Genomic DNA, 72,089 nt, shown 5'->3' with positions numbered 1-72,089 from the left:
TGTGAAAATTATAAATTGGATCGGGTCGAGTAATAAAAATCAGTCGGGTTGAAAGTCCAAAACACTTCAAGCCCATTATGATTTGTGTCCAAGAAGATATTAAGCCCAAGAGTAACTAGGTCCAAGCCCATGTAAGACCCATGAAAACTCATTCATGTTTGGGCTGACAAGAAATAACAAAATTTAAAATTTCATTTGGAAAAATGACAAAAAAATTTCAAAATTATAAAAGTAGCAAAACAGATTTATGTAGTAGAAAATACTCATTAGTAAATGACAAAGCTATCTTAAAACAATAAAATTAAGTATAAATGAGAATGCAAAGATACACTACTTCAAAAACAACCCGAATATCACAAATCCACCCTACCTAAATATAGAACCACAAATACACAGTATCTGAACATTCCAAAAGCAAAAATTAAAAATCACCCAATATGATCCTTAATGTTTCCAACTGCCTATAGAACGCGTGTATGTGAGGAAAAATGACAACTAGGTGGTGAGGATCATTATAAACTTATGGATGTCTACAATGATGGACTTCCTCTAAGGTGAGAAAGAGTAAAGTTGATTGTACTAGTGAAGTTGTTGATGACAAGTGAGTATTTGAAGGAATTGGAACTTCATGACGATGTGACTATTGGAAATATGATTGCATTTGACATCAAACCAATTGTTAGGAGTTTTATCGTCTTCATTCCATGTGACCATTTTGCTCATAGGATCTTTAAAGCAACTTTAAAAACTATCAATCATAGAATGTTATTGTTGAAAACGATATTCAAAGTAGAAACAAAAGCAAGAAACATGTGTGTGAGTGGTTGACGACTGGTGAGGTTGGTCGTCAAAAGCTAGCCTAGACGATGGAATTCAAAAAAGGGTTGTTGAACCAACGACATCTATACCCAAATGATGAGATTCCACACTATCGAAAAGGTGAAAAAGAGATTTTAGGGGTGAATAAGTGAGGAAGATGAAGAAGATAAGATTTAGGATTTTTTGTTATCTTATTTTTAATAATAATAATAATAATAATAATAATTAAAAAAAATGAACAAATATATATATAGATGATGGTATGTTCCAACAACTGGTATCAGAGCATCACATAAGCATTCAATTTAGTTTAATTTTGGTTTGGTGGGTGTTTTATATGAGTTATATGAAACTGCTGTACTGATATAGTTCTTTGAGTTTTGGCGTTTAATTTCTCTTTGATTTCTCAATTAAATTTGTAATTGGCTCTTGCTTGATGAGCTTATATGTGTTCCCAAGAGTCTATAATTTATTTGGAGTCATTAGAATTGAATTAAGCTGTAAATCGAAGAAATAAGCGAAGAGGTCGAGTTGCAGATTCTAGAAAATCAACCTCTATTCATGTTGTCGTTGAGCTTCAGTAGCTAGACGATCGTTTAACTTCATGCGTTAAACGATGTGAAGAAAACCTAAACGATTGTATAGCTTTGGGCGTTGATCATTGAGGTGTTGTGCGCTAGACGATCGTGTACCTGTGGGAGCTAAACGATGCGTTGTATTATTATACGATGGCACTACACGATCGTGTAGCTTCGGGTGAAAAGCTATATGATAGCGCTGCACGATTGCTTACCATGATTGTTTACCTCTATATGGCAACTAAGCGATGTGTAAAGATGCTCAGCGATAGCACTACGCGATCATTTACCTATGTGCAACAGCTGGGTGATGCATTGAGAGCTATGCGATAGCCCTAAGCGATCTCTTACCTTGTGCGCGCGTTAAACGACCAACTTCAGGCGTTAGACGATGGCGCTAATTGATCGTGTAGTAAATTGTCTGCGCTAAACGATGGAGCTACACGATAGTGTTGGACACTAAGTGATCGTGTAGCATTCTTCGGCATTAGACGATGACACTATGCGATAGTACGAAGACACTACACGATCGTGTAGTTTGATCAGGAGCTATGCGATAGTTATTGAATGATCACGCAAACACTAAACGATCAGGAAAAACGCATGACGATGGTCGTCATTGTTAAACGATGAGACTTAGCGAGATGTTGAGCGAGAGCGAGAGTAGCCGGTTTAATCGGTTCTCTTATGGTCCAGTTTAGACTTGGCTGGTCCGGTTTAGACGGTTCAGAAGCTGTTCAGAAGCTATTTTTTAATAATTAGGTTTTTGTTTGCTTGTTTGTGCCAAAACTAAAGCCATATCAGTTTGTGTTTAATTATTTATACATGTGATGTATGTTATAATTAAATAAATCTTGTATATGCATACAGTATGCCATGTAGATTTAAAATCCCACCATAGGCAGCATGTTACATGCATTGAAAGTATATTATAAAATGTTATAATATTTAGTATGCATGTTAGGTTTTTTTTTTATTTAATATAATAGTTATATTAGATATTGAATGCTTTTGTTGTATGTTGCAGATGTTTAGCATGTCTAAAATTTTGTAAGTTATTATAAAATTGGGTTAGACGTTTAAAATCCATAACAAAGAACAACTGCATGCTCACTTAGGTAAACCACTTGTTTTAATAGTTAAAATAGGTCGTTAAACTTGTAAAACTAGGGTTACAAACTCAACCAGTATATAATCCCATCGAAGGTTGGGGGTACTTAAGTAGACGGTCTACGAAACACCTCCTACTTGGGGATTATGGCCGAATAATTGAGTGTGGGTAACCAGTTTTATGAGTATTCGTGAGCGGTGTAGGGTAATAAAAATGGTTTATCACCTAGACATCATAGGTTTAAATCCATTTATAAAAGTTGTACTTGGATAAACCATCTAGACTTAGGATTGTTTTTATTAGCTGAAAAGAACCTAAGTATAAAATTTACCCAAACATTTAGAATAGTTCAGTGGGAGAATAAAAGTTATTAGCTCTCACGTCCTCCAGAGTTCACACCGTGAGATCCATGCTCGGCTTCGTGTCGATTTTACCTCGACTGCTCCATTCAAAAAGTGTTTTCATGGGTCAATAACAAGGTGAATGAGGGAAGTCGTTCATAGTAAGTGGGTGAAGGAAATATTTTAGCATTGCCCTACGGTCTCCTCCATTAGTTTGAACCGTAAGATTCCTATGTTGCACCTGCTATTGTTTTTAGGCAGCACTAGCTAGTCGTTAACTGCGGCGATCCCCTCAGAGGGTTGTAACATAGGATTCGGAACAACCCAGGCTTCAGTAAAATGAATAGGGTCTTATAGTTCTGTCTTGGGTATTGTCTTCTATTTCGGAGGCATACTCATACCGTTCTATAAGATCTAAAAATGGCGGGTCTACACTTACAAGACCTACTAAGTGTTAGTAATGAGCTTGACCGAAAACAATAACTAAATGACTATCGAAATATGAGTTATTCTGGAGATAGTATTTGGTCAAGAATTGTCTTGCTTTTGTGAAGGAATTCTTGACTGCCCCTCGGTAGCATTTGTTCTAAATTACTTAAGTATCATTGCAAAAATAATGATTATGGGTATATTATCACTTTGCTAAAACTTGATTGGATTTAAAAACAATTCATTTATAGAATTTGTTTATAATTTTCGAATGACGAGTTCAATTATACAATTGTTGGCATCAAACAAACTGATTGAGGATAACTATGTGACATGAAAATCAAATTTGAACACGATACTCATGATAGATGATTTGTGATTTGTCTTAACAGAGGAATGTCCATCCATTCCTAGCTCTAATTCCAACCGAACTGTTCGGGAAGCGTTTGATAGATGGATCAGGGTGAATGATAAAGCCCATGCTTATATTCTCGCCAGCTTGTCTGATGTTTTGGCGAAGAAACACGAGGATATGAGTACTGCCAAAGAGATTATGGAATCTCTGAGGAGGATGTTTAGACAACCGTCATTCACCCTGAGGCATGATGCTATCAAATACATTTACAATAGTCGCATGAAAGAAGGGACCTCAATTCATGAACATGTCCTGGACATGATGGTTCACTTTAATATGGCAGAAGTAAACGGCGTTATGATGGATGAGAGAAGCCAAGTTGGTTTTATTCTAGAATCTCTTCCAAAGAGTTTTCTGCAATTCTGTATGAATGCATTGATGAATAAAATTTAATAGAACTTGACTACTCTGCTAAATAAGCTGCAGGCTTTTCAGACTATGTTAAGAACTAAGGGTGTCTGGAATCGGAAGTAAATGTTGCTTCTGGTGAGAAGAGAGGAACGTCCTCCAAGCCTGATGTTGCCTCCTCTTCGCAGAGTAAGAGTATTCCAGCGAAGAAAGACAAAGGGAAAGGGAAAAAGAAGCCTGCTGGCAAGAAAAGCAAGAAAACCGCTGCGGAGAAAGGGAAATGTTTCCACTGCAATGAAGAAGGGCACGGGAAGAGAAATTTCCCTAAATATCTTACAAAGAAGAAAGCAGAGAAAGCTAAATACGCAACTTAGTACCTGAAGACCGCTTACTCAGCTTGACCAGTGGGAGAAGTTGCCGCTGATGATGATATTACTTGCTTTTGTAAATCTTGTAATGAATATATTGTACATATTTTTGTTTTGAATGAAAAGTTCATTTTTAGAAAATATGTTTGTTCTATCTCAAAGAAACTTCTGTTAAGAATCAAATGATTAAAAGCTATTTGCAAATATTCAGATATTTAAACGATTAAGATCGAAGTATAATAAGTTTAAAAATTTCTAGATCTGACTGTTAACAAGAGTTGTTAAGACAGGTCAGATGCATCTTACTTAAAGAGTTGAGAGCACCTCAATGTAGTGGGAGGAAAGTGTGCTTCTTGATCATTATTGAGAATTAGATGCATTCCCCATATATTTTAATAAGAAACCTATTGTACAGTAATATGTTTACAATGATTCTCTCGGCTAAAGTGTTTGAGAATCACCTAGTAAGACTAGAAATACCAGGTTAATAACCTAGGGCGAGTGGGAGAAATATTGGGTATGGGATACCGAATGGTAAACCATGAGTATGGGATGCCCTAGTTTATTGTATTTCTTTATAGAACTTAGAAACTCAATCTTATATATCGGGTATATAAGTTACCACTAGAGTTTTAGTCTAAGTGGGAGCTTGTTGGGTTTTATGTCCTAAAACTCATGGTTTGTAAACAATAGAACTTATTCTGAATATTCAATAAGTTGTTATTGAATATATTGTTTTTTCGAAATCCAATAAACCTAAGTTCCTTGATTATTATATGAGTATTTGAACTTTATGTGGAGACATACAAGTGGACCAAGTTCGAGTAGATTGTCAAAATGATCTATAGTATACGAATAAGGTTGGGTGCCTTATTCTTGTAACAGTATTGGATGCGGTTTACTCTGTAGTTGTTACAAAGAGTTGTAAAGTGTTACAAATGAAGTGATCCTAATTTGTTCATGTTGGGATATGAGGAGTGGGAGCGTCCTGTGCAAATGAGTTTTGTGAAAGACGGACCACGAAACCAGTCACTCTTACTTTATAACGCTGTTTACTATTTAAGACTGACTATTTCAAAGCGATGACCTAGGTAACTTGACCTTAATCCTGAGCTAACTATGAACTCCTATTTGTTTGGGATTATCCTTTGATTTGCAAATGGTGAGAGTAGACCAAATGTCTCTGCTCAATAAGCCTCCCGTTTTGGGGATAAGACCGGATGAATAGCTACAGACATAGGGTGCAAAACGAAATTCACTCCTACCCAATTAGGGTTAGTAGAGAGGTTGTTCCTTTTAAGTGTTGATTCTGGGTCTTGAACAAGATGCCTCACCCTCTCATTGGCCTGAGAGGGATTCGATTTATTGATTGGATCACAAATAAATTGTTTATTAGGGGATCAGTGGAACTTAAGGAACAAGAGGTAATTTCGGGGGTAAAACAGAGATTCGACCAGCCGTTATTATGAATAACCTATGAAGAGTTAACTTACTAATCATGGTTATATTGAGTGGACATAATATATCTACAGTGAGGGGAGTTCAGCTATGGGCTTTAGTGGAATCACCCATTAGTTAATGAATGGGGGTTAGTTCGGTCTAATGAGTTTAGCTGATTAATCTCGGATCGTTGGAGCCCATGATCTGTAGGTCCGCGAGATCCCCCTACTAGTTCGTAAATGGATTAGCTCTAGAGTAGCGTGATAAGTTAATTTGAAACGTTTAAATTAGAATTAAATGATATTGGAGAAATAATATTTAAATATGATTTAAATATTTGAAGATGGATTTGTGTAAAAATTAATTTAATATTTGATATTAAATTAATTAGAATTATTTAAATTTTTTTAAATAATTAGTTATTTATTAATTTTATTAAGATAATTAATTTATGAAATTAATTTTGTAAAATTAATAATATTTTCAATTTTATAAAAGAAATTGATTTATGAAATCAATTTATCAAAATTGAAAAAGAAAGGAAAAACACAAAATGGAAAATAGGTATTTTCCATTGTCTTCATCAAGTAGCTCACTAACAACCCACTTCTCAAGCTTCATTAACTTTAAGCATGAGCTGCATCTCATGCAGCTAATCTCTTTGCATGATAGTTTGCAATATATTGAAGGCTTTGGAGTGTTTTTGAAGTAAGGCAACCGAACAAATTTTTCTGAAAAATTCTAGAGAAGAAACCGTTCTTCCGTTGGGTTGTTTCCGTGAGTTAGTCTTCATATTCCTTTAATTCAGGCTTATTTTGAGTCACACAACTCAATCTAGAGCACCAAGAGGATAGTAGGGAAGATCTTGGGGTGGTCTATAACAAGATTCAAAGGAGATTTGCAGCTGGATTCAAGCTTAGAGGAAGTTTTACAAAGGTATGTCATGAAACCCATTTATTCTGCTGAAGCATGCTTTCATTTCTGCCAAAATTAATGAATTAGAGTGCTTATGGATCCTGGTCACTTCTGTTGCACGATGGTATGTTCCAACAGGATATCTATTCTCTGAAGCTCTTGAAGTTAGAAGCTCCAAACGCTGATTCAAGTTGATCAACAAGTTAGAGGCTGATCCAAATCGGCCAATAAGCCATAGGTCGGTCCAAATTGACCAATAAGAAAAACATCTCCAAAGGTCGATTCTCTAAGAAGATCATCAAACCCAAAGGTTGATCCTCCAAGAAGATCATTAAGCCTAAAGCCAATCCTTTAGGAAGATCACCAAGTCCAAATGCCAATCATCCAAGAAGATCGTTAAGCACAAAGATCAATCATCCAAGAGGATTAATCAACCTAAAGATTAAAATTAAGAGGATCAATCAACCTAAGGATTACAGTTTACTTTTTGAGAGAAAGTATCAAAGGATCATATATTAGAGATTGTATTTATTATACTGAAATTAATACAATATAAAATTGAAATTCAACAAATTAAATTTCTTAAAAAATCTCGTCGAACAACGACTTTATTATCGTATTTCAATTTTTTAATTTATATATCAATCTATCTTTTAGAATGGTATAAATTTTATAGGAGGGTATTGGCATTGTAGTTTACTAGTTCAAGTTTATAACAACTTAATTTTTAAATTCTTTTTTAAGGTAAATTGCAACCAAAGTTCTTCTCAAGAGAAGGAAATTAAAGAAAAAACAATGTAATGCAAACTAAATCTATTTATTTATAGTTAAAATATAATTTTGATTCTTATAATTTGAAGTTTATTCAATTTTAATCATTGTAAATATCAAAATTTAGTCTACAATTTTAATAAATCTTAAATTTAGTCTTTAGTACTAGTTTATTGTTTTGTTATTAATAGCTTTTTCACTATAAATTTGAAAATATATTCACATATGATATTTACCTATGAAAATTATTTTTATTTTTTTTTTCACAATTAAATATAAGGGAGGATTGAAACATAATTGACCTCTAACTTTTGTGAAAAAATATCAATCCATGAGGCCATTCACCTTAAAAGAAAAAAAAAGAACAAGTAAAAGGTCTTGAGACTCTAACGTTTGTGAGAAAAACGAATCCATGAGGCCATTCATCCAAAAACAGTCCCTTGAAACATATATGTGAAATGTAAACCCATTGTTAGTCATTTAGGGGTGTTTGACCTCGCAAGTGGGATTGAGTTGGGTGGGTAAAAAAATCTCACCCACCATTTAGTTCACCAATAATTGAAAAGATTTATTATCTCATTATTCGCATTAACTTACATTTTTCATCTCGTTATTCATGTCAATTCTCCCAATTACTCCCATCCTATAATAATTGCCAACTCAACTCAACTCAACTCAAGTTTGTACACCAAACGCCTCTTATGACTTTAACCTTATATATTTTCTCATGATTTCCTTGAGGCTTAATAAAATGATACTTATTAATTATAAAAAAAAGTTTGGATAGATATTTTAAGGATTTTGTTATAGAGAAAAATCCTATCTAAACAGTTTTTAGAACCATCAACCTTTTCTAATTATCAAAATATGATTTGATAGTTGAAAATATTAATGTATTTCACTTAGATGTATTTTATAGAGAAGTAGAGGGTATATATACTTTATACGAGAACTAAAAATAGACCCTAAAAGGGCTCAACCACAACCTAAAGAATCTCTAATGACATAGACTAAGTATACATTAATACCCTTCCTCAAACTCAAGATGGTAAAGTAGGAATCAAATTGAGTTTGTTAAGCAGCAGGGGGAAATGCCTGGGGGACAGAGCTTTGGTGAAAATATCGGTAGGTTGCTCAGTAGTAGAAATAGCTCGCAAAAGAAAAGTTTTACTCTGAAGACGATGTCAAATAAAATGACAGTCATTCTCGATATGCTTGGTGTGCTCATGAAAAACATCATATGAGCAATTTGGATGGCACTACGATTGTCACAATTAAGGATGGTGGCAGGCGACTGAGGAACTCCCGTACCAGCAAGAAGGCAACAGAGCCACAATGACTTGGACATAGTATCAGCCAGGGCGTGATATTCAGACTCCATACTAGAACGAGAGACAACACTCTGTTTCTTACTACGCCAAAAAATAAGAAAGTTATTAAGATAGAAACAGTAACCTGAGGTAGAATGCCAGTCAGTAGGATCACTAGTCCAATGAAAAATAGAGTAGCCAGATAAGACCAAGGATGACTGGGATGAGAATTGAAGGCCAATCCCAAAGTCCTTGATATAGAGAAGAAAATGAAAAATAACAGTAAAATGAATGGTATGAGGGACAACCATGAATTGGCTTACAATGTGAATAACATATGCAATGTCGAGACAAGTTACATGTGAAGGCCATCAAACGGAGTCATGCAAACATTATGGTCGAGTGGTGTTGGGGTTGTAGCAGAGTCCGTGATCCCAGAGCGCACCAATAAGTCTGAAGCATATTTCGCTTGAGACAAGGAGTAACCAACAGAGCTCATTGATACTTCAAGACCAAGAAAGTAACTAAGGTATCCAAACTCTTTCATCTCAAAGTGCTTGTCAAGATAGTGTTGCAAATCAGAAATAGCCTGAAGATCATCTCCAGTAATGATCATATCATCAACATACAGGAGAAGAAGAACAGTACATGTTGGGTTTTATACCCTCAAACTCATAGATAGTAAATGTTATTAATTGACCATCATCAATAAAGAGTTATAGATGTTAATTCAATAAATGTTATTATTTTTGTTGTCTGTCTATTTTGTCTTAATAACCCTAAATCTAATAAGCTAACATCCAAGGCTGTCTTATGAGTCTTGAACTATATGTGGACACATACGGGGATCATATATTCAAGATACAGCCTGAAGGGTCTATAGTATAGAGATAAGGTTGGGTACCTTATCCTAGTAACACTATGGATATGACCCACTTTGTATTTGATATAAACGCAATAATCCAACGCGTTCATGTAGTTGACATGCGAGTGGAGGTATCCTATACAATGAGTTTACATAAGACTGTGTTGGGATTGGTGTCCTAAATCTCTTTGTAATCTCGTAGTTTGTAAATTTTGTATAAACATATTGGTGTTAATAAAATAAGTGTTATTTGATCAGCATATACTCAATCCAATAAACTAAGATCCGATGTTATTTCATATAATTTAAACAAGTATATAGAGACATACAAGTGGATATTGTTTAAATAATAACCTAAATGGTTTGTAGTAGATGGATAAAGCTGGGTACCTGATGCGTTATTTTATGCGGTGAATTAATGAAAGGAATTGCGGTGATGGAAAATGCGTTGTGCAACAAGTTTTCTCAGCATGACCCAAGTATAAATCCTACTGAGTTTCCTGGTAATCTCAGGGTCGAACTCAGGGACTAAGAAAAACAATATGCAACAATAATTTTTAGATTACTTTGCGGTAACAAATAAATCAAAGAGTTGTTAGGTTGTTGTTTACAGTATAAAATGTATGTGACGGAGTTAAGAAAAGAGTTAATATTACGAAAGATGCGATGAATATGCGGGGAAACGGGTTGAGAAGGGGTTCAGCTAACACTTTCTAGGATTGCGTTCATGTTATACGATCATGCTACACACATACAATAGAAAATCATTTCTTAATGCAAATGCTATGACTTCTAGTTCTAGAACGCATGCGATATATGCGATGATGTCTATAGGACCTACACATAAGCCTCTATTCTTGTCTATGCAATGACGGTTGACACACACACATACAAGGCGACCGCATAATACCAAAACCTATCTCTAAGGTGCATGCGATGCATGTTGACAAACAAAGCTTATCTCTAAGTCTCTATCTCTTACTTATGCAGATCTAATCTTGCTCTCCCGAGTCTAGATTTTAACATAGCTCTCTCAAGTCTTAGGTTCTTTCTTTAGACTCTCTCTTGAGTAGCTCTAAAGGGGTGATGGGCACAACATATGACAAGATGATCGTATGCAATGAAAATCCTAGGTCATGTTAGCTAAGTTCTTCTCAATCCATTCGATAGGTTTAGCTACTCATGCGTATTTTAAAGAGAGTGAACAGATGTAGATAAGCAAGTTCCATTTTATAGATATATAATTGAAATATAGAATGACAATGCAGAATAAGAATAAAGAGCCTCGTAGCAATCTCTTGCTTCCCAAAGCTTTTACATTGTTCTTCTCTACTTTGCTCAAAAGATAATCTTGCTCTCGCAAGAGTCGACCCTCTCTCTGTTTTTCCACACCTCTTAGGTTCTCTCTCGAGCTGACTAGGGCGATCTTCCGGCATCTCTTCTTTTCTCTCACCCTGCCTTCTAAGTATAAGAAAACTATGAACGAGGCTACTTCTATCTAAAGGGAAAATTATCTAACTGAACGAACTCCTTCACTGAAGGTGGCTTCTAGTATTTATAGAGCTTCGGGGTGAAAGGCTTCTTCTCTCTTATGATTGTACTGATGGGATGGCATTAATTCTCTGTTTGATGCGTCGAATATTTGTCACCAAAAAGTTGAGTGTACTTGCTACAGTAGTTCGTTAACGGCTTGTTAACTTAATTCAAAATCGACCGTCATCAGTTTTCTGTCCCATCGTGATTTATTACGGTTTTCACCCAGATGCGCCGGTTCTATGCAGCAACCTTCTTGAGCAGATAATCGTGAGCGCAAATGATCGCATAGCCTTACATTAACGCAATCTCTTAATGCGCTCGACCATTGATTTCTTTGGATCGCATTTTCTGTCTTGCGTCAACGCATATTCTGCACAAAAATACATAAGTTAACTGTTTTAATGCGATGGACGCATGCGATCGCCATATTGTGAACTTAATTCTTTTGGACGTAATATTGTATATTTTTATCATCACAACTCTGCATCGTTTTATAACTTTGCACTGTAATAACGTGCATTTCTACTCGTTATACACCCCCAAATTTAAACAATGCTCATCCTCAAGCATAAGCAAATATTTCCTTTAGAAAGTCGACCGCCTTCTCTTTCCTAGATTTCTCAAGGATGCCTTATTCAAATCCTATACACCAAAATCGCCTTAATTCTCATCCAGGTCTTTTCTTAAAATATTTCTGAAATTTAGGGACCGCAAGTTTAATCTTCAAAAAGACTTTACTAGATTCTAGGACATCGCATGATTTATTTCAGAAAAAACTTTTTCGTTGGGGTGTTTCCAAATGATTTTTATCCTTGCGTATTTTAGACATATAATAATATATATTTTTTCTATGACCTTGTGTTGATCGAAGTGCCTAGCCTTCGTTTTGGCTTGCCCCCACGTGTGTCATGCGGTTATCTAACTACGAGCAAGGCGCTTTTTCTCAGTCTAAACTCATGCCTATTTGGCAGCGGAGTTGCGATCATTTTATTTATACGTTGATCACGATTCCTACCTTTGTTTTGGCTTGCCCTCACATGTGTCATGCTGACATCCAACTACGAGTAGGATCTGATCACAACGTTATGGTTGTTTTTTTTTAGCAAGGTCGAAAAATGAATACCGCACCCCCAAATTAAAATGCGACAATGTCCTCATCGCTAAAAGATTGAAAGAAGTCATGCGATGCTCTTAAGAAGTTTCGTAAAGGGCCAGTTTGAAAGAAAACTAGTAGACCACTAACTTTAAGAAATATTTCATGAGGTGATTGTGCTAAAATTAAGTTGACTCTAGTATATACGAAAAAAATAGAAGCATGCGTTTCATCATTGAAATCATAATTGGCAAAGAGAAATCATGCGGTACTTACTAAATTAATCAATGTTAAATGATTGCACCAACCAAAGAGGATACGGTGATAAAATTTTCAAAATGAAAATGCGATGCGATAGTGCAAAATTTGGAATAAAGTCAAAGAAAGATACAACCTCCAAATTTATGCTGTCGCCCGCATTATTTGTTGACGCATCCTGCTTTGCAGCGTTCTACTTTCTTTGGATTGCGGTGACGAAATAAAGTAGTTGCGTCTTTGTGTAGCGCCTCCGCAATCGTTCACCTCGATCGTTGTAAAATAACATTGAGAGGGTCAAATAATAATAAAACAAAATTAACAAAATCGTTTACTACGATTATTCAACACGATCGCATTCTTTTCCTTTATATATATATATATATATATATATATATGATATAAAGACAAATATATGGTAATAGTTAAAAGAAAGGTAATGAAAGTTCATGAAACATTGATATAAAAAGGATATTCCAAAAGGATTGCGTTCTTGATGAGTTTGAGTCGCATAGTAATGCAGGGACTGGTTATTCCAGGCTAGACTCTTTATGTCCACGGCGGCTTTTTCTTCTTTTCTCGGTCCTCTAGGATCTTGATTGCCTTAATCCGAAGCTTTTCCTTGTTGACGCTCATTACTATTTCCCTCTTGCACACATCAATTTGAGCGCGACCAGTTGAGAGGAATGATCGTCCCAATATGATGGGCGCATCTTTGTCCGCTTTATAGTCCAAAATGATGAAGTCTATCGGAAAGATGAATTTGTCAATTGAGATTGCGACATCTTTCAACTCTCCCTCGGGATGTATTTGGGATCTGTCTGCAAGTAGAAGAGTCTCCGTTGTGGGCGTGAGTTTGCTCATATTCAATCGTTTGAAGATTGATAGCGGCATTACATTTATACTTGCCCCAAGATCACATAGTGCTTGACCACTGTAGACCCCTCCAATTGAGCATGGTATCGTGAAGATTCCTGGGTCGCACATTTTTGGTGGGATCATAGCATTTTGCGTTACTGCTACTGTCGCACACTTTTATTGTTAGGTTTCTATTTCAATAGGATGACTTAGGCAACTTAGTCTTACTCTTGAGTATATTATAAACTTCTGTTCACGAGTGATTGTCCTTTGATTTGTATGGGTGAGAGTGGCTAGTTCGCCGACTCAATATGCCTACCATTTTGGAGATAAGACCGAGTGGATAGCTGGGAACATAATCATAGAAGATGGATCTCACTCCTTCCCGACTTCAGGACAAGTAGATGAGTGTTCCCTTAAGTGGTCGAAACTTGAACAAAGGGTTCTACCCTTTCATTGGCCCGAGAGGGGTTTTTATTTAATGGTTGGACCATAAACAAGTTGTTCATTAGAGGAGCACTGGTACTTAAGGATGTAGAGGTAACCCAGAGTAAAATGGTTGACCTAGCTGGGGTTATGAACACTCGTGAAGGACTAACTTGCTGTTAATTGATCTATATCTCTGAACATAGAAACATATATGTAGTGAGAATAGTGTAGTTGTGGGTCTTAATGGAGTGTACCCACAGTTAACGAATATTGATTAATTTGATTAATGTGGTTAGCCAATTAATCTCACATTGTTGGAACTTTTGATCTGCAGGTCCATTAGGTCTCTTTCCTAGTTTGTAAAGGGTATTGAGGTAATTTTTCATTAAATTGAATTTGAAATGTTCAAATTCAGAATTGGGAACTTTTTAATGTATGTTGATACATTTTAATATAAAGTTTAATTTTAGACTTTATTATTAATTTAGATAAGACTCAAAGTTAATAAATGAGAGAACAGAATATTTAAAAAGAGTTCAAATATTAATTTAATATGAATAAGATTCATATTGAAAATTATAAGTTAAAAATAGTGTACATTGGATGCGCATTAAAACTATAGGTTAAATGGGAGAAATGTTTTTGAATATTATCCAAATAGAAAATTAAATTAAATATTTTATTTAATTGGATGATTAATTAATTATTTGATTTAATTAAATGGATTAAATCAAAACTATAAGTTAAAATTAATGTACATTAAAACTATAGGTTATGTGAGAGGAAATCATTTAAATATGGTTTAAATGATCATTTAATTAAATATGATTAAATTTAAATTACCATCTCTCTTTCTAACAAAAGGGTTTTGATTTTGCAGAGGGAGGGGAAATGACTCTCAAGGTAGCATTTTTTTCCCGTGTAATTAGTCTTTTTGGGAATTGCATGCTTAATCGATATTACTTTTTATTCCAATGCAAAAATTGTTTTGTTTTTAAATTCCAATTAAAAAAAAAAAAAGAAATGGTTCTGTGTTTTGTCTTCTGCTATGCTTAGGATTTTCATCCCTTCAATTGGTATAGAGTCAAATCGTATTTTCAATTTGGCCATTAATTTTTTTTCATTGGTTGTAGGATTTATTGCATTATGAATGTTATGGTTTGCAATTGAATATTTTATGTAATATTTGGACTTAAATTTAAAATTTCGATATGATCAATGTAAAGACCCTGTGTTTTTTGGCATTATTATTGTACATAGTTCCTTTGTAATTCTTGGTCTAGAATTAGGGTTCATGTCAATAGAAAGCCAGACTAATTTGGCCAAAAAATCACAATTTTACCGACATTCTGCATCTTTACACAATTATGCAGAGAATTAGGGTTAGCAAAGTGGGTCTGGTTCAACTGTGATTCAGTTAGTGGTCCGATTCTGTTGGGTTGGCTTGGTTCACAGGTTGGTGATCTGATTCAGGTCGGTTCAGGTTGGTCTGGTACGATTCTAGAGCGACAGAAGATTTTTTAGGATAAAATTAGCTAAATTAGCATAATTTACTACTTTTTTTTATCCTAGGGGCCAAAATTGTAGGTTCATTTGCTATTTAAATGCTTTGTGGATGTCATCTAAATAAATCTCACTTTAAGTTGAGCATTTTCATGCATGTTTGTATATTATAAGTGTTATAATGTATGGTATGAAATGTATGATCTATAATTTCAAGATTTATTTAATGTATGTGATATAATAAATATATGAAATTGAAGAAGCATATTGCATGACATTAATTAGAAAATATAATTAGTTATATTTATTAATGTATATGAATATGCTTGGTTGATTTTCATAATATTATATAAATATTATATTTAATTGAAAATCAATATGCATTGAGCATGACACATCTATAACTTAATATAATGGTTATATTAAAGTCATGAAATGCTGGTAATATAATTTAATTTTTTTAATTAGAATATGATTGTTAATTAATTAAAATCATAGTGAGCATGTTATAGGACTAATAATTAAAATTTGAAATAGTTATAAAAATTAATGATTAGTAACCATTAACCTATAACAAAGAGTTGGATGCAAACATAGGATCTTAGGAAAAATATATTAATTTTAAATTGTTTAAAATTAATTAGACCTAAGACCACATTTCTAATTATATTAGAATAATTACTTAGTTTCTTTTAAAGTAGTTTTAAAATTGACTAACTTGGACAAATAGGATCAAGGTTATAAGGGAACTCAACTGATACAGTTCTGTTTAGACTGGAGGTATTTAAGTTGACGGTTCATGTAACACCTCCTAATTGTGAACTGGATCGGAACTTGAGTTGAATTAACCTAAGCCCTATTAGCAATGTCATTAAGTAAATTAAATGGTTTAATACACCTAAAACTTTAGTATAAAGATCTTATTGTAAGAACTATAATAGACATATACTTAGATAGATTCATTAGCCGAAATTTAGCTAGGTATAATGGTATATAAGATATATCATTTTTACGCTCTCACGTCCCTAAGAGTTCACACTGTAAGATCCATGCTCGACTTTGTCTTGTGTGTGGCCTCCCTTCGAAAAATGTTTGCATGAGTCAATATCAAAGTGAATAGGGGAATTGTTTAGAATAAGTGGGAAAAGGTCACGTGTCACGTATCCTACGGTCTCCTTCATTAGGTTACACTGTGAGATTCTTATGATCCGCTTGCATGTCATCCTAAAGCGACAATCCCTTTGGAGGGCCTAATCATAGGTTTTAGAACAACGCAAACTCCAGAAATCAATAGGATTTCTTAGGTTAATTTTCAATATTTGTCTTTCCTAATGGAAGCCTATTGAAGCGTACCTCTGAAATTCAAAAATGAAAGGGTCACACTTATAGGATGAATTAAACGAGTTAATGAATCCTTGATCAAATTAACGATAGCTAAGATCTATAGGAATAAGAGTTATTCTGGAATTAGTAATTAGCTGAGATAGTCTCAATTTAGGGGAGGGATAGCTGACCGCCCTTCGGTGGCTGTTCTCCTAAACCTCTGAAGTATCGTTGCAAAATCAAATCAATAGTTTATTTAGGGTTCTATGATTGCCTGATTTTTCTAAATTGATTGGATGTTTTTTGTGATGGGTTAAGGCAAAGATAACTAAAATGGTCATTTGTTTGTTTGTTTTTCAACATGTCTTCCTTAATTATCGCTTTACTTAAAAATGAGAAATTAACCGGCGAAAATTATGCGACGTCAAAATTTAACTTGAATATGATTCTTGTTATCAATGATCTGCGGTTTGTCTTAACTGAGGAGTGTCCTTAGGTCCCCGCTCAAAATGCGCCCCTAAAGGAGAGATGCATATGACCGTTAGACAATAGAGACGGGCACAGATTGCTTAAGTTAAGCATCACGAGAAGAAGCAACATAGGAAGGGAAAAGATCAACGGAACCATCAAGAAGAAAAGGATAAGGACTGAAAAGGGAAGTATGAAAGGTGAGAGACTAGAGAACATTGTATACTCCCAGAAAGTGACATGGTGAGAGATGCGCAATCTATTAGAAAGAGGATCCCAACAATGGAAACCTTTGTGCTCGGTTCCGTAGCCAAGGAAACAACGGAGACGCACACATGATTCTAATTTTGTATGTTCATGTGGATGGAGAAGGACAAAACATGCACAACCAAAGATCTTAAGATTAGAGTAATAAGGAGAAGTACCATATAATCGTTCAAACGGAGAAACATTGTAAAGACAGACGAAGGGAGACAATTGATTGTGTAGACAGAAGTAAGAGCGGCCTAACCCCAAAATTTTGCAGGACGGGAAGCAGATAGAAGATGAGCCCAAACAAAATCTAGAATTTGGCGATGTTTGCTTTCCACTCGCCCATTCTATTGAGAGGTACGGGGATAAGACTGCTAAACAAGAGTACCTTGCTGGGTGAGAAAAGAAAGAAGAATGGAGTCCTTATACTCCAATGCGTTATCTGTACGAAGAGTTTTGATTGTATGAGAGAATTGAGTGTAAACCATATTAGTAAGGTCAATATATATTTGAGACAAGGCAAAACGTCGCTTAAGAAAATATATCCAGGTAAATCAATAGTAATCATCAATAAACAGAACAAAATAGCGATATCCAGTGATAGTAGAAGTAGGAACAAGACTCTGGATATCAAAGTGAATTAAATCAAAAGGTTGATCACATATAGAACTGGACTAGGAAAAGGATAATGTAGGATGTTTAGCAAGTTTGCAATTCACACAATCAAAAGGAATGAACTTAGAAACATCACTCAAATTTTTAATAGAAATCAAATGACGGAGTTTGTTAAAAGAAGCATGACCAAGACGAAGATGTCACTAATATATAGTAGAGTCAGTGACAGGAGCAGAAAGAGAATAAACAAGCAGCTGAAGTGATGTAAGCTCAAACAATCTTCCCACTTTACGACCTGAACCAACCGTTTATCCCATTTATGGATCCTGAACTTGACACTTAGTAGAAGAAAAAAAAAAAAACAGTTAGGTCAAGATCACATAATTGTTCGACTGAGACAAACTAAAGGTCAAGTTGGGAACACCATACGTATTAGAAAGGTGTAGTGATGGAGTGGCAATGGGGTTAACACGGGATATGGTAATGCAATTATCGTCAGCAATATAAAGAGGAGGAAGAGATTTGGCAGAAGTGGGTGTAGTCAAGAGAGAAAAATCAGAAGTCATATGGTTACTATAGGGATGAAATCCCTAAGGCACAATTGAAGCCATAACATACAGAACCCAAAACGTATTTCAAAATGCCATTTAAAATCAAAACAATTATTTTTGAATAAAAACTAACATCAAAATAGATTAAGTATGAAATTCTAGAAACAAAACCTACAAAGAGAAGAAACCCTACCTTGCAAACCTTTTGGGAATTATGTGGAATTCTTCTGTACGAAATGGGAATGGACACAACCACTTGGAGTCCTCCCTATTTTTGGAGTGAAATTGATGATTTGAGAATTGTGGGGTTCTCTTTAGACATTGAGAGGATTTTGGGGAAAACACAAAGAATTTTTACTTCAACAAAAAAAAAAAAAAAAAAAAAAAACAAGAGTGATAAAAAAAACTCTTTTTTTTAATACACAAAGAATGAAAGAAAGAATGAGAGAGAGAAGTGAGGCTCCAGTAACTCCCCTATGTGGGGATTTACATTTTTATTTAATTAAAATTAAATAAAACAATTTATTCAGTTTAACTAAATAAATAAAAATTATTAACCATTTAAATCATATTTAAATGGTTTTCTCTCACATAACCTATAGTTTTAATGCACATCTAATGTGTATTAATTTTAATCTATAGTTTAGATTTAATCCATTTAATTAAATTCAAAATTTAATTAAACTAAATTAAATCAAATAATTAATTAATTCTCTCATTTAATTAAAATTAAATTCAATTAATTAATCATCAAATTAAAATTACATATTTAATTTAATTTTCCGTTTGAATCATATTAAAAAACACTTCTCTCATTTAACTTATGGTTTTAATCGCATCCAATGCACATTACTTTTAAGTTTTTAATATGAATCGTATTCATATTAAATTAATATTTGAATTCCTTTAAAATATTTCCTTCTCTCATTTATTAATTTTGAATCATATCCAAAATTAATAATAAAATCTAAAATTAAATTTTATATTAAAATGTATAACATACATTAAAAAATCCCAATTCTGAATTTGGACATTTCAAATTCAATTTAATGACAAATTACCTCAAGTTTTACAAGCTAGGAAGGAGACCTAATGGGCCTGTAGATTAGAAGCACCAACGATGTGAGATTAATTGACTAAACTCATTAACCAAATTAATCAATATTTGTTAACTGTAGGTACACTTCACAAAAGGCCCATAATTGCAATCTTCTCATTACAAATATATTTCTGTGTCTACGGAAATAGACCAATAACAACAAGTTAGCCCTTCACGACTGTTCGTAGCCCCAGCTGGGTTAAACTACCATTTTACCTCTTGGTTACCTCTACATACTTAAGTACCAATGCTCCTCTAATGAACAACCTATTTATGGTCCAACCATTAAATAGAAATCCTTTTCGAGACAATGAGAGGGTAGGGCCCTTTGTTGAAGTCCCAGAGACACAACTTAAGGGAATACTCATCTACTTATCCTAAAGTTCGGAAGGAGTGAAATCTATCTTGTATGATTATATTCCCAGCTACCCACTCGGTCTTATCCCTAAAATGGTAGACATATTGAGTCAGCGAACTTGCCACTCTCATCCATAAAAATCAAAGGAAAACCCCCCGTGAACAGGAGTTCATAATATACTCAGGAGTAAGACTAAGTTGCCTAGATCATCCTATTGAAATAGAAACCTAACTAGTCAACGGAGTTACATCTAGTGGTTACTATTTCGTGGTCCGATCTTGTGCAAACTCATTGCCTAGGATACCTCCACTCGCATGTCTTCTACACGAACATGTTAGATCACTCCATTTGTATCAAATACAAAGTGGGTTGTACCCATAGTGTTACTAGGATAAGGTACCCAATCTTACCCCTATACAATAGACCCTTTAGGTTGTATCTTGAACATTGATCCCTATATGTCTCTACATACAGTTCAAGACTGATAAGACAACCTAGAATATTAGTTTATTAGATTCTAGGGTTAATAAGACAAAATTAAATAAAACATCAATAATACTTATTGAATAAAACATTAATAACTATTTATTAATGACGGTCATTTAATTACATTCACTATCTACAAGCTTTAGAGCATAAAACCCAACAAACTCCCACTTGAACTAAAACTCTAGTTAGTGGGATGTACATTACACTAAACAACGGGGATGTTACAAATACAAAGCAAAATACAATAAACTAGGGCATTTCATACCCATTACACATCTTCCACTTGCCCTAGATTACATTGTACATATCTTGTAGACCTAGATTCTCTAGATGACTCTCGAACACTTTAGTCGAGAAATCGATTGTAAATAGATCAACAATGTTGTGCTCCAAAGCGATCTTTGTGACGATCATATCCACTCGTTGCACAATCTCCCATATCAGGTGATACTTCCTCTCAATGTGCTTTTCTTGTTTGTGGCTATGGGGTCTTTCGAGTTGGCCATAGCCCCACTGTTGTCAAGTATAAGATGATCGAAAAGTTTATGTTTGGAACAACTTCCAAATCACTTAGGAACTTCATTAGCCAAACGGCCTCATTTGCTGCTTCCCAAGTAACTACATACTTAGCCTCCATGGTTGAGTCTGCAATGCATCCTTACTTGATGCTACGCCATACTACAGCTCCCCCGTTCAGGGTGAACACTGATCTTGATGTGGACTTCCTAGAATCCTTGTCAATTTGAAAATTAGAACCCCTGTATCCCGTAAGGATCAAATCCTTAGCTCAAAACACTAGCATATAGTCCCTTGTTCTTCTAAGATACTTGAGAATATTCTTAACCATAGTCCAATGGTCTAACCCTAGATTGGGTTGGTACCTACTGACGATTTCCACTGCATAACAAATGTCAGGCCTAGTGCAGAGCATAACATACATTAAGTTGCCTACAACCGAGGCATAAGGAATATCTCATATTCTCAACTTTTTGAGGTGTCTTAGGACACTATTCCTTTGAAAAATGAACTGCATGCCTAAAAGGCAATAAACCCTTCTTAGAGTTCTGCATTGAATATCAAATCAACATCTTGTCGATATAAGTTGCTTGAGACATAATTAACATTCTGCTCTTACGATCCTTAATTATTTGGATCCCAAGAACATACTGTGGCTTCAAATTGGGTTGCTAGCCACTTTTTAACATCAGTAAGGTTTCCTATATCATTCTCAATGAGTAGAATATCACCCACATAAAGTACTAAGAAAGCTACTTTATCGTTGATGATATTCTTGTAAACACAAGGCTCATAAATACTCTGGTCAAAGCCAAAATATTTGATCGCAGTATTAAACCTAATATTCCAAGATTTGGATGTCTGTTTCAACCCATAAATCGATCGATTCAGTTTGCAAACTTTTTGCTCCTGACCTTAGGCTATGAACCCCTCGGGTTGAGACATAAAGATATTCTCTTCAAGATTGCCATTCAGAAAGGCTATCTTAACATCCGTTTGCCATATTTCGTAGTCATAATATGTGGCAATGGACAAGAGAATTTGTACAGATTTAAGCATAGCAACAGGGGAAAAAGTTTCCTCATAGGCAACCCTTTCCCTTTGGGTATAACCCTTTGACGCGTCTAGCTTTGAATGTCTGTACCTTCCCAGCTACATCTCTCTTTCTCTTGTAGATCCATTTATAGCCTATGGGTTTAACCCTTTCAGGTGGATCTACAAGATCCCATACAGAATTGAAGTATATTGACTCTATTGCAAGGTCCATGGCTTTGACCCATTGGTCCTTGTCTACGTCATTAATTGCTTATCTATAAGACAATGGATCCTTAACACCATCATCTGGTATGACGACCTAAGTTTCAGTTAAACCCAAGTAATGGTTAGGTTGTTCTACAACGCCCCCCCTCCCCTCCCCCCACTGCATTGAGGCACTCTTAATGATTGAGAAGGACGAGACTAACTTGAAGTGCTAGTCCCTTCATTAACTCTTGATGAAGGACCAACATCATCATCAACAACTATTGTTGATACTACAGTAGCTTTATTTAATACTAATTTGTTTCATGGTTTATGATCTCTCATGTGGTCTTCTTCCAAGAATGTAGCGTTTTCGATACAAACACTTTGTTTCCTTGTCGATCGAAGAATAGACCACCTCCTTTTTCCTTAGGGAAACCAACATTTTGGCATAATCTTGAACGAGGTTCCAATTTCTTAGGATTTGTCACTAGCACATGTGTTGGACTGTTGGGGTTGATGCCCTAAAGTCTCGTGTCCCGTAGTTTGTAAATAGTTTGTACGAACACTTGTGATGTATAATATTTGATATTTTACTTTCTTTTTGATTTTGCTCAATTGAATGTTTTATTTTCTTTATCACAAACCAATAAACCTAAAATTCCTGGTTATTTGGATGTAACTTAAGAATGTATGTGGTGACACACAAGTGGATCATGTCTTAAGTGATAACCAAAATGGTCTGTAGTATATGGATATAGGAGAGAAACCTTATCCTGGTAATGCTATAGATGCGGCTCGTTTTGTGGAATGGTCACAAGTGTTGTGACTTGTCACAGATGATTTGATTCTGATCATTCGTGTAGGGACATGCAAGTGGGGGCGTCCTATACAAAGAGTTTGTATAAGATCTGACTACGAAGTGTTAACGTCTCATTATATAACACTATTCATGACAAAGACTTCATTTAACTAGGATGACTATAGGTAACATGACCTCAATCCTGAGTGAGTTGGGAACTCCTGCCATTGAAGACTGTCCTTTGATTTGCATGGGTGCGAGTGGCCAGGTCGTCGACTCAAACCTACCACTTTGGGGATTCGTCTGATTTGGGAGCTAGGAACTCAGCTACACAAGATGGAATTCACTCCTTCCCCGAAGCAAGGGTAAGTAGATAGATAACTCCCTTAAGGGCTAATTCCAGGGCTTGAATGATGTGGCGCCACACACCTTCTCTTGGCCCGAGAGGTGTTCACACATAGTTGGACTATGTTGTATTGTTCATTAGAGGGATCAGTGGTACTTAAGGAGTGAGATGTAACTACAGGGGCAAAACGGTAAATTGGCTTAGCTGTACTTACGAGCATCTGTGAAGGGTCATCGTACTCATGATTGGTTATATCCGATGGACACAAAAATATATTTGTGGTAAGAAGAGTTCAGTTGTTGGTCTTTAGTGGAATGCTTGATAGTTAACGGATGGTGGATCTCATGGCTAAGGAGTTTAGTCAGCTATTCACGTACCGTTGGAGCTTCGAGCCATAGGTCCATAAGGTCCCCTTGGTAGCTTGGATAAAGTTGAGAATCAATTTTTGGGTCAGTTTGAAATGTTCAAATTGACAAGAGGGAGTTCGATTATATATGATATAATTAACTAAATGTATGAGATACATTATTTTGGAGGAAATTGGATATAAATATGATTTATATCAAGTAGAGGAGAAAATACTATAGTAGATATATGATATCAAACTACAAGTTAAGAATATAATATGATTATATTAATTAATTAATTAATTAGGTGATTATGAGATAATTGGCCGAGTAGTTCTCCGGAATCGTGCGAAAGTGGAAAGTTCAAATTCAGTTCTTGTAACTGAAGAATAAAAATGAAAATTGTTTTCATTTTCTAATACATCCGAAAAATCGCTCAAGGTGTGAACCTATACGATCACATAGTGTTGCAAGGCTATATGATAGTGCCCATCTTTCTAAACGATCGCAGACCGCGCACTAAACGATCGCCCACGATTTCTAAATGATCGTTTACTTTTTCTATATGATCGCTTAGCGCACCGAGCAGACCTAAACGACTGCTTACCTTTTGATAGATGATCGTTTAGCTAAACCTACACGATCGTGTACCTTTTTCTAAATGACAAGCACTTGACTATAAGATAGTCTTCTACTATTTTCCACTTGCTTGTTCATACTACACGATCGCTTTTTCCTCCTCCCTTTACCAATTCCATCAAAATCCACCCTTTGGATTCTCACTCCGAGAATACTGAGGGCTTCGAGTTGTGGTGTCGTCCCCGATTACCGTTGGTTCGTGCGCTGCCGATCGTGTAGACGACCATGGTGCTGTTAGGCAACTGTTTTCTGGGTGATAAGAAACGTAGAGGAGTTTGCTTCCGCTGGATTGAGTTTAATTGACGAAAGTCTTCAACTGGTACGTTTACTCAGTCTTTTGTATTTTATTTGTTAAAGCATGCATGTAATTAGTATTACAATGAATATCTATTTGTTAGAATGTATATTTGGCAATTCTGTCACAATGAAATCGAAAAGATCCGCTTCCGCTCATGGATTCTCTTGTTTAAGAGTTCCTTCAATAACCCCAGATTCTGAAGTATCACAAACTAGGTTTATGCCAACTCAATAGATGTTTCAGAAACACTCTTCGAGGGAACGTTGTTCAAGATATGAACTACAACCTCTACTGCATACCCTTCAAAACGAGCTAGGCAATTGAGCATAGCTCATCATAGAACGAATCATGTCTAACAAGGTTCTATTTTTCATTTCTGATACACCGTTTTGCTGAGTTGTACCAGGTGCTTAGAGTTGAGATTGGATTCCATGTTCAATCATATAGTCTTGGAATCTTAAATCCATATACTCTCCACCTCGATCAGATCAAAGTACTTTAATAGTTTTACCTAATAGAGTTTCAACTTCTGCCTTATACTCCTTGAACTTTTCAAGGGCTTCAGACTTATATTTAATTAGGTATAAGTAACACTACCTCGAATAATCATCTATAAAAGAGATGAAATATCTGTACCCTCCTTGAGCTTTTACATCCATTAGACAAGATTCAAAGATCCGAATGTATGAGCTCTAAAGGCTCTTTGGCTCTATAACCTTTTCCACAAAAAGGTCCTTTAGTCATCTTACCCTTAAAACAAGATTCACATGGAGTTAATGAATCGTCTCCTAACTCACTTAGAAGTCCATTCTTTACCAATCTTCTGTTCCTATCGAGATCAATATGACCTAATCTTAAGTGTCAAAGATAAGTATTATTGTTACTTGGAGAAATTCTTTACCTTTTAGTTTGAGTATTAGCAGTTTTAAACATCTTATGATTTAAAAGTGCTTTTTGTTTCAGTTGGTCTTAATATATACAAGTTGTTTTCTAGTTTTGCTGAACAAATATGCACACCATTTTTCGAAATGAATGCTTCATTATATGAAAAATTTATGGAATATAATTGTTCAATTAAACAGGAAATAGATACTAAGTTCCTTTTCATTTTATAAACTATATACAGATTTTCTAAAAATTAAAATCTATTTCCAAAAAAAAAAACCTAGCAACTCCCATTACACGAGCTAAAATGACGTCTCCAATTCCAACCTTGAGCATCATTTCACCCTCAACAAGCTACTCAAAGGAAATAGTTCCCTATAAAGAAAAACAAACATGATCAGCGGCTTCTATCCAAGCATTGTGGTCATTTTATACTAAACATGTTTCTAAAACAAGTAAATCACATTTACCTTCCTTTGGGCAGTTCCGCTTCCAGTGACCTTCCACATTGCAGTGGAAGCACTTGCCTTTTTTGGCCGCCTAGGCCTTTCCATTACTCTTCTCAACATAAGGAGCCTTCCCCTTTCTTCCTTTCTTTTTGTAGACCTTTTTAAGACGAGAGTACAAACTTAGTTCCTAACGATGAACCCTTATGGAACTTTCTAGAATGGGAAACATTTGCCTTTCCTTCTACCGGTCCCTTACCTTTTTATAAGAGATTGGTAGGTGTGTAACTCATTCAGGAGAGTCGTTATGGTGTACTGGTTTTTATTCATAACTGCATTATTGCGGAATTGAAGAAAGCTCTTCGAGAGAGATTCCATAATAAAACACACCTGACTTTGCTCGTCAATGGCTGCCCTGTTCATTTCAGCCATATTGAATTGGACCATTAGATCGAGAACATGTTCTCTAACTGATTGGCCTTCCTTCATATGTGCATTATAAACATATTTGAGGGCCTCACGCTGGATCTGAATGGATGGTTGCCCAAACATACCCTCGAGGGACTGCATGATCTCACGAGCAGTGAGCATGTCCTCATATTTTTTGTTGAGTATGTCAAACAGACTCTCCAAGATATAGACTCGGGCCTTTTCATTGGCCTTTGTCTAGCGGTCATATGCATCCCTAACATTTAAAGGTGCATTATAAGCGGGGAAGACGACACTCCTCAGTTAAGACAAACCGTAGATAATCTATAACTAGAATCGTATTCAAGTTAGATTTCCACATCGCATAATTCTCTCCAGTTTGTTTTTCATTTTTAAGTAGGACGATAATTGAAGAAGACATGCTGAAAAACAAACAAGAAAATGACCGTTTTAGTTATCTTTGCCTTAACCCATCATAAAATATATTCAATCAGTTCAGCAAAAAACAAGAAATCATAGAATCCTAAATAAACTATTGATTTGCAAGGTACTTCAAAGGTTTAGGACAATAGCCACCGGAGGGTGATCAACTATCCCTCCTCTGAATTGAGACTATTTCAGCTAATTACTAATTCTAGAATAACTTTTATTCCTATAGCTCCTAGCTACCGTTAGTTTGGTCAAGAATTCATTAACTCGCTTAATTCATCCGGTAAGTGTGATCTTTTCATTTTCGAATTTCAAAGGTATGCTTCAACAAGCTACCGTTAGGAAAAACAACTGTTGAAAATTAACCTAAGAAATCCTATCCATTTCTAGAGTTTGCGTTGTTTTGAAACCTATGATTAGGCCCTCCGAAGGGATGGTCACTCTAGGATGACACATAGGCAGATCATAAGAATCTCACGATGCAACTTAATGAAGGAGTCCGTAGGATACATTGACATGTTTCCTTCTCCCACATGCTCTGAACATTTCCCCTATTCACCTTGATATTGACCCATGCAAAAACTTTTCGAAGGGAGACCGTGCCTAGGGCGACAGAAGCCGAGCATAGATCTCATGGTGTGAACTCTTAGGGATGTAAGAGCTTAAAAATGATATATCATATATATCATTTTTCTCCCACTAAAATGTTCTAATTATTTTAGGATTTTGTTATACTTAGCTAAATTCCGGGTAAAAAATTTATCTAAGTCTATGTCTATTATAACTCTAATAATAAGATCTTTATACTAAAGTTATAGGTGTATTAAACCATTTAATTTACCTAGTCACATTTTATGCTAATACCACCTTGGTTAATTCAACTTAAGTTCCAATCTAGTTCTCAGTTAGGAGGTATTACATAAACCGCCAACTTAAATACCTTCAGTCTAGGCAGAATTGTATCGGTTGAGTTCCCCTATAACCTTAATCCTATTTTTCCTACTTAGTCAGTTTTAAAACTATTTAAAAAGAAAATAAGTAATTATTCTAATCTAATTATAAATGTGCTCTTAGGTCTAATTAATTTTAAATAATTTAAAATTAATAATATATTTTTCCTAAGATCTTATGTTTTCATGCAACTCTTTGTTATAGCTTAATGGTTGCTAATAATTAATTTTTATAACTACTACAATTTTTAATGATTAGTCCCATAACATGCTCATTATGGTTTTAGTTAATTAACAATCATATTCTAATTTAAAAATTAACCCATATTACATGCATTTCATGTGTCATGCTCAATGCATATTGATTTCCAATTAAATATAACACTCTTATAATATTTTGAAAATCAACCAAGCATATTCATATACATTAATAAATATAACTAATTATATTTTCTAACTAATGTTATGCAACATGCTTCTCCAATTTCATAGGATTTATTTAAGTGACATCCAAAAAGTATTTAAATAACAAATGAACCTACAATTTTTGGCCCCTAAGATAAAATAAAACAATAAATTACACTAATTTAGCTAATTTTGTCCTAAAATTGCTTCTGCCGCTCTAGAATCGGACTAGACCAACCTAAATCGGCCTAAACCAGATCATCAACCTGCAAACCAAGCCAACCCAACCAAACTAGACCACCAACTGAATCGTAGTCAAATCGGACCCGCTTTGCTAATCCTATTGTGTAGAGATGTAGAATGTCAGCAGAATTGTGATTTTTAGCCAAATTGGTCTCGATCTTTATCGACATGAACCCTAATTCTAGACTCAAACTTACGGAGGAACGATTTACAACAATAATACCAAAAAACAAAGGCCTTTACATTGATCATGTCAAAATTTTAAATCTAAGGCCAAATATTATAGAAAACATTTAATTGCAAACCATAACATTTATAAATCCTACCAAACCACTGAAAAAAAAATTTAAATGGCCAAATTGATAATATGATTTGACTATCATACCAATTGTAGGGATGAAGACCCTAAGGCACATCGAAAGCCATAACATATGGAACTCAAAAATGCATTTTAAAATGCCATTTAAAATCAAAATAATTTTTCTAAAAATAAAAACTACAGATCAAAATAGATTAAGCATGCAATTCTAGAAACAAAACCTACCAAAAAAAAAAAAAAACTACCTTTCAAACCTCTTGGAAATTCTGTGAAATTCTTACGAATCGGAAATGGGCACCAGCACTTATAGTCCTTCCTATTTTTGTAGGAAAATTGAGGATTTGAGAATTGTGAAATTCTCTTTAGAAATTGTGAGGATTTTAGGAAAAACAGAGTTGTTGCTTCATTCATCCCACGTCTCTAGTAACTCCCCTACGTTGGGAGTTACATTTTTATTTAATTAAAATTAAATAAAACTAATTATTTAATTTAAACTAAATAAATAAAAACTATTAATCATTTAAATCATATTTAAATGGTTCTCTTTCACATAACCTACAGTTTTAATGCGCATCTAATGTGCATTAATTTTAAGTATAGTTTAGATTTAATCCATTTAATTAAATTCAAAATTTAATTAAACTAAATTAATTAATTAATTAATTAATCATTCAATTAAATATCACATATTTAATTTAATTTTCCATTTGAATCATATTAAAAAACACTTCTCTCATTTAACCTATAGTTTTAATGCGCATCCAATGCACATTATTTTTAACCTATAGTTTCAATATGAATCTTATTTATATTTAATTAATATTTAAACTCCTTTCAAATATTTCGTTATCTCATTTATTAATTTTGAATCGCATCCAAAATTAATTAATAAAGTCTAAAATTAAACTTTATATTAAAATATATCAACATACATTAAAAAAATCTCAATTCTGAATTTGAATATTTCAAATTCAATTTAATGACAAATTACCTCAATACCCTTTACAAGCTAGGAAGAGAACCTAATGGACCTACAGATTAGAAGCTCCAATGATGTGAGATTGATTGGCTAAACTCATTAACCAAATTAATCAATATTCGTTAACTATGGGTACACTTCACTAAAGACCCATAGTTGCACTCTCCTTACTACATATATATTTTGGTCCATGGATATAGACCAATAACAAAAATTTAGTCCTTCACGAATATTCGTAACACCAACTGGGTCAAATTACCGTTTTATCCCTAGGTTACCTTTACATCTTTAAGTACTAGTGCTCCTCTAATGAACATCCTGTTTATGGTCTAACCATTAAACACAAACCCTTATCGAGCCAGTGAGAGGTACCACTTAAGGTAACAATCATCTACTTACCCTGAAGTCGGAATGAGTGAAATCCATCTTGTATGATTATGTTTCTAGTTACCCACATGGTGTTATCCCCAAAATGGTAGCCATATTGAGTTGGAGAATTGACCACTCTCACCCATACAAATCAAAGGACAATCCCTCATGAACAGAAGTTCATAATATACTCAGGAGTAAGACTAAGTTGCCTAGGTTATCCTATTGAAATAGAAACTTAGCTAGTCAACGGAGTTACATCTAGTGGTTCTTATTTTGGGGTTCAGTCTTATGCAAACTCATTGCCTAGGATACCCCCACTTGCATGTCTCCTATACAAACACGTTGGATCACTGCGTTTGTATCAAATACAAAATGAGTTGTATCCATAATATTACCAAGATAAGGTACCCAACCTTACCCCTATACTACAGACCCATTTGGTTGTATCTTGAATATTGATCCCTATATGTCTCTACATACAATTTAAGACTCATAAGACAGCCTAGGATGTTAGTTTATTGGATTTCAGGGTTAATAAGACAAAATTAAATAAAACATCAATAACCCTTATTGAGAATACATTAATAACTATTTATTAATGATGGTCATTTAATTACATTCACTATCTACGAGTTTTAGGGCATAAAACCCAACAAACTCCCACTTGAACTAAAACTTTAGTTAGTGGGAAGTTACACGTAACAATGGAATGTTACAAATATAAAGAAAAATACAATAAACTAGTGCATCTAATACCCATTACATATCTCCCACTTGTCCTAGATTTCACAATGTACATATCTCGTAGACCTGAATTCTCTAGATGACTCTCGAACACTTTAGCCAAGAGAGCCTTCATAAATGGATCAACACTGTTGTGCTACGAAGCGATCTTTGTGACGATGACATCTCCTTGTTGCACAATCTCCCATATTAGGTGATACTTCCTCTCTATATGCTTTCCTCGTTTATGGCTATGAAGTTCTTTCAAGTTGGCCACAACCCCACTATTGTCATAATATAAGGTGATCGACAAGTTCATGTTTGGAACAACTTCCAAATCACTTAGGAACTTCCTTAGCTAAACGGCCTTCTTTGTTGCTTCCCAAGCAACTACATACTCAGCCTCCATGGTTAAGTTTGCAATGCATCATTGCTTGATGCTACGCCTTACTACAACTCCCCGTTCATGGTGAATACTGATCCTAACATGGACTTCCTAAAATCCTTGTTAGTTTGGAAATTAGAGTCCGTGTATCCCATAAGGATCAGAAGACTACCAAAACTACATATACTCAAATAATCTCATCATATTTTAGGCTGTAAAGCCTACAATCACTTTATTTGATGGTATAAAAATAGAAAAATGAACCACTATCTGGTCAAAGCCTCTACTGACACAATTTACACTTGTATGCCATATTTACAGAGTAACATAACTGTGTTTCGGTAAGTTAATAAGTACCAATGCTTACCCTGTGTCTGGCCCTTCATAAATGAGAAAGATCTATTCCAAATGAAGAATAATATAGGAATAGAAAATGACAAAAATAGATTTGAGAATAAATTATCTAAAATACAGGTAATATACAAAATAATCATTGATGTCTTAAAGAGGAAAACAAAATGAATAAAATAGTAAAAAAAAAAAAAGAAATACTTACACCAATCCTTTAATAGTGAATCCAAAGGAAAGTGCATGAGGGAAGGAGTTGCCCACAACAAACAAGGAGAGAGAAGGTAGGGTTTATGTAGAGGGGTTGAGTATAGAAAAGGCCAATTATGGTTTTCTAAATTACATTTAAATAAATACAATAAAAATGAGTTTTATTAGTCTTTTCAAATGGAAACCATGTAGGAAACCACATTAATGAAAGGTTAGATACAACCACTATTTCAACAGACCAGGAGTCAACAATTTGGGCGCGATATATAGCAGCCCTAATGGTAGCTGAATTTAACATCATTTTATTTGATTAGTAATCTATCTAATTCACATTTTATTACTTTTTCTACATTTGAAAACATATTTTACTAGTAGGTCGAGTACAATTACATTTATATGCCACATTTCTAGACTAATATAACTGTGTGTGGGTAAATTAATAGGTACTATGCTTGCCCATTGTCTGGCTCTTCATAAATAAGAAATATAATTTCCAAATGAAGAATAATGTAGGAATAGAAAGTTTCAAAAATAGAATCGAGAACAAATTATCTGAAGAATACATATAATATACAAAAGAATAGTTGAAGATAAATGAAGGCACATACTGTCCTAGAGGAAAAAAAATGAATAAAACGGAAAAAGAAAACTACACAGTGTCACACTCCCTCCCGAATTTTATCCCCCAAACCTGAAAGAAGATAAGAAGATAGCTGGCACCACCCTTGTGATATCAACTGTCCAACCTTTACCAATTCATCAGATAAAAAATACGTGTAATTTTAATTAACTTTTAGTAATAGTTACAAATGTTGATACTAAGCATATTTTCAATCCTAATTAATCCTAATGACTTTCAGGAGTAACCCAATCTGAGTCTCGCTCTATGAGAGAGTGACAGTTCCAGACCTTGAGCGACTTTTCTCATAACGTCTTACTTCCGCTACCTTGGGGGGAGGGGGGAAAATAAAACATTGAAAAATGTGAGCTAAAAACATTTTATAAGAAAATACGTTTGTTCCAGAAATTTAATTTTAGAACCAATTTCACAATCAAGTAATCATGATACATGAGAATGTAACTCTTTCAGTCTGATAACTGGCTACCCCTGGCATGATTATGTATTATCCAGGTATTCCCGTGAATTTTCCATATGAATGGTGAGGAAACAATCCCAGTACCCTGATAGCTCGCCGAGTGTGCACATGTTGACAATATCTTGTTAGACGTGCTTGAGACATGCTAACAATTTTTTAGGATACAGTCCCAGTTTCCAATGCAACTCATGATATGCAAAACAACAAGAACCAAATCAATAAATAAAATCCAGATAATACATTTCCCGATCATGTCAATTTTCAACCTTACATATATATAATAACATATATATAATTCAAACATATGAAAATAGAAAACCACTCATAGTCATCTTGTTAATTTCCTTTACAGTCCTCCTAGAGTAACTCTTGGTCTAGTTTCCTTAAATTTTATTTATTTTCAAAGAAATCCTAAATTAGCTCGAAATTTCTCAATTAAATCAATTTTAGCTTTAAATATATCCTTAAATTGAAATAACCAGCTTACCCCTTTCAAATTACCCAAAAATAGGTCTAACACCTCAAAACATAACTTTTGGGGTTATTTAGGTAGTCTGGTGGGTGTAGGTGGTAGTCGGCGTGCTGAGCGGCAGTCCTCCACAGGCATGGCGTAGGACGCGGGCGTGTGCGCGCGTAGTGCTAAGCAACGTGTGCAACGCGGGCGTGTACTGGGTCGTTCGACCTGTGTGTTGATGGGCGTCCATATCGTCAAGAGGCATGCCTTATGATGGACATGCGCGTGCCTGTTGTGCGCCAGACGTGGGTGTATATGATGGTACCTACCCTGTGCGACTAGCTGGGCCTTTTACCTTCCAACACAAATTCCTCACTTCTCACTACTTCAAATTGAACGGTAGCCTAAGGTCACATACTCCACTCTCTTCTTAACATTTTCACATCAATTTTACCCGAATTGCACAATTGAATTGTGAGAACCATCAGCCCCAAGAAGCTCTATTTATAGAAGCCCAAAATCCCCTAACGCTTGACACCTCGCCAGCCATGCATGTCCAGCCGCCTTCAGCATGCAAATGCCAATGCCTTCCTCTTAACACCTCTTCCTTGCATGTGGCTGAAGTGTCCCCATCTTCTTAAGCCAATACATAGTCTCCCTTTTCATGCCTTGTGGTGCACCCACCTCATCATTGGTTTAACCCAAACTTCACTAGATTTAACCACTTGCCCCGATTTGTTGTCAACCTAGTCTTGTTCCCCAAGTTTACTCAACTCACTACATCATCCCTTGGCCGCATAGTCCTTCTTGGTTGCATCCACCTTGTCAAAGCATAGCCCCAATTGAATGCCTAACACTTCTTTTGGTCGCATAGCTCACCGAATGTTATTTTGACTGCATAACCCATCTTGCATCCACACCTAACCTCAAAACCAACACATAGTCTCCCTTGGCGCATACCCCATTTGGCCAATGCATGCCTTGCGCCCAATGCCCAGTGTCATGGCTTTCCTCCACGCATATCTTGCCTAACCTATGTGAATCAACGCACAAGTCTGCTCGTCTAAGGCCATTCTTTCCACGTGCGTCATGTGTCTTTCTAACCTCAACTAGGACTTGACCAATGCATGGCTCAACGCAAGGTCTTCTTTTCTTCACTTACAATGCACAACAGCCCTCAATGCACATACTGCACCCATTGCCTTGCTTGTGTCATGCGCTTCCTTGCCCAACCTAACCTCGTGGGGCCTTTGGTTGGTGCATTGCGCATGGCAACAATTTGGCTCACACTAAGCCATTCACTAATCTCCATGAATCATGGTTACCACACACTAGGCACCACTCTTCAACACATGGGCACACTTATACTTAGCCAAATTTTGTCTTCTAAACAAAGCTTGGCTACATTTTTAAAAAAAATTTTTGCCCTCAAAAGTCTCATTCTCAACACTTTAGGTTTCTTCCTCCTCTTTTAATCATCCTCAAGCTACTTCTTATACCAAGTCTTCTTTAATCTTATTATTCAAGTTTGACCTAACTTGCTTAAGTAAGACTCAAGGGTTACAATTTACCACACCTTTAAAAAAATTTCATCCTTGAAATTTGTTGAATATTTATGCACACAAACAAACAATAAGTTTTATTTATAAACAAGGATTGTTACAAGATTTGATTCAAAGTCACACTTCTGGAGTTTTGCCCTTAGCTCTTGTAGCATATGGCATTTCTTCGTCTTGGGTAAAGGTATATAATCTTCCCTAAGATCGGTTTTGTTCCCCGGTCTCATTTTTCTTAGTCCCGCTAACACGTCCTCCTCCTGAGCCTGAAAGTTTCATCCCTTGGCTAACAGTTTGTGAAACATTTCTTCCATTGTTGTCTACTAATTGGGGACATTCCCGTTTAAAATGCCCTACCTGACCTCACCTATAACAAGTGTATGCCTCCTTCAGACATCTTCCCCAATGATATTTATTACAGCTTGAGCACCAAGGTCTTTCGTTAGCACTAGCGATAAATTCTTTCATTTTCTCCGGATTGGATTGTCCAAAAGATTTTCCCAAATGGTTTGCTCCTCCAGAGCTTGATCCTGACTTTGGGGTTCCCTTTCGCTTAAATAATCCTTTATTTTCCACCCCAGGAGCAAACTTTTTATTCTCCTCTTTATTTAACTTGTTTACTAATGGAATACCATTTGGCTCTTGTTCATCCGCTGTCATACTTCTCTCAACCCTCATGGCCGCGTCTACTAATTTTGAGAATTCTACCCATATAGCACTCGTCGTCACGGGGGTCCTGATTTCCTTCCTGAATCCTGCTTCGAATCTGTTACAACATTCACTTTCTCCTCAATAATATTCAAGGCATACCTTGAGAGTTCGGTGTATTTAAGCTCATATTCTGCTACAATCACACGACCCTATACAAGCTGGAGAAATTCATTTTGCTTCGTGTTATAAAACGATCAAGGATAAAATTTCTCATAAAAAGCTTCGTGAAACTCTTTCCAAGTGCTTTCACTTCTCTCTATACTCCGATTTTCCACTATTCTCCACCAATCTTCCACTCATTTTTGTAGTAAGAAGGTCGCAAGATTCACCTTTCTATCCTCAGGACATCGCATTACTCTAAGACATTTCTCTAACTAGTTAACCATACTTTGGCGTTAGCGGGGTCTGTGGTTCTTTCAAACACAGTAGCTCCTAACGATCTTAAATGCTCTATACCATACTTTTTCTCAGGGTCGAGTTGTATGGTTCCTAGGCTCTCATGTAGCCTGTGAGCGAATCTATCTAACAATCGCTCTTCCTCTCAAACTCTTTCTTGGGGATGGCTAAATTCCCCTTCACTTTCCTCCCCAGATTTACCGGTATTGGGTTGATCTCAAAGCGAGATTACTTACCACACACTAATTACACAAGATCCTAGTTATTTATTCACATCATTAGTTGTTTGCAACACTAGTCCTATTCACAACTATTTACATTCTTTGTTTTCTTCTCAGAATTTTCTTTTCTTTTTTACATTCTCTTATTCCTAATAGATAGTCTTCCAAAAATTGCCTCCTTAGAAGTCATGCCAGGTTTCTCTTCTTGTCTCCAAGGACAATCTCCCTAATCATGTCCAGGTTGTTGACAAAACAAGCAGAATTTTTGAGAGTCTTCCACACAAATCTCGCATGGAGATTTTCCGTCAAATTCAATTATTATTCTAAGGGGAATGTCAGTTTCAGAATTCTGAACAGAGACTACCAATTGGCTAGAACTTCCGGATGTATGAGCCCTTTTTGTTTCCCTACCAAATGTCGTTTCGGGCATAACTCTTTTGTTTCTCCTGCTTCCTAGTGTAGCTTGTTCTAGTTGGTTTTCTCTCAGAATTTGTTCCTATCTTTTCCTAGTCTTCTCCTGGAAATACACGCAATTCTTCCTAATGTGGCCCTATCGACCACAACCATAACATATACCTGTTCCTAACAAACATGGGCTTTTGTGATTCTTCCAACACTTCGGACGTCCAGATTCCTTACTAAATCCTGGTGTATTTAATCCTGGGTTAATGATTTAGTGTCCCAAATCAATGTCTAAATAAGGGTTATTAATTTCAGTGTTTCCTCTATTTCCTCTAGAGTCAGTGTTGAAGGTAGCAACACTTGTTTTGGATTCTTGCCGGCTCTAGGGTCTGCCACTCGGATACATATTCCTACATTGAAAGTAATTTTAAGTTATATACTATATTTTAGCTAACTATTACCATTGTTTCCAGGGTTTCTTGTAACCCTATTTCCAAAGTCTGTTATGAGCTAGCCAAAGGCTATACTAATTTTTTTTCTCAAGGTTTTTCCAGAACCTTATGCTCTGATACCAACTTGTTATACTCCCTCCTAAGTTTTATCTCCTAAATCAAAAAGAAGATGACAAGACAATTGGCACAACCTTTGTGATATCAACTGTCCAACCTTTATCAATTCATCAGATAACAAATACGTGTAATTTTAATTAACTTTTGGTAATAGTTACAAATGTTCATACTAAACATATTTTCAATCCTACTTATTCCTAATGACTTTCCAGAGTAACCCAATCCGAATCTCGCTCTTTAAGAGAGTGGAAGTTCCAAACCTTGAGTGGCTTTTCCCAGAACGTTCTGCTTCCCGCTACCTGGGGGGAAGGGAAATAAAACATTGGAAAACGTGACCTAAATAGCCTTGTGAGTGGTATATTTTATAAGAAACTATGTTTGTTCCAGAATTCATTTTTGGAACCAATTTCACAATCAAACAATCATAGCACATGAGAATGTAACTCTTCCAGCCTGATAACTGGCTACCCTTAGCATAATCATGTATTATCTAGGTATTCTTGTGAATTTCCAATATGAATGGTGAGGAAACAATCCCAGTACTCTGATAGCCCACCAAATGTGCACATGTTGACAATATCCCATTAGACACGCTTGAGATACACTAACAATTTTCTAGGGTACAGTCCCAGTTTCCAATGCAACTCATGATATGCAAAACAACAAGAACCAAATCAACAAATAAAATCCAGAAAACACATTTCCTGATCATGCCAATTTTCGACCTTCTATATATATAATAACATATATATAATTCAAATATACGTAAATAGAAAACCACCCATAGTCCTCTTGTTAATTTCCTTTATAGCCCTCCTAGAGCAGCCCTTGTCCGGTTTTCTTGAATTCTACTTATTTTCAAAGAAATCCTTAATTAGCTTGCAATTCCTTAATTAAATAAATTTTAGCTTTAAATATATCCTTAAATTAAAATAACTAGCTTACCCCTTCAAATTACCTCAGAGGTCTAACACCCAAAAACACAACTTTTGAGGTTATATAGGTAGTTTGGTGGGCGTGGGTGGCAGTTGGCATGCTAGGCTAGGTATAGCTGGGCGGCAGTCCTCGCATAGGTGTGATGTGACACAGGCACAGGATGTGGGCGTGCGCGCGCAGGGTGATGAGCAACGTGTGCAACGCAGGTGTACGTTGGGTCGCTCGGCCGTGTGTGCTGATGGCCATCCGTTTCATCCAGAGGCACGCCTTATAACGGGCATGTGCGTGTCTGTTGTGCGCCAGGTGTGGGTGTTTGTGATGACGCCTATCCTATGCGACCAGCTAGATCTTCTGCCTTCCAACGCAAATTCCTCACTTCTCACTACTTCAAATTTGAACGGTAGCATAAGGTCACCTATTCCCCCCTCTTCTTAACAATTTCACACCAATTTTACCTAAATTGCACGAGTGAATTGTGAGAACCATTAGCCCCAAGAAGCCCTATTTATAGAAGCCTAAAATCCTCCAACGCTTGACACCTTGCCAACCTTGCATGTCCAGCTGCCTTCAGCATGCAAATGCCAACACCTCCCCCTTGACACCTCTTCCTTTCATGTGGCTGAAGTGTCATCCTCTTAAGCCAACACATAGCCTCCCTTTGCATGCCTTGTGATGCGCCCACCTCATCTTTGGTTCAACCCAAACTTCACTAGATTCAGTCACTTGCCCTAATTTGCTGTCAACCTAGCCTTGTTCCCCAAGTTTACTTAACTCAATGCATCACCTTTTGGCCACATAGCCCTTCTTGGCCTCATCCACCTTGTCAATGCATAGCCTCAATTAAACGCCTAACACCTCTCTTGATCGCATAGCTCACCCAATGTTAACCTCACTTGGAAGCATAGTCTTATCTTGACCGCATAACTCATCTTGCATCCACATCTAACCTCAAGACCAATGCATAGTCTCTCTTGGTGCATACCCCATTCGACTAACGTATGTTGTGTGCCTAATGCCTAGTGTCATGGCCTTCCTCCACGCATACCTTGCCTAGCCTATGCGTATCAATGCACAAGTCTAGTTGCCTAAGGCCATTCTTTCCACGCTCGTCATATGTCTTTCTAACCTCAACTAGGACTTGGCCAACGCATGGCTCAACGCAAGGCCTTCTCTTCCTCACTTACAATGCACGACAATCCTCAATGCAAACATTGCGCCCATCGCCTTGCTAGTGCCACATGCCTCCTTGCCCAACCTAACCTCGTGGGGCCCTTGGTTGGCGCATTGCGCATGGCAACAATTCGGCCCACACTTAACCACTCACTAACCTCCATGAATCATGGTTGCTGCACATTAGGCACTACTCTTCAACGCATGGGCACACTTATACTTAGCCAAATTTTGTCTTCCTTAACAAAGCTTGGCTACATTTTTTAAAAAAAAATTTTGCCCTCGAAAGTCTCATTCTCAACACTTTAGGTTTCTTCCTCCTCTTTTAATCATTCTCAAGCTACCTCTTATACCAAGTCTTCTTTAACCTTATTATTCAAGTTTGACCTAGCTTGCATAAGTAAGACTCGAGAGTTTACATGCAGTCTTGGAATAGCGAGTCTAAAGGAAAGCGTAGGAGGGAAGAAGTTATTCATGACGAACAGGGAGTCGGAGGGAAGAGTTGTCCACCATCGAGGGGTCTTGGTAGGGTTTTTGTGGAGGGTTGAGTATAAAGAGACCCAAATATAATTTTGTGAATTACATTTGAAATTCATTTAGAAATTTTAAAATAAATATAATAAAAATGAGTTTTTATTAGTAGCTTCAAATGGAAAACTCGTAGTAAACCACATTAAATTTGAAATTTTAAAATATGTAAGGTTAGGTGCAACCACTATGTTTCAGCAGCCACAACCGGTGTTGTAGGATCAACAATTTGGGCGTGGTATATCGCAACCCGAATGGTGACTGAATTTAACATCATTTATCTAATTAGTAACCTACCTGAATATTCATAATATCAAATCACATTGTCCCATTTTCAAATTGACTATATAAAATGAATATAATTTAATGATTTAATGTATTCATAATATCAAATCACATTATCCCATTTTCAAATTGACTATATAAATGAATATAATTTAATGATTTACTATCAATTTTCTAGTATTAGCTCAAGACTGAGTGATGACTAAATTTAGGTCGCAAAGCCTACAATCTCTTCATTTGATGGTATAAAAACAAAACAAATGAACTACTATCTAATCAAAGCCTTTATTGACGCAATTGACACACATATTTTGTTTTTTCTTTCTACATTCACAAATAGTTCTTTTACAGGTAGATTGGGTAGAATTACAGTTATATGCCATGTTAGCTACAACCCCTGCTTTTGCTGCCATCGCTAACTAGAGCAACCAAAATGTTGGTGATATATCATAATACTATGTAATCTCAGTGTGTATATTCATTGCACGTTGTAAGATATTCTATATTGCAGCTGGATCTTCAATATTGTTTAGGTACATATCAAGCAATTCATTAGCGAGAGTGTCTTTCAAATTTATTATATCCACTTTTTGTCCTGGAGAGATTACTCTAACTATAAAACTATTTGGACAATTTCATCTTGGTCAATGATTAAATGTAAGCTTTATATTATGTATTTGTCTCGTTACTCACGAAAGCATCCATAAAATGAATCAAGGTCACATTCGCCAATAGTAAGGACATGTTATGTGGGAGATGATTGATGTCCTAAATCTATTGTATTCTCATAGTTTGTAAACCTTTGTAAACAAGTTGTTATTAATAAAATAATTGTTATTTTATATGCATACACTCAATCTAATAAACTAAAATCCTATGTTATTTTATGTAATTTAAACATGTATGTAGAGACATACAGATGGTTCATGTTTAAATGATAACCTAAACGGTCTGTAGTAGATGGATAATGTTGGATACCTTATTTTGGTGACACTACGGATACGACCCGCTTTGTAGTCGTTACAAGTGTTGTAAAATGTTACAAATGATATGATCCTGATCATTCATGTGGAGACATGTGAGCGGAGGTATCCTATACAAAGAGTTTATACAAATAGTCTCTCTTTAAAACACCGTTGTTAGAAGACACTTACATTTCATCAGGATGACCACAGGTGACTTGACCTAAATCCTGAGTGAGTTATGAACTTCTGCCTATAAGAACGGTCTTTTGATTTGCATGGGTGAGAGTGGTTAGTTTCGCCAACTCAATATGCCTACCATTTTAGGGATTCGTCTGATTTGGGAGCTGAGAATGCAGCTATATAAGAAGGATTCTCTACTTCCCTATCGATGGACAAGTAGAGAAATTGTTCCCTTAGGAGCTGTTTGGTTTAAGGTTTTATAGATGCAAGGATGTCTGGGAATAGAATGTTTGGAAATTAAAAATGATTGTGTTTGGTTATGTATGAAATGGGAATAGGATGTCCGGAAATGTGTTATACTTGTTTATGCAATCATAAAGTATAAAATCAATAAAAATTAATTTCAACAATTAATTTTTGTTCGTTAATTTATTTTACCATTAAAATTTAATTAAATTTACCCATTTTCACTCCGGTTTAATATATTTATTATCAATTAAATGTTTTGTATTGCACATCTATATTATCAATTTTTTTTTTAAATATTGGTAATTAATTTAAATATCTGCTTTCTTTCTTTCTTTCTTTCTTTCTTTCTTTTTTTTTCTGTAGCTTTTTTAATTGAAGAGTTAATTAGTTAATTGTCAATATCAATTATAAACCTTATATATATACAAAAGAAGTTGATATAAACTAATTGATTTTAAATCATCAAACAATGTTTTTAGTTTAAAAATATAACCATAATTATAGATTAAAACTAGAAGTACAAGTGTACAAGATTGTTTAATTGAAAAAAATTAACTTATTTTATTCTTAGTTAATTAATTAATATTTTTAAAGACTAATTAATAATTTTAATAAATAATTTATGATGTTAATATCAATTACCAATAAAAAGAGATTTAAGCAAATATAATTATGGTTAATCATATCTTTTTAAAAAAATAAAGATTATGGTCTTTCATATTCATTCATAATAATAGAATAAATTATTATATTAGCATTATTATAATAAAATTAATTTTATATATCAATTATAAATTTAATTTAAACATATTTATAAAAATTAAATAAATTAATCAATATTAACAAAGAACAAAAACAAATAAAATGAAAAGATAAAAAGTAAGAGAGAAAAAAACCATTGGAAATGGAGAAAACCCACCTATTTAGGTGGTTATGAAAAACCTCCACGAATGGAAAGATGAAATGTCTTAGAATAAGATATTATCATTCCCAAGGTTGGAAACTTATACCAAATATAGTGATAAAATATCATTTTCCATTCCCACTTCATATTCCCATGAACCAAACGAGCCATTAAGTGCTGATTTTGGAACTTGAACAATGTGGCATCACACCCTAGGGGTTCAATTATAGTTAGACCATAATTAATTGTTCAAGGATCAGTGGTACTTGAGAAGTTAGAGGTAACTATAGGGGCAAAACACACACTGTTGATTGACTATATCCAATAGACATAGAAATATATCTATAGTGCAAAGAGTTCAACTATCGGTCTTTAGTAGAATGACAGACAGTTAATGAAAGAGTTTAATTAATTAATCAAGTACCATTGGAGTTTCAATCCGATCCATAAGGTTCCCTCATTTGCTCAAATAGGATTAATGAAAATCAAATTGGATTAGTTTGAATTGTTCAAATTAATTAAAGAAAATTAATTAATTATATGAGATATAATTAATATAGTGTATATGATACATTGTAGGTTTGATTTGAATTGTTCAAATTAAATAAGGGGAATTAATTATATAAAATATAATGTAGATAATATATATGATACATTATAAGTTGTAATGAGAGAAATAATTATTTGAATATGATTCAAATATTAGTTATATGAATATGATTCATATAAGATATAATTAATATAATGTATGTGATATATTATAATATAAAGTTTTAATAGGAAAAAGAAATATTTGATATGATTCAAATATTAATTATATGAATATGATTCATGCAAAAACTATAGGTTAAAATTAATATGAATGTGATTCATATTAATTCTGCAGGTTATATGAGAGATTAATAAACTATAGGTTATATTATATGTGATATAATATAAACTATAGGTTATAGGTTATATGTTATATGTGATATGAGATATAGTTTTATTAATATAAAATAAAATTAGTTATTACAAATTTAAAGTTCAAGATATTATTTATTTAACGTCCTCCCCGTTAATCTTCCTCACCCCATTTTTTTTTTACGTGAAGACAATTCATGTTTGACAGAGAACTTCATCATCTTCCTCCTGGGTTTTCTCTCTGGCCAAATTCTCTTACAAAACTTCTTCTCCTTTTCCCCAAAATTAATCAAGGCGAGCACATAACTCTGCTTTGATTCTCATCCTTGAGAATAACGAGGAAGCCCTCATAGTGGTGCCCAAAGGAGTTTCAATTTCATTGGGATCGGGTTGCTGCAATTTCGTGTTGGTGAGATCGGGGAAGGATTAATCTTGCGAAGATCAGAAAGGATTCGTGAAGATAGTGAATTATACAAGTGTAAGTAGCAATTCTCTTCATTTTTTCCTCTTTAGGCATGTTGAATTTTATGGATTTATCCTGTAAAATAATTTTACTTTTTCTTTCCTGCATTTTATGTTCTATATCAACTTGGAATTGATATCGCACGACGTTTACGTACTTTCACTTGGGATTCAATCCCTTCAATCACCCTGTGAAATTACTACTTTAACTCTTTTTCATTCTTCCTTCTTTCTTTTGCACTTTTTTCTTTTTTTTTTTCCTTTTTTTTCCTTTTTTCTTCCTTTTTTCTTCATTTCTTCTTCTTCTTCCTTTTTTCTATGTTTTTTTTCCTCATTCTTCTTCTTTCACTATCGATTGGTTCATCTTCGTCTACGTTCATTTTCATCTTCGCTTCTATAGGTGTTCATCTTTGTCTTCACTTCAGGTTGGTTCTGCGTACTTCTTCTTCGTCTTCTTCTTTTGCTGCAATGGGGAGCGAGAATTAGGGAGCAAAAGCGAGAATCAATGAGCGAGAGCGAGAATCTGAGAGCGCGATGGGAAAGGGGAGCGAGAATCAACAAGTGAGAGCAAAAATCCGGGAGCGTAATGGGGAGCGAGAGCGACCACGAGAAGCGAGGAGCGCGATGAGAAGCGAGAAGTGAGAATCGAGAACGAGAATAACTTCGAGTGATTGACCATCTGAGATCAAATTGGTAATTTCACATAGTAATGACGTAAGCAGAAGGCCATTTCTCATTTATTTTTAAATCTTGGGCCATTTTTCATTTGGGCTTCTCAATTAAAGTCATCCATTTGTCGGACTCATATAATTGATCAATTCAAATTACATAAGCCATTCTTTAATATAATATGTCTAAATTCCTAAATGCTCACTTCAACTCTCAAAATAACCTAAAATATTCAGAAGAAATGACTAAGCAATGCTTTAACTCTCAACAAAAGCTAAAGTGCGTTGATGCCAAATATTTTGACCAAAGAAAAACGCACTTGACCTTCACGTGACATCAATGGTAAATTTATAACCTAAGGAAAGAAATGACCTGCAAAACAAAGAAAAAGGACTCCAATGCCTAAGTCAGTAATAGAATTATAGAATAGAGAAGAAATCTAAAGTTCTTAATTCCCTCATATGGAGCCCTAAGGAGTGTATTTATAGGGGATTTGAGCTCATATTTATCTTAATTCTACTAGGATCAGGATATGAATTTCCTAATCCCTAGTAAGCTAGGATCAAATCTTATGCTATATTTTATTATTTTTTATTATATTATTTTATCTTGAATTTTGGCTTTATTGTGCTGGGCTAAAATCCACTCCTCAACATTAACCCTCTCCTAAGTTTGGTCTTGTGGGTTGACTACCTGCTAGTCGTGTGCATTGATGCAAACTTGGGAGTACTCTTCTTACTTTTATTGCTTCTTTAGTTGTCCCGACTTATTACTATATGTCATACCAGCTTTATCAATTTGGTATAACCATATCGAACTTGGCTCCTTCAAGATCATTCTCGTATATCTGGCCATGCATGGGATATCTATCTAAACCTTCGTATTTTGAAGATTTAATTAGGTTCCTGACGCACATCTATCACAATTAAACAGTGTTAAGCGTAAAAATTTGTGTCTTGCTCGTCCTTTTCTTGAGCATAGATACATGAACTTGGCTTTATGTAAATCAAGGATCATTCATCTCTTATTGTGATACGCCTAATAAGGAGTGTTGATTAGATCATCATTGTATTTAATAAGTTTCCCGATTTTCATACTCTTGCACTTGAGTGGAGTCCACCTGCATATCTTTTGCGATAGGGTTCGACACATGTCTTTAGTCCAACCCAAGTTGATCCCCAGATCTTGGACTTTGAATTTGGTTAGTCGACTGTAAGGTGGCCAACTCCCAGTTTTTCACCAAATATTTTTACTTAGAAAATTATTTGAGTCCTAATTAGGTTCCTCATGACAATTTTCCCTTCATGGAATAACTAAATCTCCAACTCCTAGTTGTTGAAGAATATTCCATAATCTCGAGCATCCAAACTATTTATTATATGATAAGTTGCTTCCAAAAGTTTTTACAATGAATATCCTTTACATATTTGAGTTAACAATAATCTAAGATATATATAGAAAATGACTAGCGTAATATCAAAGTAAAACTTATCTTGTCTTTTTCAATTTTGTAAAGACGTCCAGATTGGTTGAGGCTTCAAAATCTTGCATCCAATCGTAATTACTCAACTTTTTTGCCGTTTCTCTTACTTGAGCTTTTTAAAATAACTCATTGTTACCAAATAGTGCTAATTCCATTGCCTTCCTATCTCAAATCTTTGATTCTTCATGTTTCAAAATCAAAGTTTGGGTTTAAACCACAACTTCTATTTTTCATTATCACCTTCAATTTTCTTTCGAATCTTCTTGCCTTTTCTTGATTTAATTTGAATTTTACCCCAATTCCATACATATTGGAGTGAATTTGTGGAACAAGAAGTTTTTATTTAGAATTTCGTCCATCCTTCAAATTTGGTTTAGGACTTATCTTGGGCTAAAATCACAGCTTCTAATCGAACATTGAATTTTACGGATTGCAAAATTTATCAACCACACCCAAAATTTAAAGTGGTTGAGAAAATTTTATTCTTTTAATTTGAACTCTATGATTCTATTCTCTGTGTTGCATATGTTCTAGATAACAGAAGCTTGCAAAGCATTCAATTTATCCCACTTGTTAGTTTAATCTGAAAGAAAGTCACTCCATCGCTGAAATATTATGAAACTAAGGCCTTGAATGGTCATCAATGAGACTAAGGTTAGTTTTGAAAAATCTATCTTCCTGATCGAAAGGCGAATAGTAGCTACTCTTGCTAAGGATTCTGCCAAGTGGTGGATTTCTGTAGTTGATAGAAGTTATCGTCCTTAGCTTGTCGATATCGCCATTCAAAGCCAACGTTCGCTGCTAATGCTACTGCTGTTATTGTTCGAAGTTTCATCTTTTTGTGGTTGTTTGGAACCATCATCGTTGTCGTTCAAAACTCATCACCGTTGTTGTTTAGATCCATCCGCCGTTACCGCTTGGAGTCATCGTTGTTTGTAGCCATTTGTCACCGCTTGCTTTTACTGTTCCAGATCTACATGTCGTTGTCGTGCACCTTCAGTCGGAACCCTACCATTCGAATCTGCACGCGACCGTTCTCTACAAGAAGCACATTGCTTGCCGCCGCTCGTCGATGTTTGAAAATTGCTGCTGTCGTCGCTCAAAATCGTCCTCCGATCGCCGCTACTACTGTCGTTGTTTTTTAGGCCACCGCCATTCAGTTCCCTACGTTCATCGCTCGAATACGTCGTCCATTGCTTGCCACTATCGTTATTCGAAGTCGCCGCTTGCTATTATCGTTTGGAAACTCTTACTGTTGTCGGTCAGAGTTGCCTGCCGTTGTCGTTCTCCGTTGCTGTTTGTTATCCTCCACTGCTGCCTGCACATCACACGTGAAAGAAGAGGGCGAAAGAGTAAAAGAAAAGGATGAGACTTCAGGACTTTGGCTTTTTGTCACTTTTCCTATTTTGTCTTTTTCTCTTTCCTCTTTTTTTCCCTCTTTTTCACTATCTTTTTTGTTTCTTTTTTAACAAATCAAGCCGCCAATATTCAAAATTCTTTTTTCCTTGCTATTATTCGAATTTTCTCTTCTTGAACTAGAGACATGGAGATAATTCGCCCATTGCATCGTTTGATTTCAGTTGAGAACATCTAATTCATCCATGATTTTCTTTGATTTTGGTCATGACGGTCTAATTCACTTATGACTTCTACCTTTAAAACTTCTTCTTTAAAATGATTGTGGGAATTGAGCCATTGTAGCTTTGATTTTCTTAATTTTGTAAAGATTCTCAATTTTACATTCGTAGATGAGGACCTGCAAAACAAAAAAAAAAAAAAAAAACTCTAATGTCTAAGTCAATAAAAGAATTATAAAATAGAGAATAACTCAGAAATTGGGTGTATTTATAGGGAGTTTGAGGTCATATTTATCCCACTAGACTAGGATAATATCTTATATTATCTTTTATTATATTATTTTATCTTGAATTTTGGCTTTATTCTTCACTCCTCAACGGTGTACAACTGTAACCAATATTTTTAATGTGGTAGTTGTTACTTGTAGCGTGGTCTAATTACATTCTCAACATCAAAGTAGCCTTACATCCAATCACAAGATAACGAGTTTTATTTAATATTATTTTTTGTAGAAAGATAAGTATATTTTCGCTAAGCTGATTATAACAAATACGAGAAGAAAAAACTAGAGGATGATCAACTAAAAAGAACATACAATTAATGATTATAAGAAAGCTGCAAAAACATAAAATTCAGAAAAAACCTCAACACTTAAACACGGAAATTGATGAAAGTAGTTGAAGTGGACTTTGACACTGCCTAAACACAATCAAGTTAATAACATAGTTAAACTCAAGTAGAAGTACATATGCAGTAAAGAGACTTGGCTGCTAATTTTAAAAGTGAATAACCCCTACTAATCGACATGTAGCCAAAAATCAATAAAAGAATCTAACTTGGCGAGTATATACAGAACTTATAACTATTTCACTTCCATCAGAGTTAGAAGAAATATTATTAATTACAATTTCCAAAGTAACATAACTCTAAAATTAAATCTGAACTAAGATGCCTAACCAGAACACAACAATAATCTTTTGGAATTCATCCAAGTTCTCGATACGATTCGAACAATGAATTCAAAAGAATAACAATTTGATTTCATTCGACATCTTCTCATCAATATTATTAAGATAAACTATAATCTTTTGGAATTCATCCAAGTTCTTTACTAAACTTTACTCTAGTTCATTTTATATAAAAAAAAAAACTCTCTTTTTAGATATAATTTATTTGGCAGGGACTTAGTCAAATAAAGACTTTCTAACTTCTTTCATAATAGTAGTAGCCTCATCTACCCTAAGCACTCTAAAAGATATAGAGTTATCGAATAAGTCTCATCCATATCTTTTTCTCAGCTTCTGTAATTATTGGTGGAAGGTCATTTTCGAACGGTGCAGATAACCAAGCCATTTGTCAAATTTACCTCAATAAAAATTAACCTGGATAAAGAATATAACACGCATACCTTCTTTTGGATCGAATGGATCTCTTATACCAAAATCTGAACTAAGAATGTCCAAATAAAACATAACTAAGCCAATAAAATAAATTGAAAGCGATAAAAATAGAATGACCAACTTGAATCGATTTTATTTAGAGCAATCAGAATTACAAATTATAGAATAATCAAGAACAACAATATGTAATTTATCCATAGACTATAGGCCGACCAAAACCTACTGATATTGAGAAAATCAAGTGTTGAATCGAGCCTCTGAAACCAAGACTCACACGTCGAATGTATTAGTCCCTAAAACTGGAATCAATCTACCCGAAAACCTCCACATCGGAAACCCACTCGCCAGACAGCACCTCTGATCAAATTGGAACCCACGCACCGAAGACACCTGCACAAAGCCGTCGAAAAATGACTGAAAATTAGAGCCACATCATGCCAAAAACCCACGCCGAATATGACCGTCAGCACCACCAATCAAAACCGGAAACACACAGCACTTCCGACGACGTCTTCTCTCTCCCTGCAGTAGACTTCTTCTCTCTCTAAATATGGTATACCCTCTTTGTGACTACCCTCTCTTCTTTCTCCATTTATACCTCACGATGAAGCCTTAAAAGTGAAAAAGTCTCACTTTATTTAAAAAATGCCATCAACCCTTAATTACAAGTTTGTCACTGGACTTTTAATGGTACCAATTTCCTAATAAAAGCCCACTTAAATATTGCTTGTTATTTTCTACATGTCTCCCTCATAACAAGAATATTTAAGTGTCAAGTTGATTCTCCAATCTCGCTATCATCCGAATTTAATATTTAGTTTGTCTAACAGGTATTTAAACCTATGAGCTAGAAAAACCTTGGTTAGCATATTTGACAAATTCTCAACGGTATGAATTTTGACTAGTTTAACATTTTTTTGAGCAATGACTTCTCTAATAAAGTGAAATTTGACATTGATATGCTTAGGCCGTTTTTGATGAGATGGATTCAAGATGAATAGCTGTAAGTGCGTAAAATGATGATGATGCGATGATGTGCGATACTACTTCTAGATGTATGCGTTATTAATGAAATGCTTGTAGTATGCTATGCGTTGTCACAAGTTTCCTTGCATTGAAACCAAATATAATTCCACCGCAAGTTTTTCGGAGAGATCCAAGGTCGAACACAGAGATTGCATAGTTAATGCGTTATGTTCTTGATATATGCGACCGAGAGTTTTTCAATTAATAAAAGTTTTGTGTGTACAAGTATTTAAAGTTGCGATAAAGTAAAATCATGCGGTAAAGTAAAGTTGCAATAATAAAATAAAAATGCGATAAAAGTAAACCTAAGCTATTATGATACAAGATACAGGATACTGATGCATGATACCGAGTTTGAGACTGATTGTGAAGATGATACAAAGGGTCGTGTTATGCGGTGGCAAGTCTTTATGTATGAAACAAAAATAGAAAGGGTAATTAATATAAACATTGCAAGTTCATTAATTGTGTTAAAGATATAATTACGGTTTCGCTTCCCCTTGGCGTACACCTCTCGATGATCAACCGTGTTCCCACATCTCTGCGGTGAAATAGGGATGAACGTAACGAACGCAAGGTTGCTTCTATCTCTGGAAGTACTTCTCACTTTAGTTAACGCTTCTTCTAACCTTCTCTCGACAGGCAGAATGACATCTTCACTTCTGCTCTCACAGGTGAAGATGTCGTCTAGCATGCTTTAGCTAAACATATTTATTTCTTTAGCACAAATTAATTTACTTGTTTACTTCATTCTAATTACCAAGAGATTAAGAAAATATCATGGAGAAAGCGATTAATGGAGGAACGGAAATAGACAGAAAGATGGAGATGAAAATGATCATGACATTCAATACTAATATTTAGCATCTGATACATGGTGCGAATGATAGAGATTAAGAAGATGAATACAATTGATGATAAGAGATAGAAACAAATACAGAAGAGTGCCAACGTTTTGACACAGATCTGGATAGTGGATTTGTTTGTCGGCGTATGGAATGAATGGAAGGAAGAGCTTCTCTCTTAGGTTTGCTCGTCCGGTAGGAGTGACCTTGGTACAGAGCTTCACAGCGGGGATTGAAAGGATTTTCCCTGAGACTCACCTCTCGGCCTTGTCTCTTAAATCTTCCCGGATCTTCTCCGATCAGCACTCAGACCAGTCTTTCTCTCAATATACTAATATCAAAATATGCCTGTATCAAGTATATTTTGCAATCGAATTTCAGAGGCTATTTATAGGTTCAGCTTTGACTCTCTGACTTGTGGACCCTACTTTATTGTTATGGCAACTTTGAAAATGGTGAAATGAATATTCCTTCTGTTACGCAATCAATCCCATCAGAAATTCACAACGGTCAGTTGTACATGTGTCTGAATCCTCCGCAATTGCATTGCTCTTTTGCATCTTTGATCGTTTGTTCGCATGCGGTGTTGTTTTTTATTACCGCATGCAGTTGAATTTGCGTTGATCGAAAAGCTCTTGATCGATTGTCGCATGCGCTGTCATTGCGTTGATCGTTTATTCATTCCTGAATGATGGGTGCAATGCGACGTAGATGCGTTAATCTTTTTATCTTGAGCCATGAACGCATATGGTGCCTTGATTCCCTACAAAATAGAATGGAAACATCCTTTTCTACCATCGTAATGGTGTCAGTGGGTGTATTCACGACAATTTATAATTCTTGCATTTCTTAGCCAATTTCCATACAATTGACGCAACTTTCATCTCTTTTAACCGCAATATCTAAATAAAGCAGTATAAATAACTTGTATTTCTACAAGTTATCAATAGCACTCTGACTATCACAATAGACGGTAGGAATAAACTCCTGTGACAACAACTCACCAACTATTCTTTTCAACCACACTTCCTCTTTAACAGCTTCACCTACTGAAATATACTCTGACTCGGTAGTAGACAAAGCAACAACTAACTGTAGAGCAACCTTCCAACTGACCACATTAACATACAAACGAAAAATGTGACCTAATAATGACCTTCTTTTGTCAAGGTCTATAGCATAATCTACATCTGTGAAGCCTTCCAACAGTGCTAATTTATCACAATCCCTGCTAAAACACAGTGATACATTTGCACTACCTTTTAAATACTAAAGCACCCATTTAACTACATTCTAGTGCTCCTTCCCAGGATTTGACATAAACCTATTCATCATACTCATAGCATAACCCAAGTCAAGCCTAGTACAAATCATCAGATACATAATGCTTCCAACAATGTTACAATAGAGAATATTAAATATCTCTAACTTTTCTAGTTCAGTAATAGGACTCTGAGAGGAAGAAAGTCTAAAATGAGATACTAAGGGTGTCGAAATTGCCTTACAATCAGACATATTATACTTTTTAAGCAATTTATGCACATAACTCTCCTGCGAAATGGTTAACAAACCTTTCTCCCTATCTCTTTTCACATTCATGCCTAAGATCTTTTTCAATTCACCTAAATCTTTCATCTCAAACTCACTATTCAATTGTCTCTTGAGTTCACAGGTTTCAGAATAATCCTTAGACACCAAGATCATATCATCTACATACAACAATAGATAAACATACTTACCATTCTAAGATAGCTTCCAATAAACACAACCATTATAAGAGTTCCTGTGAAACCCTTGCTTTAGAATAAATGTTTCAAACCTAATATACCATTGTTTCGAAGATTGCTTCAGTCCGTAGATGGATTTGTGAAGATGACAAACCATGTCATCCTTTCCCTTCACTTCATAACCCTTAGGTTGAGCCATGTAGATCACTTCCTCCAATACTCTACGAAGAAATGTTGTGGTGACGTTCATCTGTTCAATAAACATATCAAAATGAACAACAATAGGTAAAATTAATCGAATGGACGAATGTCTCACCACCGAAGAGAAAATCTCATGAAAGTCAACTCCTTTCTTCTGAATGTAGCCCTTGGCTACCAACCTAGCCTTATACTTAGGCTTACTGTCACATCCTATACCTGGCTTGATTTTATAAATCCACTTTGACTGAATGAGTTTCTGATTAGGAGGCCTTGAAACCAATGACCATGTCTAATTCTTCTGCAACGAGAACAATTCTGCTTTTATAACATCCTTCCATTGTTCCTTGGAATCAGATACAATTGCTTCCTAAAAAATAAGAGGCTCTGCTTCAATACTATCAGCTGCACAAGTAAGAGCATAAGCAACTAAATTAACATAACCATACCTCGTAGGAGCCTGTCTCACCCTTTGAGGCATATCATGTGTAAGTTGATAATTTTGTAGGTTATTGCTATTTGAACTTTCTTCACTGAAAGCTCCCTCATCAATCAAAGTCCTCTGCTGTTGAGGCTATCCATTATCAGATTTAGACTACTGTGAAGATTCTGTTTGTGACACCAGTGGTGCATGATCACTAGATTCTCCTAAACTAACTGATGGTCGTGCTTTAGAATCGATTTTAACCTTTGTCTCAACCTCATCAACTGTCTGCTATTTTTGTTGCTCTATGACACAAAACGGCATCTTGGCTTCATTAAATGTTACATCTCTGTTAATAATACATTTATTTCTGCCCTCTTCCAAGCACCAAGTTTATATCCTTTAACACCTTAAGGATAGCCAATAAACATATATTTTAGTGCCCTCTTGTTCAGCTTCCCTTCCTTAACATGAGCATAAGATGAACATCCAAACACTTTGAGATGATCTAAATTTAGAGCTTTTCCTGTCCATATCTCATGAGGAGTCTTTAAGCCTAAAGCAGAAGATGAACTTCTATTAATTAGATAACAGGCTGTTTGGGCAGCTTCCCCCAAAACTTCAAGGGTAATGAAGCATTTGTCAAAAGATATCTTGTACGCTCTATAATCATTCTGTTAAACCTCTCAGCTAAACCATTAAGTTGTGGAGTAAATATCATAGTAAAATGCCTCGTAATTCCCTCAGATTTGCAAAACTTATCAAATTTATGATTCACAAATTCTAAATCGTTATATGTCCTCAGATACTTTACCTTCCTGCCCGTTTGGTTCTCAACCTGCTTCTTCCATTCAAGTAATTTTCCACAGGTCCCATCCTTCTATTTCAGTGGATATATCCATACCTTCCTTGAAAAATCATCAATAATTGACATGAAGTATCTCGAACTTCCTATAGAAGGTACCTTTGTAGGACCCCACAAATCTAAATAAACATAGTCTAGTATACCTTTTGTTGAATGCTTCCCTTTCCCAAACTTCACTATGGTATACTTTCCCATTATGCAATTTTTACAAAATGGGAGTTCAATGTCTTTAACTCCTCCAAGAAAACCTTGTTCTGAAAGAGCTTGAAGACCTCTTTCACTCATATGAGCTAGTCTTTTGTGCCACATAGACATATCTATCTCTTTGCACAATGCAACAACATCATTACCTGAAATTGCAGTACTCTCCAACACATAAACTCTATTCCTCAAGATCCCCTTCAGCTTAACCAACGAACCCTTGATAACCTTCAGAACTCCCTTCTTAGATTTATAAGAATCACCTGCTCTATCTAATTCACCAAAAGAAATTAGATTTCGTTTGAGTTCTGAAACATACCTTACATTTGTAAGTATTCTGATCATACCATCATGTGTTGCTATTCGAACTAACCCAATTCCTTTTACTTCACAAGTGTTGGGATTGATGTCCTAAATCTATTGTATCCCGTGGTTTGTAGTTTTGTTAACACAAATTATTTATCTAATAAAATCAGAGGTATTTTATTTGACGTTTAGACTGCATTAATTCAATCCAATAAACTAAGATCCAAGATTATTTTATGAAACTTAAACATGTATGTGGCAACATATATGTGGATCATGTTTAAATAATGGTCTAAATGGCCTGTAGTAGATGGATAAGACTGGGTACCTTATCCTAGTGACACTACGAATACAATCCGCTTTGTAGATATTACAATTGTTGTAAAGTGCTACAAATAATCTGATCCTGATCGTTTATATGGAGACTTGCGAGTGGTGGTATTTTATACAAAGATTTTGTATAAGAGCGAACCAAGAAATGAATAGACTCTCTATATAACACTGTTACTAGAAGAGACTTACATTTCACTAAGAGGACCATGATAGCCGACTCAATAAACCTACCATTTTGGAGATTTATCTTATTAGGGAGTTGGGAATACAACTATACAAGATGGAATTCACTCCTTCTCATTCCTTGGGAAAGTAGATAAATTGTTCCCTCAATAGCTGGTTTCGGGTCTTGAACAATGAGACCTTTCACTGGCCCGGGAGGTGTTAGTTTATAGTTGGACTATAAACTATTTGTTCACTAGAGGAATCAGTGGTACTTAAGGAGTTAGATGTAACTGCAGGGGTAAAATGGTATTATAACCCAACTGTAGTTATGAGCATTTGTGAAGGGTCATCGCTCTGTTGATTGGTTATACTCGTGGACACATAAATAAACATACAGTGCGAAAAGTGCAACTATTGGTCTTTACTGGAGTGTCTGATAGTTAATGAATATTTATTAATTGGATTAAAGGAGTTTAATCAATTAGTCTCATATTATTGGAGCTTCTAATCTGTAGGTCCATAAGGTCCCCTCAATAGCTCACTAAAGGAAGTATAAGATGAATGATTTGAATTGTTCAAAACAATTGATGGAATAGCATATGAATGAAATTAATATGATATGGTTAATTATAGATTTGATCTATGATTAAGAAAGAAATATTTGAATAAGATTCAAATAATGAATTTTTTTATGAATCAGAATTGTAAAAAATTAGTTAATTTTGAGAGGTGAAGGCAAATAAACATATGATGTTTATTTAATTAATTAACTATATACATTAAATTAGATTTAATATATAAAGTTATTTATTTGGTTTTCTAATTAATCAAATAAATGTTGTTTGATTAATTGAGCCCTAAGGGAAAATATGGAAATACTTGGAGGAGGGGTAAATTCTTCTTCATACGAATTGTTTATTTTGCCGAAATTAGAAAGAGGATTCATTTTATGAAAACCTAGCCTCTAAATTCTCCCAAAATTCTCTCAACACTTTCTTCTCTCCACCATTCCTCCTCCAAGGGTTAGATACCGCTCTTCTACCCTTGGATTCCAAGAGAATGTCGAGGTCTCTCTTACGGTGGTGTTCATTGTTCGTTGGAGATACGTTGTGGAGAAAAAGGTTGGTATTTTCGTGAAGACAAAGGGATCTACAAAAGTAAGAAAATGTTCTTCTTCCTTTTTCTTCTGTTTAAAAGGCAGGCTAAATGTATAATCATAATTTATCCTCTATTCGGTTATATTCTATTCTGATTTTGTTTCATATAAATCAAAAAATCGAAATGCAAGGCGTTCACACACTTTCTCTTAGGATTCGATCCCTTCAATTGGTATTAGAGCCAATTGGTTTAGTTTTGGAAATAAAATTTGGCTTAGAGGTGGGTTTGATGTTATGCATTTGGAATGTTTGAAAGTCAGTTTGTAATTTAGATGTTTACGGTTTTTGGCACATAGATTTTGCATTTTATTTTGATTAAAATGTAAGGGCTTGGTGTTTTTGTGCATTTAATTTCTTGCTTTAAGTCTGTAAGTTCATGTCAATCAAAAGAGAAATAGTTTTTTAAGAGATCAGGGAGAAATGAAGGCTTTTGGAGATGTCCAGAGCTAGAAAATCGCAAAATTTGAGGTATTCTACATTGTAGCGTAATCGTAGCATTGAACACTACGAAGATGAGGCAGCGTGCAACATTCATAGCATCGCGACGCTGACCCCTCAACATTACAACGCTCCGAGGATTAGACGAGCTTGTGCGACGCGCGCAAGGAGCTGCTAAAGACTGTTGCATTGAGTCTTTTGCCCTAATTTGCTTTGTAACTTAGTTTTATTTAATTAATCAAATTATTTTAAACATTATATTAATTTAATTAATTAATTGGTTTCAAGGGTGCCAAAATTTGGTCCAATTAATTGTTGTTTAACTTAATTATGCATTAGATGTATGATTTAAGTAGTATTGAATGGTGCATAATGTATGCCATTTGGGTTAAAATCCCACTTTTAGGATAAACATGTTCTTGCATCATGTATAAATATAAGTGTTATATTTTGAATGCACAATTAAATTAGTATGCTCATGCATCTTAATATAAATGTTATATTATTTAGATGTATGGTACATTAAGCATGTTCATGCATCATGCAATATTATAATTTTTATAGTGTATGATGGCATAATGGTTGATGATGCATGAACATGCTTAATGTAAAATTCAGAAATTACAGCATGAAAAATTCAAATGAACAAAGAGAGAAACTCTACAAACATTTGAAGATGCGTCTCCACGCCCCGTTCCGCACGACCGCTCGAACAACAGCGACTTTGAATGCTCGATCTACACGGCCGCAACACAGCAACACGAACTCTTCACACTCATCCTCAATGAATGCCTTGACCACAAACTACTTAGCAACAACACGAACGGCCTCCAAAAAACCTCGACGGTGTTGAGTTGAGTATGACACCACCAACAAGGCTACCTTGGTATTCTCGGTGTGAGAATCCAGAGGGTGGGCTCTGTTCGGACTTGGAATGAGGCAGACGAAGGAGGAAACACCGATCGTGTACATGACTGGGCAAGTGAGAGATGGCGAAGACCTATCATATAGGAAGATGCCCAATCGTTTAGATAAAGCTATGCGATCGTTTAGCTCATCGTTTAGCTCGGTCTGTCGCCTACAGACACTACACGATCGTTTACTTTGGGCAAACGATCGTCTAGCAAAACTATGCAATCGTTTAGTAAATACTGCACGATCATTTAGCTCACCATTGCACGATCGTTTAGCTCGTCCAACCATCGTTTAGTAAATTCATATTTACTTGATGACTATGTGAGTTTCTTTTTGCACGAGAGAGAAAACTCAAAAACCTTCTTACGAAAACTTTTCAGTGTTTGTAAATCATCCTAAAATTAGGAAAACCATTTTCCTTGTAAACTCACGGTTACCATGAATCAAATAATCACCCACTCACTTGGTTATTAAAGAAAAAGAATTAATTATCCAATAATTAATATTATTATAAATATAAATGATAACCAACTTATTATACTATATTTATAACTTATAGTTTTAATATTTCATCTCATGAAACATATAAACCATAGTTCTTTTTCTATTCCATGGTACTTAATGTAAATCTCATTTACATCAATCCTCCACTAGATGTATCTCATACATCATACCGATTATTTTATATACCTGTCTCTTATACACATCTAGATGTGTATAAGAGACAGGCTATGGCCACTATGTTCAAGCCCCGGAATCAGCCCTTAAGGGAGCGATCTCTCTACTTATCCCTCCTTCGGGAAAGGAGTGAATTCCATTTTGTGGATTGAGTTTCCAGCTCCCAGATCAGACAAGTCCCCAAAAAGGTAGGCATATTGTAATCTGGCCATTCTCACCCATACTAATCAAAGGACCGCCCTCAAAGGCAGGAGTTCCCAAAACACTCAGGATTAATGTTGTGTCACCTATGGTTGTTTAGGTGAGATGCAAGTCTCTACTATCAATGGCGTTATATACAGAGTCTAATAATCTCATGGTCCAGGTCTTATACAAACTCTTTGTATAGGACACCCTCGCTCACACGTCTCCACATGAATGGTCAGGATCAATCATCTGTAGTAGTTTACAATACTTGCAAACCTCTACAAAGCGGCCCTATCCGTAGTGTCACCAAGATCAGGTATCCCACCTTAATCCTTATACTACAGTCCTATTTAGGTTATCACTTAATGGATGATCCGCTTGTATATCACATATACATGCTTAAGTTCACATAAGATAACAAAGGATCTTTGTTTATTGGATATGAGTAAATGCCATAATTAAATAACACTTATTTTATTCAATTAAACAATGTGTATCTTTACAAAACAACGAGACTCCGGGAGAATTAGGACACCAATCCCAAGACATACTTGGTTTCGTGGTGCCCTGGGCTCACCCTCCTTTAGGAAGATATTTGCTATTGGGATTGATGTCCTAAATCTCGTGGGTCTTGTAGTTTGTAATTGTAATGTACAAACCTTTTATTTATTTAATAAAATATGATATATTTTATTCGATATTTAGTAGCAATACTCCACAAACCAATAAACTAACATTCAAGGTTATCATTTGTAGCTTAAACATGTATGTAGAGATATAAAAGTAGATCATGTTCAAGTGATAACCTAAATGGTCTATAGTAGATAGATAAGGCTGGGTACCTTATTCTGGTGACACTACGAATACGACCCGTTTTGTAGATGTTACAATTGTTGTAAAGTGCTACAAATGATCTGATTCTGATCATTCATGTACAGACATGTGAGCGGAGGTGTTTTATATAAAGGAGTTTGTATAAGACCGGACCACGAAATAACTAGTCTCATTATATAACATTGTTCATAATAGAGACTACATTTCACCAGAATGACCATAGGTGACATGACTTGAATCCTGAGTGAGTTATGAACTCCTGCCTATGAAGGCAGTCCTTTGATTTGTATGCGTGAGAGTGGCTAGATCGCTGATAACAGGTAGAAATGCACGTTATCATAGTGCTAAGTTCTTAGACACTGTTGGATTGCATTGATGAAATATGTTAAATTGCGTCCATTAAGCATAAAATCTATAATATTGTGGTCACATGCATCCAACGCATTAGAATAGTTGATTTTTATATTTTTGTGCAGAATATGCGTTAACACAATGCAAAGATTGCGATCATAGGAATTCATTGGTCAAGCGCAACTTCACCCCAAGGCTTTGTGTTGATCTTGCTCGCAAACATTCGCCCAAGGAGAATCGCCGCAACTTGGTCAGCGCAACATGGTGGGCGCATACGGGTGAAAGGATAATTAAAAGTGATGGGACAGAAAGTTAATGACAGTCGGATCCAAATTAAGTTGACAGCCGATAACGGTCAGGAATTACATTCAGCTTTATTGGTGATAATTATTCAGCACGTCAATCAGGAATTAAAATTGTCCCATCTATACAACCGGGAGAGAGAAACTGCCTTTCCCCATGGAAGCTTTATAAATACCAAGTGAATTCTTCAGAGAAGGGGTTAAGCAGTCGATTAATTCACCACTTTACAAGTTCACGCCTCTGTCCATAGTTTTCATTCATTTTAAGTCGGACGCGAGGAAGAAAGTGTGCCAGTAGATCGTTCCGGTAAGCTTGGGAAAGCACCGGAAGCTTTAAGACAGAGAGAGAGTCGACGCCTGCGAAAGCGGGAACATCTTTAGTTTAGAATAGAGACTCAATGTAAAAAGCCTCAGTCAGCAAGGAATTGGTGCCAGACTCTCTACCTTTACTTTCCGCTGTCATTTTGTATTCAACTTATTTATAAGAATGGAATTTCTTTCTCTATATCTGTTCACTCTCTTTTGTTCACGCATGAGTAGCTAAATTAGTTGAATGGGTTGAGAAGCAATTAGCTAGAATAACGAGGGAATCTTCATTCTTGCGATTGTCTTGTTTATGAATACTTCATTCATCAATTAGAGATACTTGGGAGGGTAGTCTAAGGACAGGATCTAGACTTGGGAAGGTCAGGTCAGAATCTAGGTTTGGAAGAACTAGATTAGAATGCATAAACGAGAGATAGGCGCTTAGAAATGAGCACTATTTGTTATTAACGCATCGCATGCATCTTAGCAATAAGATATGATTGTATGCGGTCACCTTGCTTTCATGCATTTTGCATCAACGCATATGACAAGAGTAGAGACTTAGGGATAAGCTCTATGGACACTTTGTATTCAACACATGCGTCCTAGACTTAGGAGCATTGCATTTACATTGGGAAATGACTTGTTGTGCATGGTTGTAACATGATCGCATAGTTTGACGCATTCCCGAGTAACGCTAGCTAAAGATCTTCTCAACCCATTCATCGCATACTCATTGCATCTATCAACGCAACTATCTTTCTCAAATTCGCCGCCTTTATTTACTTCTTTTTCATCAACGCAACAACACACCTAACACACACTTTATTTATTTACTTGGTTACCACAAAGTTTTCATAAACATTACCAACGCAACTATTTTCACAAGTCCCTGTGTTCGATCCTGGACTTACCAGGAAACTCAGGGGAATTTACACTTGAATTCCGCTAGGGAAACTTGAGTGCACAACGCAACCCATCAGCGCATATCATCGCATCAAGTTTTTTGTGCCGTTGCCGGAGACTTCGGCAAAATAGTTTGTTAACGGTAATTTTTGTGATTTCTTTTCAGAACTCTCAATCTTTGGCGAATTACGACCCGAAGATTGAAAGAAAATTTTAAAGGAGACTACGAGACCGCCAACAGCAACCACAATCCAATAAAGAAGAGATGGCGGAGCAGCCTGGAAATGGAGCACCAAATGATAATAATGTCATGGCGAATCCAATTCTGTTGGCAAATGTTCGTAATAGGTCCATTAGGGACTATGCATTGCCAAACCTCTATAATTTCAATCTGGGAATCATGAGGCCTGCCCTCGATGGAAGTAGATTTGAGATGAAAGCGGTGATGTTGCAGATGATCCAGACTGTAGGTCAATTCGGAGGAAGGCGTGGCGAGGATCCGCACGCCCACCTCCGAAGTTTTATTGAAATCTGCAATACTTTTGTGTTCCCGAACATCTCTACTGAGGAATTTTGACTAACGTTGTTCCCGTTTTCTCTCTGTGATCAAGCTAAGAAATGGGCTTATTCGCTTGAACCAGGAGAGATTACTTCTTGGGAGCAGGTAGTGGAGAAATTCATGAAAAAGCATTTTCCACCTACTGAGAACGCAAGACGAAGAAAGCTTATTACTAATTTTGAACAAGATATGGACGAATCGCTCAGCGATGCTTGGGTGAGGTTTAAAATGTTGGTCCGAAATTTTTCGCATAATGGGCTACCAGACTATCTTCAAATGGAAATTTTCTATCACGATTTGAATCCTACTTCGCAGACCGCTACCAATGCGGCAGCCGCTGGTGATCTGCTTGACAAAACTAACGATGAGGTGAAGAATATCCTGGACCGCATCTTCAAGAACCATGAAGACTGGAGGGAGAGTGACCAGAGATTGAGACTTAAAGATTCTGATGCAAACAACGGTGCTATTGTTTCATTACAAAACCAAATGACCTCAATGATGAATTTGATTCAAGGAATGGCGATCAGCAGCCCAACACCGCAAGATGGGTAAATTAACGCAATAAGTCAAAACGCCGCAAAGTGTACGACTTGCGGTGATGGGCATGCGATGGAAGATTGCCCGCAAAATTCACAGTCTGTATATTTTGTAAAGAATAATCTCTTTTTAAACACCTACAACCCCGAGTGGAGAAACCACCCCAATTTTGCCAGGAAGAATCAACAACAAAATTTTCAATCTGTGGCGCAAAAAGAAGGGCCACCAGGATTCTTCCAACGCAACAACGGTCAACAGAGCAATCAAGCAAGTAGCTCATAATAACCATCGTAGTTCTCTTCTCTGGAGAGCCTATTGAAGCAATATATAGAGAAAAACGAGATAGTGCTTCAAAGTCAGGCTACGTCCATCTGCAACCTCGAATTGCAAATGAGCCAGATTGCGAGTGAGCTGAAAAGTAGACCGCAAGGGGCGTTGCCAAGTTCCTGTCTCTTATACACATCTAGATGTGTATAAGAGACAGACCCAAAGGGATCAGGTAAGAAGCAATGTCAGGTTGTGACATTGCGCAGTGGAAAGACTGTGGAGGGAGAAAAGAAAGACCATAGTAGAACAACTTCCATTGCAACGGAGCCTGAGATTGTGGTAACGCAAGAAGAAGAAAGAGAAAATAAAGCAGTGGAACCTGAGGTTTCATAGACCTCAAAGTCAAATGAAACGAGAACCGTGAAAGTGCAGTTACCACCTTTCCCTCAAAGGCTAAGGAAGAAGAAAAACGAAGAGGTACAGTATCAACGCTTCTTATCTATGTTAAAGCAATTACATGTTAACATTTCTTTCAGTGAAGCGATTGAGGAAATTCCTGCCTATGCCAAGTTTCTGAAGGACATGGTAACTAAGAAGAGAGGTGCTGGAAAATTTGTCAGGTGGCATTAACGCAAAGTTCCAAATCTATTATCCCACTGAAGATGAGCGATCCTGGGAGCTTCACTATTCCTTGCTCCATAAGAGAACTCTATATTGGGGAAGCCCTGTGTGACTTGGGGGCCAACATAAATTTGATGCCACTGTCAATATTTCGACAATTAAATGTGGGGCAACTTGTGCCCACCTCCATGTCTCTCCAATTGGCTGATAGATCTCTGGTTCATTCAGAAGGTAAGGTGAAGGATGTGCTGATCACGATTGATAAATTTATTTTGCCAGTTGACTTCATCATCCTAGATTATGAGGCCGACAAAGATGTACCCATCATTTTGGGGCGACCTTTTCTATCAATGGGTCATGCTCAAATTGATGTGCACAAGGGAGAAATAACTTTAAGCATAAACGAACAAAAGCTCAAATTTAATATAATTCGTGCCATGAGATTCCCGGATGAAGAAGACCTGTAAGATTCCGATGATGACTTGAATTTGATTGAAGAAGAAAAGTCTGATGAAGAGTGTGAAGAAGAGGATGCCAATGCATCTGTAGCTATCTGCAATGTGATCGTAGCAAAAACAAACAAAGAAGAATAAATGATCGCAACGCAAGAAGAAGAGCCAAAAGAAGAAAGAAAAACAATGCAACCTTCCTTCGTGGAACCACCAACACTTGAACTGAAAACCCTACCAACCCATTTGAAGTACGCATTTTTGGGGCAAAATGAGAAGCTATCAGTGATAATTTCCTCTGTGCTCAACGCTGATCAAGAGAATGCGTTGATGAGCATTCTTAAAAAACATGTGCAAGTAATTGGCTGGACGCTCGCTGACATCAGAGGAATTAGCCCCACGTACTGCATGCACCACATTCTTCTTGAGGACGACCACAAAGCAACTATTGAAAATCAATGTAGACTTAACCTTGCGATGAAGGAGGTCATGAAGAAGGAGATTATCAAGTGGCTAGATGTGAGCATTATCTATCCCATTGTAGATAGCACGTGGGTCGACCCCGTGCAATGTATGCCGAAGAAGGGCAGAATGACGGTGGTCGCAAATGAAAACAATGAATTAATACCGCAACGAACCATCACTAGATGGCGCATATGCATGGACTACCACAAGTTGAATGCGGCCACAAAGAAAGATCACTTCCCTCTACCATTCATCGATTAAATGTTAGACTGACTAATAGGGAATGATTTTTACTGCTTCTTGGATGGGTATGCCAGATATAATCAAATCATGATAACTCCTGAAGATCAAGACAAGACCACATTCACCTGCCCATATGGGACATTCGCTTTTCGCCACATGCCGTTTGGCCTCTACAATGCGCCGAACACGTTCTAAAGGTGTATGATGGCGATCTTTTTCAGATTATCTCGAGGACTCAGTGAAAATATTTATGGATGACTTCTCCATATATGGGAACACTTATGAAGTCTGCCTAGCCAATTTGGAGAAAATTCTGAAGCGATGTGAAGAGACGAACCTGGTGCTCAACTAGGAAAAATGTCACTTCATGGTGAAAAAGGGTATAGTGTTGGGACACAAGGTCTCCCGGGAACAGTTGGAGGTGGACAAAGCAAAGATTGAAGCTATTGAAAAACTCCCACCTCTAACCAGCATGAAGGTTGTGTGAAGCTTCTTGGGGCATGCTGGATTCTATAGACGATTTGTCAAGGACTTTTCTAAGATTGCACGACCACTAAGTGCGTTGTTAGAGGCGGACAAAAAATTTGAGTTTGACAACAATTGCCTCAACGCATTCAGAGTATTAAAAAATGCGTTGATTACCGCACCCGTACTAATTGCATCGGATTGGACCATGCCATTTGAAATTATGTGCAACGCAAGCGAGTATGCAATGGGGGCCGCATTAGTGAAAAAGAAGAAAACTATTTTGCACCTAAATTATACCACCACTGAGAAAGAACTTCTGGCTGTGATTTTTGCGTTAGAAAAATTCAGGGCATATCTGCTGGGAACCAAGGTATTCATTCACACTGATCACTCGGCAATCAAATATTTAATGACAAAAAAGGACGCAAAATTGAGGTTGATCAGATGGGTTCTCCTCCTTCAAGAATTTGGTATCGAGATAATTGATCGGAAGAAGACAGATAATCAAGTTGTGGATCACTTGTCCAGACTGAAAAATCCTGAGGTTTGCTGCAATGAATCTAAAGTGAGTGTCGTGTTTCCGGACGAGCAGTTGTTCCACATAGAATAATTTCTCCGTTATGCAGACATCGTTAATTATTTGGTTTGTGAACAATTTCCTGAAGATTATACCTACCATCAACAGAAGAAGCTCAAGCATGAATGCAAACATTATTATTGGGATGAGACGAATTTGTATAGAAGAGGTGCAGACCAAATCATTCGACTATGCGTGCCAAATGCTACTCAACAATGCATATTGTCACAGTGCCACGATTCGCCATATGGAGGGCACTTTGGAGGGCAACGCACTGCAACCAAAGTTTTGCAAAGTGGATTCTTTTAGCCTTCATTATTTAAGGATGCTACTGACTACGCAATGAAATGTGATCGATGTCAACGCACCGACAACATTTCATGGAAGAACGCAATGCCAATGAACACTATCTTGGAGCTGGAATTATTCGACATATGGGGGATTGATTTCATGGGGTCATTCCCTCCTTCGCATGGTAAGCACTATATTTTATTGGCCGTCGATTATGTCTCCAAGTGGGTAGAGGCAATAGCATGGCCACAAGTGATGCGGCGGTAGTCTCCCAGTTCCTCAAAAGAAATATTTTCACGCGTTTTGGCACTCCCCATGTCATCATAAGTGATGAAGGATCACACTTTGTCAATCACAATATCAAGGAGCTGCTGCACAAGTACAATATCCTTCACAAAGTGGCTACCGCATACCATCCGCAAACGAATGGCCAGGCTGAAGTGTCCAATCGGGAAATTAAATTGATACTTGAGAAGGTAGTAAAACCTTCACGAAAAGATTGGGCAATGAAGCTTGATGATGCGTTGTGGGCATACCAGACCGCATTTATGACACCAATAGGTATGTCCGACTATGCGTTGGTATTTGGAAAGGCATGTCATTTGCCTGTTGAGTTGGAGTATAAAGCATTATAGGTGGTCAAGAAGTTGAATTTTGATTTAAAGAAAGTATGGAAAGCGCGCAAAATGCAGGATCAACGCATATGAGAATGCGAAGATTTATAAAGAGCGCACCAAGCGCTGGCATGATAAACGCATATGCGCTAAAAACCTCCAAGTCGGACAAAAGGTCTAACTTTTCAATTCAAGATTGCGGCTCTTCCCGGGAAAATTAAAATTGCGCTGGTCCGGTCCCTTCATCATTAAGGAAATATTTCCACATGGTGTGGTGGAACTGATCATGGAGGATGGTAGTCGAATATTCAAGGTTAATGGACAACGGATCAAGGCATATTGCGGAGGAGATTTCCAGCCAGAAACAGCCTCTGCAAAGTTGAAAACTCCATACTACCCTCTTACATGACCTTTGAACTCTCTTTCCTTCATCACTTTACTTTTATTAAAATTATCTGCATCTTACTCATTCTTATAATTTCCTTCTTTCTCTACAAAAAAAAAAAAAAAAAAAAAAAAAAAAACTTGTTGTTTTGTCTTAAAATCATTTGACCCTCTCTTTGTCTTGTTTACAACAATTAAGGCACAAGATTGCGGGGATATCACCAGAAGAAGCAAATGTGATATCACTCAATCACCGAAATCCACAGAAACAAAGATTGCCGCAAGGATGGATGCATCAATACACTGTGGGTGACAGCACAAAATTTAGGGGTGTACTCTTCCTTATCCTTATTTCAAATTTTGCGCTATCACATTGCATTTCACTTTTCAAAGTTTTATCACCGCCTCCTCCTTGATTACCGCAATCATTTAACAAATAGATAAATTTAGTAGTTTACCGCATTCTGTTTCTTTGCCAAGTATGATTTCAATGATGCAAAATAAGTTTCTATCTCTTTCGTATATCCTAGAGTCAACTTAATCTTAAGATAGTCACCTCATGAAATATTTCTAGAAGTTAGGGGTTTGCTAGCTTTCTTTCAAACTCCCTTTACAACGTATTTTATGACCATCGCATGACTTATTTTAATTCTTTTTGGCAATGAGGACACTGCCACATTTTAAATTTTTGGGTGAGGTATTTATTTTCGATCTTGCTATAAAAAAAATATATTTTTTAAGAATAATAACTCCACTGTCAATGCAATGGGAAACCCATGTTGATAAGAGTTAAGTTGTGAAAGGCACTTACCAGTAGTTGAATGTCAGCATGACACACGTGGGGGCAAGCCAAACGCATAAATCAATGACCGCAACTCCAATGCCAAATCGGTATGAGTTTAGTCTGAGAAAGAGTGCATTGCTTGTAGTTGGATGTCCGCATGACACCCGTGGGGGCAAGCCAAAACGAAGGCAAGGCACTCGGATCAGTGCAAGGTCAGAAAAAAAATAGCAATAAAGAAAATTTTTGTGCAAGGATAAATCATTTGACACCCCGGAGGAAAATTTTCTTTTTGAAATAAATCATGCGATGTTCCAGAATTTAGTAAAGTCCTTTTGAAAGTTAAGCTTGCAATCCTTAAGTCTTAGAAATATTTTAGGAAGAGACTTGAATAAGACTTAAGGAAAATCTGGCATATAGGATTTAAATGAAGTATTCTTGAAAAATCGAGGAAAAGAACTTTGCAGTTGATTTGCTAAAGGAATCTTTAGCTTATGCTTGAGGACAAGCATTATTTAAATTTGGAGATGTGATTAATGGGCAGAAATGCACATTATCATAGTGCTAAGTTCTTAAACAATGTTGGAATGCGAATGCGTTGATGAAATATGTTAAATTGCGTCCATTAAGCATAAAATCTATAATATTGCGATCGCATGCGTCCAACGCATTAGAACAGTTGATCTTTATATTTTTGTGCAGAATATGCGTTAATGCAATGCAAAGATTGCGATCATAGGAATTCATTGGTGGAGTGCAACTTCACCGCAAAGCTTTGCATTGATCTTGCTCGCAAACATTCGCCCAAGAAGAATCACCGCAACTTTGTCAGCGCAACATGGTGGGCGCATCCGGGTGAAAGGATAATTAAGAGCAATGGGACAGAAGCTGATGACAGTCGGATCCAAATTAAGTTGACAGCCGATAACGGTCACAAATTACATTCAGCTTTATTGGAGATTTGGCGCGTTAATCAGGAATTAAAGTTGTCCCATCTATACAACCGGGAGAGAGAAGCCGCCTTTCACCATAGAAACTTTATAAATACCAAGTGCATTCTTCAAAAAAGGGGTTAAGAAGTCGATTAATTCACCACTTTACAAGTTCACACCTCTGTCCATAGTTTTCTTTCATTTTAAGGCGGATGCGAGGAAGAAAGTGTGCCGGTAGATCGTTCCGGTAAGCTTGGTAAAGCATTGGAAGCTCCAAGACAGAGAGAGAGCTAACACCTGCGGAAGCGGGAATATCTTTAATTCAAAATAGAGATTCAGTGTTAAAAAGCCTCGGTCGGCAAGAAATTATGCCAGGCTCTCTACCTTTACTTTCACTGTCATTTTGTATTCAACTTATTTATAAGAATGGAATTTCTTTCTCCATAATTTGTTCACTCTCTGTTGTTCACCATGAGTAGCTAAATTAGTTGAATGGGTTGAGAAGCAATTAGCTAGCATAACGAGGGAATCTTCATTCTTGCGATTGTCTTGTTTGAATACTTCATTCGTCTATTAGAGATACTTGGAGGGTAGTCTAAGGACAGGATCTAGACTTGGGAAGGTCAAGTCAGAATCTAGTTTTGGAAGAAACTAGATTAGAATGCATAAACGAGAGATAGGCGCTTAGGAATGAGCACTATTTGTTATTAACACATCGCATGCATCTTAGCAATAAGATATGATTGTATGCGGTCACCTTGTTTTCATGCATTTTGCATCAACGCATATGACAAGAGTAGAGACTTAGGGATAAGCTTTATGGACACTTGCATTCAACACATGCGTTCTAGACTTAGGAGCATTGCATTTACATTGGGAAATGACTTGCTGTGCATGGTTGTAACATGATCGCATAGTTTTACGCATCCCCGAGTGACGCTAGCTAAAGATCTTCTCAACCCGTCCATCGCATACTCATTGCATCTATCAACGTAACTATCTTTCTCAAATCCGTTGCCTTTATTTACTTCTTTTTCATCAACACAACAACACACCCAACACTTTATTTATTTAATTGGTTACCACAAAGTTTTCATAAACATTACCAACGCAACTATTTTCACAAGTCTCTGTGTTCGACCCTAGACTTACCAGGAAACTCAGGGGAATTTATACTTGAATTCTGCTGGAGAAACTTGAGTGTACAACGCAATCTATCGATGCATATCATCCGTATTTCCATTACGTAAAACATTGCATCAATCGCCGACTTAATAAGTCTACCATTTTGGAGATTCATCTGATTGGAGAGCTAGAAACACAGTTACACAAGATGAAATTCACTCCTTCCCCAACATCTAGGGAAAGTAGATAAATTGCTCCCTCAAGGGCTGATTCCAGGGCTAGAACAATGTGTGGTCACACCCTCTCTTGGCCCAAGAGAGATTTGGTCATAGTTGAACCATGATTTATTGTTCATTAGAGGGATCAGTGGTACTTAAGAAGTTAGATGTAACTACAGGAGTAAAACGGTAATTTTAGCCCAGCTGTACTTACGAGCAATTTATGAAGGGTCATCGCCACTGTTGACTAGTTATATCCAATAAACACAGAAATATATCTGTAGTGCGAAGAGTGCAGCTGTCGGTCTTTTGTGGAGTGGCTAGTAGTTAATGGATGTTGGGTAATTTAATTAAAGAGTTTAATTAATTATCCAAGTACCATTGAAGCTTCAATCTACAGGTCCATAAGGTCCCCTCTGTAGCTTGAAACAGAGATTATTAAGAATTAATTTTGGATTCATTTGAATTGTTTAAATTAATTAAGAGAATTAATAATATAATAATAACAAATTATAATAAATTAATTTAATAATATAAAAAATAACAAATTATTTAATAATAATAATAATAATAATAATAATAATAATAATAGTTATTATTATTATTATTATTATTATTATTATTATTTTATTAAATAATTTGTTATTTTTTATATGATTAAATTAATTTTTTGAAAATTAATTTGGGAGGGAGTTGTAACTCCTTTCCCCTCTTTTCTCTTTGACGGCAATACGTGTACGAAGTGGTTGGTTTTTATTCAAATCATCATATTCTTCATAGAAACTCCCATGTGAAAGCTCTCTGGAATTTTTCCCCAGAAACCTCTCTTCCTCTCTCAAATCTTCTCTTCCATCTTCCAAAATCTCAGAGCCCACACACTTTTGAGAAATTCTCATCCCAAACGAGAATACGGAGGTCTCACTTGTGGTGGTGCTCCTTGGATTTACCGTTCGTTGGATTTGACTGGAGAAAAGGGTTCGTGAAAAGGATCTTTGGCTTCAAGAGTAAGCATTTTTTTTCCTCTTTTTTAATGCATATTGTAGTTTTTTATTTTGATGCATAATTGTATGTTCTGTAATTTCATTGTTTTGTTAAATTTGGGCTGATTCCCGCTTCCACTATGGAACTTCATACTTTCTTCATTTGCATGGATCAATATCAAGGTGAATGAAGAAAGTGTTTATAGTGAGTGGGAGAAAGACGTGTGTCAACACATCCTATGGTCTTCTTCATTGATTTGAAATGTCATTTCCATGCTCGACCTCGTGGTGCCCTGGGAGCATCCTTCTTAGGAAACTGTTTGCATGGGAAAGAGAAGTATCAAACTCAAGCAATGGATAAGATCACTATAATCAATTGTTCCAATCATGTTCTTCCCTAAGGCAGACTGGTTGGGGTAGGGTTATAAGGTTGAAAATGAAGGGTTACACTTACAAGAAACATTAAATTAGTTAATGGTTTCTGGACCAAATCAATGGTAGTAAAAAAATTATAGGAATAAGAGTTATTCTGGTGTAATGTTTGATTGAGAATGACTCAATTGAGTGAATGAGTAATTTTCACCCCGAGATGGCACTTATTTTGCCTCACTAAAGTATCATTGCAAAATAAATAATGTTGGGTTCATTATTAGTGTTGAAAAAGAGAGAAGGAAAGAACACAAGGTTTACATGGAAAACCCTAGATTAGGGAGAAAAAACCATGATAAAGACTGATTTTTTATTATTGATTGATACACAAAGTACAAGAGAATAGGCCAAATAAATAGACAGTGGGAAGCCCTAGGGTACATAAAATTACTAGAATACCCCTAGGGTAACAAGCTATTTTTCGACACTCCCCCTCAAGTTGGGGCGTAAATATCAATGAGGGCCAACTTGCTGACACAATAATCAAAGCTTTGTCTGAGTAACCCTTTTGTGAGCACATCTGTAATTTGCTGATTTGAAGGAACATAAGGAATGCATATACTTCCGTTGTCAAATCTTTTCTTGATGAAGTGTCGGTCAATCTCAACGTGCTTTATTCTGTCATGCTAAACTGGATTATTTGCAATACTTATTGCAGCCTTATTGTCACAAAACAGTTTCATTGGGAGCTCATTACCTTGATGAAGATTTGATAACACCTTCATCAACCAAATTTCTTTACATATCCCTAAACTCATGGCTCGATACTTAGCCTCAACGCTACTTTTGGCCACAACTCCCTGTTTCTTGCTTCTCCAAGTCACTAGATTACCCCAGACAAATGTGCAATACCCAGATGTTGACTTTTTATCAACAATAGACTCTGCCCAATCAGAATCAGTTTAGGCTTCAATGCAACGTTTATCAGATTTCTTAAACATTAAAACCTTACCAGGTGTTCCCTTCAGATATCGTAGGATGCGTTCAACTGCTGTCATAAGTTCCTCATAAGGAGT

Source organism: Benincasa hispida, chromosome 2 (assembly GCF_009727055.1).
Source record: "Benincasa hispida cultivar B227 chromosome 2, ASM972705v1, whole genome shotgun sequence".
NCBI lineage: Eukaryota > Viridiplantae > Streptophyta > Magnoliopsida > Cucurbitales > Cucurbitaceae > Benincasa > Benincasa hispida.
The sequence above is the reverse complement of the archived record's forward strand: the minus strand, read 5'-3'. Positions refer to the sequence as shown.